The sequence below is a fragment of the Nicotiana tomentosiformis genome, chromosome 4 (assembly GCF_000390325.3).
Source record: "Nicotiana tomentosiformis chromosome 4, ASM39032v3, whole genome shotgun sequence".
Classification (NCBI taxonomy): domain Eukaryota; kingdom Viridiplantae; phylum Streptophyta; class Magnoliopsida; order Solanales; family Solanaceae; genus Nicotiana; species Nicotiana tomentosiformis.
Genome location: NC_090815.1, coordinates 74,674,907 through 74,746,995, shown reverse-complemented (window position 1 = coordinate 74,746,995; position 72,089 = coordinate 74,674,907). Strand labels below are relative to the sequence as shown.

Here is a 72,089-nt window from a genome sequence, read left to right as displayed (position 1 = left end):
TTCACTTATAGTTCCCCTTGCTTCATCTCACTGGCTCTTCGGGATGCCTAACATTCTATTCTTTTTTTTTCTAGAGACAGGAGTCATACTAAGGTAAATATTTATCCCTTCTAGGATTCCACTGCCTACCTTCTAAAATTTCTAAACATTCTGATACTCATATCTGACTATACAATTCTAGAGTGCACCATCTGGATGTATCGCAAGGAGAACTATTACCATATTATGCACTATCCTTCAGAAATGTTAGCTAATGATAACAATCCATCTTCAATTTTAGGTTACTCTTACCCCAACTGGATCATGATATCCCATCCTTCTCTTAAACTATATTTGTTAACTCCCATATGGCATAATTGAGATAGGTGTGGTCAATTGTATATATCCCTATTACTGTTGAAAGTAACTCATAATGCTTATATTTATTTGCATGAATTGTAAATACTGATAATCTTCACTAATTGGGTACCTCGTCTCCTTCTTCACCTTGCTTCTTTTATGTGTTGAAACTTGTATCTACCTTCTGATTCTCTTATTTCTTTTTTACCATATGGGTGGATAGATATTCTTACCTTAGGGCTCTTTATCAAGAAGCTTACACGTCTTAATACACACATGATCTGCTAAAGACCTTACATTTACTCATTATAAGCATGATGCAAAATTGAGTTCCTCTGACTCAACTCTTCCACACCCACATTCAATCTCTTACCAACTGTCTTTCTAGATGTAAGTATCATTGTATTACGAATAAAATAAAAGTTAGGAGTTTGAATATTACAACTAAGCTCTACCACACGATCAAGAGTAAGAAGAAAGAGTGAAATCCTAAATGCCCTGTAGCCTCCTGCTTATAAGTATGTTGTACAACACACCCATAAACAAGACTCTACTAGACATGGGCTGTAGACTCCCTAGGATAAAACAGCTCTAATACCAAGTTTGTCACGCCCCAAACCTGAAGAGGCGTGGCCGGCACCCGGTGCCATGCTCGGCCTGAGCGTACCACTCTGTAATTGTGAACTCTGGAGGGTAACCCTCGACTTAGGCCGGTGAGGCCATATTCTGAATCATCTGAAAATAACGTCTACAACCAGCAATACCAAACTAAACATCTACATAGGGTTGGTAAAGCCACAATAATGATATAAAAATGTACAGGACTCATCTACAAGACTCTAGAAATAACTGAATTGTATCATGGTCGGGACAGGGCCTCGACCTACCCATCAAACTTGTATGTATAAAATGGACTCCAAGGTATCGACCTGGTAACTTCGAGGAAGTGGAGCTTACCAACCAAGTTGATGTTTGACTTTGTCTACTGGGAAGGTCTATCCAGCTATCTATTAATACCTGCAGGCATAAAATGCAGCGTCCCCAGCAAAAGGGATGGCAGTATGAAATAATGTATTGAGTATGCAAGGCAACAAGATAACTGAAAATGAAATTGATAATATAATAACTGAAAGTACGTGGGGAGTCAAATATAATTTGAAGATATGCTTACCTGCTAATACTGACTCATCTCTCTCAATATAGTAAGTAAAATAGTTGCCCGGGCCTAAAAGGCTCGGTATGTGTAACTGCTCTGCCGTAATAGGCTCGCTCATAGGCGTTCGGCCATACTAGGCTCTGTATTTTGGCCATTCTGGACTCGCTCATAAGCGCTCGACCACAGTAGGCTCGGTATATAACTTACCATCTGATCAGAGGTTGCCCAATAGGGGCCTGCCCACCGATTATAGCTCGATGGTGGTGAAAATACTGTAATATTGTATGTATGTATATATATATATATATATATATATATATATATATATATATATATATATATATATATATATATATATGAGAGAGAGAGAGAGAGAGAGAGAGAGAGAGAGAGAGAGAGAGAGAGAGAGACCCTCTGCTCTCTTAACTGGAAGAAAATAAAACTTAACTGAATATAAAATCCCGATAAGGGAGAATACTGTAACTTCTAAGACTAGGATAATGTGAATAAATTCATGAATACAAACTTCTCTTTATGTCTCGTTGTCAAACATATGTAGTTATGGGATCATGCCAAAATGAAGGAAAGGTTTAGCCTTAACATACCTTTGCAATCTTCTCTCCAATCGTCAACCAAGCTCAATATGATCTTCTTACTTCATCATATAAGTATTGTAACTCTCATATTTTAAAACCAATATTCTACAAAAAAACGGACAGCACCTCCCCTGTTTTTACAACATGCCATAAGTTACTAAAAGTCACCAAACAACCCAAACAACAACAATATAATTCACAATAAACTCTCTGATTACTTCAACAACCATTTTGAGCGGCAAGCTCGATTTATAATTAACAAACTATAATTTAATCCAATTCTTTTTCCATGAATCTGTCTACAACTTATATAACATCATACTTATGCTTACCATATCATTTTCATCCCAAAACATCATAAGAATAATCTTCAAAAATAGTCTACACGCATAGCACCTTAACCTTTATCGTCAACCTCTTGTTTTTCATGTTATCTTCTTCAATCCACTGAATTAGCACATCGATAAGCTTAACAACAGCAACCACAACATAATCAAACTATTTACAACAATTTTCAGCCACAACCAACCATATATATAGCCTCAACACGGCCCACAAAAAAGATAATGATTCCTTATGCCATGTCAATTACTATCTTGAAGATTTTAACTCAAACAACACATGATTAACCTTGAGCACAACCAAAAACATGATTTGCATACCTTAGGCAATAGATACAGCTTGAAATTTCACCCATAACTAACATATATATATATATATATATATATATATATATATATATATATATATATATATATATATATATATATAGCCTTAAAACAACCCAACAAAAGATAACAACTCTTCCCCTTTCAAGTGTTATCTTGTTATCTTCATCCAATAACTTAACCAACACATAGATAAGATTAATCCCAAGAAATAGGGTGTTATACATACCTTAAAGAGTCTGGAAAAACTCGAACCAAAACTTCCCTTATCTTACAACCAACCTTAATCACATCACGACACTATAGAGACTATCTTCTTCACTTAGGCTAACGTTTGATGTTTGATTATGGTATATTCCTTAGGAATTTGTTTGGAAACTTTGGGGAGCTGTTTGGGAGGGTTTGGATAGTGTGAGTCTAGAAGGATAACGAAATATGAGCTAAGCGCATCCCAAAAACGAGATAAGAATAAGTAAAGATCGGGCCCCTACCAAGTGGGTCCCATAGGGGCCTCCTGCGTAGTCTCAGTTTGCAGCGTTAGAAATTAGACACATGGGGATTTAATTCAATATAAAGATCTACTTGTAACTCTCAATATATTTGGAGAAACCTGCCTCGCAACCTGGCCTATAAACCTGCCAGTTTCTCCGATGTGCAGCGACGTGACTTGGCGACCCTACTTTAAAAATACATATTTCTTTACTCCGATATCATATGAATAAATGGTTTGGACCGTTGGAAACTTGGTTCATATATCTTAATTTTGGTATGATATATATCCCAAAATGACATCATAAAGCTTACGAATTAATTTCTCAAAATGGCTCATTACAAGGCAAATCTTAACTCGAAATTCCGCAACTTAAATCCGATTTTTCCCAAACTTTATATTCCATATCCAAACATCATATATAGCCATATCATGACTTTAAAGTCATTTAAATCATGATTATAAAGTCTCATATTCATCTTAACTTACTTAAGACTTTGGTAAACCTTTCTTATCCTTGTAGAAAGATTTTGTCCTTTTTTAGTTTACTTTAGATAATCTTATAATGACAGTGACGTCTGAAGTACGGGGTGTAACAACATGTCCCCTTAGAAAAATTTGTCCCCAAATGATAACTCTTAAAAGCTTGCGAAAATAATACGTAACAACATTAAATCACTTTATATACTTTCAAAGAGGATCTCATTTTCAAGCTTACATCAATTGACTTACGATGTACTTTCACGTACAAAAATATGGGGTATAACAATAATCCTCCCTTATTTCACCATATCATAATTTATCAATATCAAGTATTACGTACACAACCGTTGTGGCGCGCAACCCGATCACACCATATCATTATAATCAAAATCCTCCCTTATTCTACCATATCACAATCGTTGCGGCGTGTAACCCGATCCATAAACACTGTCAATAAAAGTGGTCAACTCAATAGCTCAATTTATAAGAATCTCTACAATTAAGGAATATGAAAGCAAAGCAATAAAGGAACCTTGTACTAATCAAAGGAATACTACAAATAATACAAAAGCAATAAAATAAGCCATGTACGTGACAGTTAAGGTGTGCAAGTAAGACAATTAAGGAAAGTAGCAATTAATCACGGAGTCAAGAAAGGAACGAACAATTCAATGCAAGAAAATTTAATGACAAGTAATAAATTATGGCATGGAAAGCAATTAAAGCATGTAACAGTTAAGGCATGTAGTGAGATAATTCACGAAATACGAGAAAGACATGGAAAATAATTATTTTGACTGCGTATATACACTTGTCACCTCGCATATACGCTGTTACACATGTAATTCACATAACATATAGTTCAAGGATTTCTAATTCCCTCAAATCAAGGTTAGACCCAACACTTATCTCGCTCTGCAACCAAATCAAAGCTCAATCGGGGTATTTCCTCTAAAATTCGCCTCCAAACCAATCGAATCTAACCAAAATTGACTTAATATCATCAAACAATGCTAGGGAAATCAATTACAATAGATAAAGCAAATATCTTTACACTTTTTCCAAAAAGTCAACAAAAGTCAACCCCGGTCTTGCTTGGTCAAAACCCAAAATTCTTACCAAAACCCAATTACACATTCATCCCCGAACCCGATTATATGGTTAGTTTCAAAATTCGACCTCAATTTGAGGTCTAAATCTCAATTTTACAAAACAAAAACCCAATTCCACCCAAATCCCTAATTTCTACCATGAAAGAGCATAGATTAAAGGTTATAAATCAATGGGTGCTGATGGAAATGGAATAAAACGAGTTAAAATATACTAACATATGAAGTGGGGATGAAATTCTTCTTCAAAATCGCCTCTAGGCCGAGCTCTAATGTGAAGATGGTGAAAAATGAAGAAAATCCCGTCTTTGGGATATTTTAAATCACTGGTGTCAGGTCTTCATCGCGTTCGCGAAGGACCTGACGTGATCGCGAAGCACTGCGGCCCAATTGTCCTTCGCGTTCGTGAGATGCTCTCCGCGTTCGGGATGGCTCTTCCCCCTGGCCTTTGCGTTCGCGGCCCTTTGATCACGTTCACGTAGAACACTCAGTTGCTCCCCTTCCAGACCCCTTACTCATCGCGCTCGCGAGTGAAGAGCCGCGTTCGCGGAGGGTTACCCCTCCAATGCTCCACATTCGCGAAGAAGAAATCCTCACCAGTCCCCAGTTACCCTTCGCGATCGCGAGAGTATCTTTGCGATGCAGAAAAAGGATGCACCAGATCTCAGAATCTCATAAACTAGCAATCCTCCTAAGTTCAAAAATCAATCTGTAGCCTATCTGAAACTCACCCAAGCCCCTCGGGCTCCAAACCAAACATGCATACAACGTTAATAACATCATATAAACTTGTTCACGCAATTCAAACACCAAAATAATACCTAGAACTACTAATCGGACATCAAAATGAATGAAAGTTTCAAAGAAACTTAAGAACTTTCAAATTTACAACCGGACGTCTGAATCACGTCAAATCAACTTTGTTTTGCACCAAATTTTGCAGACAAGTCTTAAATAGTGAAAAGAACCTATACCAAGTTCCAGAACCGAAATTCGAACAGGGTAGCAACAAAGTCAGTCTACGATTAAACTTAGGAATTCTTTAAACATTCAAATTACTAGTTTTCAATAAATCAAGTTAGGTACTTCCGAATTTGATTCCGGGCATACGCTCAAGTCCTAAATCACGATACAGACCCACCAGGACAGTCAAAATACTGATCCAAGTCCATTTACATAAAATATTGATCGTAGTTAACTCAAATCATTTTAAGGTTAAAATTCATATTTCTTAAATTTTTCACATAAAAGTTTTCTCGAAAAAGGACATGGACTGCGCACGCAAATCAAAAAACGTTAAACGAATATATTCAAGGTATTGAAACCTAGAAATGAAGGCTAAAATTCAAAATGACCTATCGGGTCATCACATTCACATTTACGACTTAGTGCACTTTTTGGTGATCTTTGCATTTGTGAAGGCAATGTCCGCAATTGCGAAGGTGGGTCTTTACGCAATTGCAAAAACGTTTTATCGCAATTGCGACTTCTGGGCTTCTGATGCATAGTTCGCATTTGCGACCTGTGCTTTGCATTTGAGGGGGTCGCACTTGCAAAAAAAACATCGCAATTGCGACATCTGGAGCTGGGTAAAAGAGGGGGAAATCTGGACTTAGCTCATTTTACACCATTTCTCAACCCTAAACACTCTAAAGGCAATTTTTCAAGAGACCTTTCTTCCCAAATTCATTGGTAAGTGACTTTCAATTCTCCGTTACTTTTCATGAGATTTCAAGATCAAATTTAGGATTTCCATGATAGAAATTAGGGATTTGTGTAGAAATTGGGGATTTTTTTAAAATTGAGATTTAGACCACAAATAGAGGTTGGATTTCGAAACAAATCACATAACCGGGCTCGAGGGTGAATGGATAATCAGGTTTTGGTCCGAACCTCGGGTTTTGACCAAGCGAGCCCGGGGTTGAATTTTGTTGACTTTTTCAAAAATGATCAAAATTGAACCTCTTTCATTAATGGGTAGTTTCTAAAGCTTACTTTGAATCGTTTGATCGATAATTTGCTAGATTTTGTTGATTTAGAGGCTTGTTTGAAAGGCAAGGCCGTAGTTGGTTGATTGCTTTGATTCGCGGAGTGAGGTAAGTGTTGGGTCTAACATTGACTTGAGAATATTAGGAATTTTTGAACTATGTGTTATGTGAATTATGTGGAAAATGGCGTATATGTGAGGTGACGAGTGTATATACGTCGCCATGATACTTGTTTCCATGTTTTTGTTTATTTCATGATATATCTTGTTTCATGCCTTAATTGTTACATGTTTTATTTGACTTCTATGCCATAATTGTTACTTTTCATTTAATTATTCTTGTATTAAATTTTTCGTCCCTTCCATGACTCCATGCTTATTTGTTACTTGCCTCTACTTACTTTGCTTGCATACCTAAATTGTCACGTGCTTTACTTGTCTTATTGTTTTGTAATAGTTGTTGCATTTTATAATGTGGTTTCACTTGCGTGAGTTGTTTAGTTGATAGATACCGATGAATTGGTAAAGTAGAGACTTCAAGTTGTTAGAGATATTTTAATTTTATGTGGTTCTTTATTGCCTTGTACATTTACCCTCTTGATGTAAAAATTCTGGTAAATTTAGTTGTTGAATTATTTATCTTGATTGAAATTGTTTGGGGAGTGGGTTGCACGCCGCAGCGGAAATTGAAAGGTAATGAATTGAAATGATGGAATAAGGATGGATTATGATATTGCCAGATGATGATATTGTAGGATCGGGTTGCGTACCGCAACGGATTGTATATGTGGTATTTGTTGGTGATTGTTGGACTTGCCTCGGTATTGTTATATGAGACTTGTTATTCTGGGCTCTCTGGTAGTTAAATTTCGAGTTTATTTTCAAGAGTTAACTACTTTACTTCCATATCCTTTTTTCTGTTATTATTATTATTGCATACAGGTTATTGTAAGTGGTCCGCTTTAGCCTCGTCTCTACTTCATCGAGGTTAGGCTCGGCACTTACAGAGTACATGGGGTCGGTTGTACTCATACCAAAGTCTGCACTTCTTGTGCGGATTTTGGAGTTGGTCCCAACAGCGCTTAGTAAGATTTCTCGGATCCAGCTAGCTGTGGAGACTTGAGGTATAGTTGCACGGCGTCCGCAGCCCTAAAGTCCCTTTCTATGTCATCCTTGTTGTTTATTTTAATTCAAACAATTGTGTTTATTCAGATTATTATCTGTAGTACTCTATACGCTAATGTATTTGTGACTCCAGTTTCTGGGATTGTATTTGGATTACATTACGTCGTTCAGTAGTTTATCACCTTATTTTAGACTATTCGTTTGTTATTGTTATCATTTTATTTAAATTGTTAAAACTAGTTATTAAATATAACTAACGTTAGCTTACCTAGCAAGTGAAATGTTAGGTGCCATCACGGTCCCGAGGGTGGGAATTCCGAGTCGTGACAAAGTTGGTATCAGAGCACTAGGTTGCCTAGGTCTCAGGAGTCTTGAGCAAGATTGGTATAGTCTGGAGGATCGGTACAGAGACGTCTGTACTTATCTTCTAGAGGCTATAAGGCTTCAGAAAAATTTCACTTCTTTATTTCTCTATCGTGCGATTTATTTCCATAATTGAAGTATGAACCATTCTACTTTTGTTCTCTCGCAGACGGTGAGAACTCGCACAACATCTATAGCCGGGTAGGAACCAGAGCCCCCTATTGCAACCACTACCAGGGGTAGGGGCCGGGGTCGAGGCAGAGGCAGGGCTCAGCCTTGAGAACGAGCATCGGCACCCATGGTGGAGCCTCAAACTGACCATGAGGAGGAGTTCCCAGTTCATACTGCATCAGTCAGACCGCTCAGGTCCTAGAGGGATTCATTGCCACTCCCGTACTTCAGGACGCTCTAGTCTGCTTGGTTGGTCTTATGGAGAGTGTGGCTCAGACCAGAGTATTTCCAATGGCACCAGCCGTCTATCAGGCAGGGGGAGGAGCACAGACCCCCGCCACCCATACTCCGGAGCAGATGGCTCCCCTATGGCAGACTCCGATAGCTCCAGCAGTTGGGATGGTTCAGCCCATTGTTGCTACACAGCCTGGGGATAGGCTCGCAGTGTTTTCTAAGGGATTGGTGAGGTTGGATAAGTTCACCAATGTATTTTCTGTTCATTATAGCGTTGCATCCTCTAAGGACCGACAGGATTACTTGGACCGTTGTCACGAGGTGTTGCGCAAGGTATTGTTGAGGCCAATGGGGTTGACTTTGTAGTGTTCCAGATGACCGGTTCTGCCAAGAGGTGGTGGCAAGATTTTGAGCGGAGCAGACCAGCTGGTTTACCTCCACTTACTTGGGATCAATTTTTGCAGCTATTTCTGGAGAAGTTTATCCCTTTCACTCTGAGGGAGGAGTATCGTAGGCAGTTCAAGTACCTTCAGCAGGGTAGCAAAATCGTCACCTAGTATGAGACCAGATTTGTGGACCTAGTCCGTCATGCAGCTATCTTGATTCACACTGATAGAGAGAGGGTGAGGAGGTTTATTGATAGTCTTACCTTTGACATCAGGCTTCAGATGGCCAAGGAGAAGGGAGATGATATTTCTTTCCAGAGGACCGTAGAGATTGCTAGACGGATCAAGATGGTTCATGGTCAGGATAGAGAGGCGACATCTGAGAAGAGGCCCCGTCATTTTGGTAGCTTCAGTGGTGCCTGTCACGACCCAAAATCCTGCTTTAGGCATTGTGATGGCACCTAGTCTCTAAGACTAGGTAATCCGAGTACTTACACAAATGATAATTTAAAACAGAGTTTAATATGAATACCGAAACAAAAGCGAAATAAGCCTACATGGCAATAATCGTAACACCATCCCAAGACTAGGTAATACAGAGTCACGAACTCTAGCTGAATACATGGAAAGATCTCAAAGATCGAAATACAATACTGTTCAAATAACAAGCTGACAATACAATGAAAAGAAAAGACTCCAAGGGACTGCGACTACCAAGCAGCTCTACCTGGAATCCTCGCGATCAATAAGCTAACTCTGCCTGAGTCTTATATCTCCAATACCTGGATCTACACAAAAATATACAGAAGTGGAGTATGAGTATACCATGGTCGGTACCCATTAAGTATCAAGACTAACCTCGGTGGAATAGTGACGAGGTACAAGTCAAGACACTTACTAGTCAAAATAACTTGTGCAATGTAGAAGTATAGAGCTAATAATGAAAAGCATGAATCAGTAAATGGCAACAAGGATCAACATGTGGTATAAACAGTAAAGTAATAAGAACACCGTGAAAGTGACATTGAAACCAAATAAGGAACACAAATAACAACCAATTAATCAGGTCGTTCTAACACAAGCTTAGCAACGAAATTACTCCGAGATACCTCATCTCATAATCATAAGTCACGAGTCTCAAACCACAAATCATATGCTCAAGGAATCTTGTGCCCATATGTCTAATCACAACTGCATGGACAACTCACGTGCCAATATCCCATCATGCCTGGCATGATCACATGCTCACAATCACAATCCGCCCGGCATCGTCACAGGCTCACTATCACAATCCGCCCGACATGGTCACGGACTCAATATCTCAATCCGCCCGGCATGGTCACATGCTCAATATCAACATAAAAGCAAATAATATAATAATACATGGGCATGATTAACAAATGTTAAGTTTCGTACTCCCAAACTAGTATAAGTGGCATACTAAGGTGTATGCTTGTACGAGTGTACTAGTACAACCCAAGTCAACAAGTAATATCAAAGACATCGAGTAGCTCATCGAAAGCAACACAAGTCACGTAAGGTGTATCACGTATCAACCCTGACATTTCCACCCTTATATCTCGGATATCCACCCGTATCACTTCGCCCTAACAATATCATTAGCCACCCGTATCACTCTGATATCCACCTGTATCACTCTGATAGCCACCCGTATCACTCCATATAATAGCCACACTTATCGCTCCACACGGACAATGACACAATAGTAACTCGTATCACTCCGCACAATCAACAACAGTGAGATGCCACCCTTATGCTCCGCATAACAACAACTAATCCACACAACAATTCACATGTGCTAACATCACAACAACACGACATATCAACTCGTACCACAAGTGCCCCTAGGCCACAACCTTTCCAAAAGAACCAACAATATCAATATTTCCACAACAAATAGCCCACGGCTCAAACACAATGTATATAAAATCTCAATAGCAACAAAATGAACGGGAAAATAACTCAACAATGAACAACACCCCCTTAAACACAACTTTAATTAATATAGATTTATGACTTTCAACAACTTCAACTTCAACATCAATTAATTGCTTAAGGATAAATTTGATAATGAAGGCAGTTCCATGAAATGGAAAACTTCGGATTCTAGTGTATGAAATAGGCTAACAATGAAAGAGATGGCATGAACTAGCAACTACGTCTAAATGCATGAGAATAACTCGGCAAACAAAGGATGTCATGTAACAACAATTTCAATTAAGAGTAACTCAACAATAAAGGAAGTCACGTAATGATAAAAGAGGTAACAACTTCAAATAAAGTATGTGAAAGTAAACATGACAAATAAATATATAACATGTGCTAACAATTCCAAATAAATACATGAAAGAAGACTAAGAGTCTAAACCGGTCAATTTCCCCATATAAGCCCAAGTACGCACTAGTCACCTCGCGTGCACAACATTCACATAACACAAATAACACAAACAACTCAAATCCTAAGGAGTAGTTTCCCCATACAAAGTTAGGAAAGATACTTACCTCAAAGAAGCTAAACCAATACTCTAAAATGACCTTCTCGTGTGAAAAAACCTCCGGGCGGCTCAAATCTAGCCAAAATAACTTAATATCATAAATAAAAACCATAGAAAATAATTCAGGATAATAAAGTTTCGATCTTTAATGAAAACTAAAAAGTCAACCATGAGCCCACCCATTAAAACCCGACAAAACTCACAAATCCGAACACTCAATCCGATACGAGTTTAAGCATACCAAAATCATCCAATTCCGACATCAAATCGTCCTTCAATTCATCATTTTATATTTTAGAAAGTTTTTACAAAAATCCTCAATTTCTCCAATTCAAATCACTAAGTTAATGATAAAAACAAATATGGAATCATGAAATAAAATCAAATCCGGGTAAAGAACACTTACTCCAATCCAACATGTGAAAATCCCCTCCAAAATCGCCCCAATCCGAGCTCTCTAACTCAAAAAGTGATAAAATATCAAAAGCCCTCGAATTAGAGTACTTATATTTTGCCCAACATTTGCACATCCATTCAGGGGCGGATCTACAGTGTAAATCGTGGTCCACCGACAATATCAAATATATTATGTACATAATTTGCGAAAAAATGAGTTATTATTACTTGATGGCACCCATGGTCAAAAGAGGATAAGTGGTTCACTGGTTTTGGCCCCTTATTTCTTGCTAACTTAAGATAATGGGATCGAATCCCTTCAAAATCACTGCTTTAATTTCTTATTCTTAAGCCTTTCTTTTCCTTTTTTTTGATAGTAACGCATCCTTTTATTTTAGTTTTCCTCAAGTATCAATGGTGAACCCATGTTCTCGAAATACTAGATCTGCCTCTGATCGCGATCGCGGAAAAACACACACGATCGAGAAGAAGAAACAACATTGCCCCCACAAGAGCACTACGCGAACGGGAAACAAGGGACACGAACACGATTCATCATTACCTCAGCTAACGCGATAGCGGACAGCTCCATGCGAACGCGAAGAACAAAGTATCGGCCTCCCTAGCATGGTCACCCACTACGCGATCGTGAAATGCCTATCGGGAATGCGATGAAGCAACACTCCCAAGCACGTGATGGTGGAACATTCCTTGCGAAAATGAATAAGGAAAAAGGGTCGGTCACCAAACAACCTACGCGATCGCGACTGACACTTCTCGATCGTGAACAAGGACATCAGACACCAGCAATCAGCAGTCCAAAATTTGGAGAAATGGCCCGTAGCCCATCCGAAACACACCTGAGGCCCTGGGGACCCTGTCCAAACATACCAACAAGTTCTATAACATAATGCGGACCTGGTCGAGGACTTCAAATCACAACAAACAACATCAAAACCACGAATCGCGCATCGATTCAAGCCTAATGAACTTTCAACTTCTACAACTCGCGCCGAATCATATCAAATCAACCCGGAATAACCTCAAATTTTGCATGCAAGTCCCAAATGAAACAACGGAGCTATTTGAATTTCCAGAATTACAATTCGAACCCGATATCAAGAAAGTCAACTCCCGGTCAAACCTTTCAACCTTCCAAACCTTTCCAACTTTTCGCCAAAATGCATCAAATCAACCTACGGACCTCCAAATACAAATTCGGGCATACGCCTAAGTCCAAAATCACCATACAAAGCTATTGAAATCATCAAAATACCATTCCGGAGTCGTATACATAAAAGTCAAACTCCGGTCAACTCTTACCGCTTAAGCTTCTAAAACAAGAATCATTCTTCCAAATCAATCCTGAAACATCCGAAAACCAAACCCGACCACACACGCAAGTCATAATACACAATACGAAGCTACTTGAGACCTTAAGCCACCGAACGAGATGCTAATTCTCAAAACAACCGATCGGGTCATTACATTCACCCCCTCTTAAACAAACGTTCATCCTCCAACACGCCAAGAACCAGTCTGAAGCCACGAAATCACTAAATGAACTCGCCATACATATACTCGTGGGTGATCCCACGTCACCCCAATCCGCATAAGCCCAACAACACCCTCTCAACTGAAGATTATTCCTTCCACCCACGCCGATAAGCCTTAGAACCAAATTTTTCACCATCCGATCATTTCCCAAAGATCCGACTCCCATATAAACACATTGTATCAACCTCAACCAGCTTCTGCAGCTCATGCATACACCCACAAGGTATAACCACACAATGTAATATGTCGCCCTTATGCCCATAACAACATCTCTGACCACCATAGCTGCCCATAATCAAATCCAGCGCCGACAAATAACCTCATATCAGCTAAAACCTTATCCCAAACCTTCACAACGCTGACAACGATGCAAGAAACATGAAGATCACATAACCATTCACCCAAATCAACAAGTCACCCCCAACGCCACCTAGGCAAACACCTCGTAAGTTAAAACCCAATAAGAATAATGTGAATATGACTGAATATGGAAAGAGAAACACATGAGAAAACTATCAAACATGTCTTACAGGCACAACTCTCTATCAGTACCATACTACGAATCCATTCACCAAGGGAGAATCAAAACATATGAACTAATCACAAGGATCTCATTCTAATATAACTCCACCGTGGCACGTAGCCAGTTCAAACATATCAAGCCACACGAAAGCGCAAGGATCCCATCCTCAACTCTGAATCACAAGTAGAATAAACATCATACCAACTGAAACCTTTCACTAACTCAATTACGCGAAACAAAATCACTACACGTAACGAACTTCTCATACCGTAGAGCACCTAAATCACAAATCGTAACCAACATATCCAGAAATCACATCAAATCTTACTGTAATGAGTAACAAAAATTTCATCCTAGTCTCATGACTCTCAATGGTGAACAAAACAAGGCGATAGACACGGGCTATTGTTGACAGCCAATTTTGACCCTCCCTTTTAAAATTAATTGATTTGCACTTAAATATTTACAATGAATGTTTTTAAAGAATTTTCTATCAATGAACACCTATTTTACATAATTGATTAACTATTAGTTTTGAAATTAATAACCTAGTATTAACATTATGTAATTATAAATATACTTACTACTTTAAACATCATTAAAATAATTTCTAAAATACACCATGTAGGCTTTATAATTATTTCATGAATTATTTCTCAATTTTCGATTAATTAGATTGTTATGTTCAAAATTAGTGTTATAATTTAGAAGACAAAGTATTTTATAAATAATTAATTATAATCACTAGCATATTTGATTATTGTAATTTCTATTATATTTTATTGAAAATAATTAAGTTTATTTAAATTAATTTCAAAAGGAATTAAAAAGGCAAAAAGGCTACAATTGCAAATCTTTAATTAAACACAAGATGGCCATCTTTTAAACTCATTTAGCCCAAATTACAAGCCCAATCCGGAAAAACACCCAATCCAAAAGACCCTCTAAGCCATTGTGGCGATCCGCGTCCCTTTCCCTAAACCAATGAGATCGCGCCACATCACCCTCCCTTATCACTCATAAAACAAACACACATGCATCTGAACCGTTGGTCCATCTGATCAACAACTCACATTTAATCTCCATTTTTCTTTGATTTTTAAACACCCGCCCTCGAAGATCTCATCTCCACTGTCCAAATCCCATGATCCAATGGCCACCCAAATTCTTCCCTAAAAATCTCAAATAACTAAATTATCAGGGCCGTTAATCACCAGATCCAACGGCCCAGATCCTATCACCTATCTTTAACCTTAGAGACAACCCCCAATACCCCAAAACTCTAAAATCATTTCTTCCTGCACAGCCGCCTATCTTTCCCATTCCTCTCTCTTTTCTCTCAACCTCACAAGCCAAATCAATCATCAGATCTTGCACAAATCCGTGCAAGGTCACAAATACAAATTCATCAGAGATTCATCTCCTTTGCCCTCCTCCCCGCTGAACATTTCCTCTCTCATTATCAGAAACCTAAACCCCCGAATCTGAACCCTAACCCCAAAAATGAAACCTCAAATCGTCATTGATCTTTCAAATCAGTGGCATGCATGGCCATTCGTTTTTCTCCTGTATCTCAAACCTTGCCACTCTTTCCATTTTCACAATTCGATTTCAAAGCCCTAATCGAAAGGTCATACCAAAAGGGTGAAATTTTAACTCGCCAGATTTTTTCTTTCGTCTCTTCAAATCAAAGTAAGCCTAAGACTCTAGCTGGCTTCATCATTCATATTCGATACCCAGCGGTCAAATACAATGACCTCTGAGTATTAGGGTTCTGACTAGTGGTCTCTTATGCCGAAACGGCTGGTCTATCACTTCTCTCCTCTCAGGTAAACCCTTAATGATTTCCCCTCTGTCCCCTAGATATTTCACTCGATCTGCTTACATCACTTGGCAATCGTCACTCTCTACTACTGAATTTGAATTCTTCTAAAACCCTAAGCCATTAATGGTACTATAAATAGGGCTTTCAATGTTCTCACCTAACACATAACAAGATAGACCTAACATCTTCAACCTAAAGAGCTAACACACTTGATACAAAAAGTTATCACAAAAGTACTTAGAAAGATCTCGATAGTCTTGACTAGTAAATTAAGCTAGGGTTCTAACTAGCTTCTGTTTTCTTCCTGATTTTGAGTATTACACTGGTCAGGGTGAGTTCTTGATTCTATACGGCTAAATAAGAGGCTTTGTTTTGGTTTGCTGCTCAAAAGGAGGTCAGTACACCTCCATCCTCCATCCCTTAATTGCTTCATTTGAAAATCATGAACGTGCTATTATTTTCTTAATTAATTGTTTAGTTTATAATGTTTATTCAGTTTGTAATTATTTGTTTTTGGTTCATCATGACTTGTTGGTGATCTATGATAAGTTGTTGTATTTATCTAGTGTTAATTAAGTAGTTGTGTGACTTTAATGACCTCAATTTCTACATTGAACAACCTATGTGTTTAAGTTGCCTAACGTGCCTTGATGATTTCTCACATCTACCTAGACTTCAGACTTTACTCAAATGTTCTGTTGTAATCTTCATGCTCATCATGATGTGTTATGTTCAATTATAATCCCCATGTTTATCATGTTGCATTCTCCTGAGTTCTGTTACTCTGCATTTAGGTCCTGCTACAGTTTTCATGTTTGACATGTTGTACCTTTCTAAAATCTGATATTCTATACTTGGGTTTTTTTCCTATCATATCCTTTGAGACCTGTTATGCTATATTTAGGGTCATTGTCGCAGCTTTCATGCTTATCATGTCATGATCTTTGAGTTCTGTTATTCTAAACTTGGGATGTTATTAGATGACTTTAGTTAGGGTATGCATGGAGGTATATAGGATAACCCTGCCTCGCTTGGTCAGGGCTTGTGAAACCTAAATATTCAAAATGCTTTTCATAAATGTTTGTCACTTTTAAGTCTTTTTTGAGTCCTCTTTATGAATGCTTTACATCCTTGTCTAACTGTTAATTGAAAAACAATCCTACTAGTATGAACTTCTGTGCACATCAGTGATACTTATTATGATCAATCTATCTCTTATGAGTTAGGGAGTAGTTGTACCTATTGTGGTTTAATGCCAACTATTTTATGTAGTTGAATACAACTCCACCATGTTTAGTATCCAACCTATGTCTGTATAGCTGACAAGTCTGTTCAAGTATGATGTTTCCCCTATTCTTAACCCCTAATGATACTGATAATGTGGTCCTGTAATGTTTGAGACTCATCTTGACTTGTGAAGTCATAATTTTGATTGAAATATCTGTATGTGTGGGAGTTTAGTATGAACCTTTGTTTAACCCTCATGACTTCATATTTTGAACACTATTTTGAAACTATATTCAGCCTTTCCTTTCCCCTGTCATTCTGGATTGAATCTGGTATAGGAAAACCCTTTTGTTATTTCTTACTGAGTACAGTAACTTGCCTATATCATTGTCTGAATCTTTGCTAACTATTTCCAAAGGATTCAAGAGGTGTTATCCATTTATGTGTATGTTCATGGTAATATCTAATGTTGAACTAACCTGTGATCAATCCATTAGGACAATAGCATTTGTTGTTACAACTCAAAAACTATATGCCTTATCTGTCTATGAGTCATATGATTCCAGTTGTTTGGTTCTTTAGCAACAGTAGTACAAGTATTCCTGCCTCCATATGTGCTTAGAACTTGAATTCTTTTCCAATATGTGTTTCACTCATGTAATACTGAACTACAGTCATAATGTCTCTATGAGTTTTTCCTAAGTTATTCTGTTAAGAAGGAGTATGATTTTGTGGTAGGAAATGTCATAGTGGTTGGTTTGCATTGAAAGGGCCTCATTGGCATTCAAACCTATAGGGAAGAGTTAGTCGTTAGTGGTTAAAGGTATTTGGGAGTAGAGTTTAACTCTAGGTTGGGCTGATATCCCCGGCACAAGCATTGCCATGGGCCTTGAGACTCTTGGGAACTTTGAAGTGTCAGGGGATTCAAAGGGGGCATCGGCTTTGAGTAGAATTCTCTCCTTAGCCTTTAATTCATTGACACTTATTAATCTCTTTGGGTTTGGTGTTTAATGACAACGAAATGTGTTCAGTGTGGATCATTTACTAGGCATAACCTCCACATTAGTATGACTTTCCTTAGTATTTAAATACTGCCAGTGATCTTTACTTATATTATATCCTTACAAATTTCATATGAATATATATATATATATATATATATATAGTACTGTTATTCTAATGACTTTCTCTTTTCGTTTTTTGAGCATGTACAATGATTTGGGCATGTCAGGCCCAAGTCCATCCTTGCTATGTCCCAGAAGGTTTAGAGTTAGTTGTCGCTCGTGTTGCTCGTCCCTGTTACTGCTGGGCCTGCTTCTTTGAGGCCCAAACCCCCTAGAGTCACTTCTTTCCCTTCGCTTCTTTATTTACTGTTTTCGTTATTCTCTAGTTGCACTATGTCATTATTCTTTGCTATGTTTCCTGTTGTTTTACCTCACATGTACATGACAATTGTATATTGGATTGAATGCTTTATTTTATCCTTTAACTCATATAAAATTATTTAGGCAAGCCTTAAAGAATCTAGGATTAAAAGAGGCATTTGTTAGCAATTAACTCTATAACTATTAATTGCGAGCTTTGTTATCAATTCATTATGACTTGCTAACCTTTTTTCCTTAAACTTAAAGATTTTGAAGCCCCGAGGCTTAACAAAGGCAGCAGTCCCTCTTTCAAAAAAGGAAAATCAGAACTATCGTGATTTTAATCTTCCAAAAGGGAATCAACTATTTCGAAAAGATTAAAGTATTGCTGCCCCAAAAACAAAGGCTTTTAAACATGTTTTCTATTCAAAACCAAGGTACATCTTAGGATTATTTTTTTAACACTTTCATCACATTAGAATAATATGAATTTCCATGATTTAGGAAACAAGGGCATTAACTTAGCTTCTATTGAACACTTTCATGACGAACACTTCATTTTTCAAAGTCCTTTTCAAGTTTATATATACTAATGTTATTTTTGTAAAACTCTTCTTCAAAATCCATCTTCTTTAAACCACACTCTTCCCTTATAAATATTATGGTAAGTTGTACTCTTTTAAACACTAGTTAAAGCTTAGTACAAATAATTAATCTTAAATTTAGTCTAAGTCCTATGGAGCTACCTCAGGTAAATTTTAAGAGGTGCATAATACCTTCCCCTTAGAAAAATAAGAACCCTTACCCATAATCTCACCGGTTAGCAGACCAATAAAGAATATAACCTTTAGTAATTAAATAGGTACCCTAGTATATCTTTAAATATTAGGTGTCGACTCTCTTTCATCAACAACAGATAAACCACAAGTTGAATCTTGTTTTGACTAGGTTAAAATAGGGTGCAACAACATGGCAACTCTACTGGGGATTCACACTTAGGTTCTGACTTTACTAGACTTAGACTGAATTTGGCACTTAGAATTGTTTGTACATTGTTTTAATTGTAGCTAAATTTACAATTACATGCTTACCTGCTTTATTTGCTCTTTATGCTTATTATCGTGTTTATTCCTAAAGCTTGATAACCTTAGGAAAAACAAACTTTGTAATGCATTAGTTCAAATTAGGGCGCAGTCACAACGGCAGGCAGCCCGCGTTGTCAAGCATCACAAAGGATCGACATTAACAAGACAGAGTTTTCAAGAAGAGACACTCGCGTGTGCAGAACTTTTCGTAACATGTCACAATCCAGAACGACGTCATTTGTCTTAAAACAACGCTTTTCAAAAAAACAATTCTAAGAATACAGTAATTTGTTCTACCTAACGAACTTCATGGCGTAACCATATCAAAGGTCGAGGCAAACCATTATTGTGGTCGACACAAACCAACTTCCCTGCTCCCACTAAGAATTTTTCTTTCAGTGCAGGGTCAACAGGAAGCAAGGAAATGCTAAGACCACACTGGGGCAAATGACAAATCCTCCACCTCCCCAGAATTATATCACTTTACTCCATTACTTGAATTTTTCTGGTATAGCTAAAGCTAATCCTTGAATCCTTTGCAAGTACCTCGGAGTCAGACCGCTGATGCGGAAAAAGGCACATTGTACATAGCAAACCGCCTGCTCAACCAATCGGAGCAACTTGTACAAAAAGAACTGCTGGCTTTACCAATTGAAGCCCTGTATATAGCGAACCGCCTGCTCGACCAATCGGAGCACCTTGTACAAATGAGTCGTCAGCTTCACCAATTGAAGTCTGGTATATAAGCAAACCATCAGCTCAATCGATCGGAGCGCTCTGTACTGATCAAACGTCGTCTTTGCCAATTGAAGCCTTGTATATAGCAAACTGTTCATTTCGCCAACGAAACAATCTGCACCACCGCTCCATCGCAACGGAGGCCAGAATAGATAGTCGCAAACCTCATCACTGACGTTCTGCCAATCGATGGACGCAACTTAGCTTCGCAGTCAAGAGTATCTCTTGGGCATGCTTTTCTTTCCTTTGCTATTACCTTGAATGTTTTGACGTTTTGCTCATGCAGCTTCAGGCACGATTACGATTTAAATCAAGCACTACCAAGTGGAGATTATTTTACATTTTAATGCAAAGCTCTCCCAACAAGAGGAGATGCACGCCAAAACTCAAGCTCTCCCAATAAGGGGAGACATTTTCTTAGTGTAAAGCTCTCCCAATAAGCGAAGACGCACTCTACAAATCACACTCTCCCAACAAGCGGAGACACCTTTTAATGCTCTGACAGCTGCGGAACGGTACACAGCCCGGCTAATAAATCGAGTCAAGTTTAAGTATCCCATCATCCCGATCCCGAATAACGACTAGCCGGCAGCCAAACATCATTATTCCTAAATCATTTACATCACATCATAATATATTCTGCATTGCAATATATGGGTATGTGTGTATTTCATTTTTTGCAGGAACAAATATCGCAACATGGAACTATTCCTAAGCAGCTAACCAAACTACAGTGCTACGAGGTACAACAAACTCATTTGCGGGCCAAGGATCCAAGTTTACACATAAAACGACCAGTGGAACTCCAAATCTTCAAATCCTTCAAGTCAAGCCGCAAAATTTAAGCTATCGTGAGTACCCAATCCTCTGTCTTGCCATATCGTCATAATACGATATCGGGGCAGTTCCTGCGAGTATAGCTTCCTCAAAATCCTCACTCCATAACTACATGAGATCTGATCCTTATCAAGCCTGAGGTATGTAAGCAATTCAAAGCCAGAATTCGGCCCCAACTCCCCAAAAATCTTCCCGAAATCTTCCTTAACTCTCCCTAAATCATGCGATCCATAATCTTCCTTATATCCATATGTCGTCCCTTCAATGTATGCCTAAAGTCAGGACAAAATTGTCTTTGGTTCAATTTCTTTGCCCGAAAACTCTTTCATCGTCTCCGGTCAAAGAGGGGCAGTTGTTGACGACCAATTTCGATCCTCCCTTTTTAAAATTAATTTATTTGCACTTAAATATTTACAATGAATGTTTTGAAAGTATTTTCTATCAATAAACACCTATTTTACAAAATTGATTAAGTATTAGTTTTGAAATTAATAACCTAGTATTAAACATTGTGTAATTATAAATATACTTACTACTTTAAACATTATTAAAACAATTTCTAAAATACACCATCTAGGCTTTATAATTAATTTCATGAATTATTTCTCAAACTCCGATTAATTAGATTGTTATGTTCAAAATAAGTGTTATAATTTAGAAGAAAAAGTATTTTATAAATAATTAATTATAATCACTAGCATATTTGATGATTATAATTTCTATTATATTTTATTAAAAATAATTAAGTTTATTAAAATTAATTTCAAAAGGGATTAAAAAGGCAAAAATGCTACAATTGCAAATCTGTAATTAAACACAAGATGGCCATCTTTTAAACTCATTTGGCCCAAATGACAAGCCAATCCCGAAAAACACCCGGTCCAAAAGACCCTCTAAGCCATTGTGGCGATCTGCGTCCCTTTCCCTGAACCAATGAGATCGTGTCACATCACCCACCCTTATCACTCACAAAACAAACACACATGGATCTGAACCGTTGGTCCATCTAATCAACGGTTCACATTTAATCTCTAATTTTCATTGATTTTTAAACACCCGCCCTCAAAGATCTTATCTCCATCGTCCAAATCCCATGATCCAATGGCTACCAAAATTCCTCCCTAAAATCTGAATTGCTAGGGCCGTTGATCACCAAATCCAACGGCCCAGATCCTACCTCTTATCTTTAACCTTAGAGACAACCCCCAATACCCCCAAACCCTAAAATCATTTCTTCATGCACAACCTGTCACGACCTGAAATTTCTCACCGACGGGACCGTGATGGTGCCTAACATTTCACTTGCTAGGTAAGCCAACGTTAGAAAATCGTTAAACCAATTCCTTATTTTCATTCAGTAGATAACAATAATTAACTAAGATGAAATATAAGAGGTGCGGAATTTTATAAAACTGTATTAATTACTACCACCCGGATCTGGAGTCACAATTCACGAGCATTCTAGAATTTACTACAAGTAATAGTCTGAAAGAAATACAACTATCTGAATGAAAGAAAACAACAGAGACATAAAACGTAGATGGGGACTTCAAGGTCTGTGAATGCCGACAGATCTACCCTGAGTCTCCGGACAGCAGACCAATAGCAAAATCTCGATCAACCTGAGCCGGTATCAAAGTCTGCACAGAAAGTGCAGAGTGCAGCATCAGTACAATCGACCCCATATACTGGTAAGTGTCAAGCCTAACCTAGGCGAAGTAGTGACGAGGCTAGGACAAGACACCCACATATAACCTGAACAGTATAATCATGCTAGTGACAATAACAGTAAATAAAGAAATAACGCAGAAATAATGGGAAGGGAACATACAGTGGGGGAATACCACATAAAGAGTGAGAATAATAAAAAGACAGAATTAAACCGAAAATCCTTAAACGAATTGAGCAATTAAAACAGCAAGGAAAACTGCACGGCATCACCCTTCGTGCTATTACTCTCAACCTCACCAAATAATAAATAAGACTGCACGGCATCACCCTTCGTGCTTTACACTCTTCCTCACCATATAAATAAATCATGCACGGTGTTACCCTTCCGTGCTTTTCACTCTTCCTCACAATATAAATAAATCATGCACGGCATCACCCTTCGTGCTTTACACTCTTCCTCACAATTCACAGAATCAAACACAACGAATAGAGAGAAGTTTCACAAAGAAATCAATATTTCATCAATGATTACTTTCACAATTTAACATCTCAATCTCGAATCAATATTCACAATTTTATCAACCTTGGTGGAACCGGATACAAGTCTCCCAACATTTCAACAACAACAATAATCATGGATAACAAGATTTAAGACTACAAATTTGCAAGAATGGAATATCACTCGCATGGTATGACTCGACTACAACACATAGATGCTCGTCACCTCAACTATACATCGTATTCAATAACAAAACACGTAGCAAATACTCACACAATACCTATTCCCTCAAGCCAAAGTTAGACACAACACTTACGTTGCTCCGAAGGCCAGTTAATTCTCAATCACAGCTTTTTCTTTGGAATTCACCTCCAAACCAATCGTATCTATTCAAAAATGACTCAATAATATCAAATATTACTAAAGGAATCAATTATATTTCATAAATTAAATTTCCCAAATTTTCCTCCAAAAAGTCGAAAAATCGACCACGGGCCCGCTTGGTCAAAACCCGAGGTTCGGACCAAACTCTTTTTATCCATTCACCCCTGAGCCCGAATATGTAATTAGTTTTGGAATCCGACCTCAAATTGGGGTCTAAATCCTCAAATTCCCGAAATCCCTAGTTTCTACCCTAACCCCTAATTCTACCATGAAAACTCTAGATTTTAGGTTAAAAATTCAAGAAATGTAATAGGTAATTGAAAGGAAATGGTTTAGAATCACTTACCAACAATTTGGGTAAGAAATGGCTCTTGAAAATTCGCCTCTCACCATTTGTTTTTTGAGAAAATGAATTTTTGGCTAAAATATCATTTTTTGGTTCTGTTAAGTGTTGGGCGACAGTGTTCATCGCGTTCGCGAGAGCACTGTCGCTTTCGCGAAGGGTACTGGCTGCCAAGCCTACACGTTCGCGAGACCCAGCTCGCATTCTCGATGGTTACTCCCCCCTAGCCTTCGCGTTTGCGAGGCATTGCTCGCGTTCGCGATGAAGGAATGACTGACTCCCCCTCCCCAATGCCTAACACTACGCGTTCGCGATTGGCTTGTCGCATTCGCGAAGGGTAACACCCCCATCGCTTTGCGTTCGCGACCCAGCCTTCGCGTTTGCGAAGATTCAGCTGCCCAGTTTACTCTTCGCGAACGTGAAGAATGACATGCCAGAACACCTGCTGCAGGAAAATACCAGATTTCCAAAGTCCAAAACATCTCGTGGCCTATCTGAAACTCACCCGAACCCTCGGGGCTCCAAACCAAACATGCACACAAGTCTAGAAACATCATACGAACTTGCTCGCGCGATCAAATTGCCAAAATAACACCTAGAACTATGAATTTAGCACCAAATCAAATGAAATTCTCTAGAACACTTTAAAATTTCTATTTTCTCAACTGGACGTCCGAATCTCGTCAAATCAACTCCGTTTCTCACCAAATTTCACAGACAAGTCTTAAATATCATAATGAACCTGTACCAGGCTCCGGAACTAGAATACGGACCCGACACTAACAATGCCAAACATCAATCAATTTTTAAAAACAAATAAATTTTCAGACTTTTAATTTTCATCAAAAAATCATAACTTGAGCTAGGGCCTCCGAATTCGATTGCGGGCATACGCCCAAGTCCCATAATTCGATACGGACCCACCGGGACCGTCAACGCACGGATCCGTGCCTGTTTACCAAAAATGTTGATCGAAGTCAACTAAAATCAACTTTTAAGGTAAAAATTCTTATTTTTATTAGTTTTCCACATAAAAGCTTTTCGGAAACCTGCCCGGACTGCGCACGCAAAACGAAGAGGGTAAAATGAGATTTTTAAGGCTTAAGATCGCAGATTCGAGTTCTAAAACATAAGATGACCTTTTGGATCATCACATTCTCCACCTCTGAGTGATACTTAAGAGCGCAGATTCGAATGCTATTACTCTCAACCTCACCAAATAATAAATAAGACTGCACGGCATCACCCTTCGTGTTTTTACTCTCTTTATCACAATATAAATAATTCATGCATGACATCACCCTTCATGCTTTACACTCTTCCTCACCATATAAATAAATCACGCACGACATCACCCTTCCGTGCTTTCCACTCTTCCTCACAATATAAATAAATTATGTACAGCATCACCCTTCGTGCTTTACACTCTTCCTCACAATTCACATAATCAATCACAACGGTTAGAGAGAAGTTTCACAAAGAAATTAATATTTCATCAATGATTACTTTCACAATTTAACATCTCAATCTCGAATCAATATTCACAATTTTATCAACCTTGGTGGAACCGGATACAAGTCTCCCAACATTTCAACAACAACAATATGCATGGATAACAAGATTTAAGACTACAAATTTGCAAGAATGGAATTTCACTCGCATGGTATGACTCGACTACAACGCATAGATGCTCGTCACCTCAACTATACATCGTATTCAATAACAAAACACGTAGCAAATACTCACACAATACCTATTCCCTCAAGCCAAAGTTAGACACAACACTTACCTTGCTTCGAAGGCCAGTTAATTCTCAATCACAGCTTTTCCTATGGAATTCACCTCCAAACCACTCGTATCTATTCAAAAATGACTCAATAATATCAAATATTGCTAAAGGAATCAATTATATTTCATAAATTAAATTTCCCGAATTTTCCTCCAAAAAGTCAAAAAATCGACCCCGGGCCCACTTGGTCAAAACCCGAGGTTCAGACCAAAATCCTTTTACCCATTCACCTCCGAGCCCGAATATATAATTAGTTTTGGAATCCGACCTCAAATTGGGGTCTAAATGCTCAAATTCCCGAAATCCCTAGTTTCTACCCTAACCCCTAATTCTATCATGAAAACTCTAGATTTTAGGTTGAAAATTCAAGAAATGTAATGGTTAATTGAAAGAAAATGGTTTAGAATCACTCACCAACAATTTGGGGAAGAAATGGCTCTTGAAAAATCGCCTTTCACTGCTTGGTTTGAGAAAATAAATTTTTGGCTAAAATCCCATTATTGGGTTCTGTTAAGTGTTGGGCGACAGTGTTCATCGCGTTCGCGAGAGCACTGTCGCTTTCGCGAAGGGTACTGGCTGCCAAGCCTACGCGTTCGCGAGACCCATCTCGCATTCGCGATGGTTACTCCCCCCTAGCCTTCGCATTCGCGAGGCATTGCTCGCGTTCGCGATGAAGGAACGACTGACTCCCCCTCCCCAATGCCTAACACTACGCGTTCACGATTGGCTTGTCGCATTCGCAAAGGGTAACACCCCCATCGCTTTGCGTTCGCGACCCAGCCTTTGCGTTCGCGAAGATTCGGTTGCCCAGTTTACTCTTCGCGTTCGCGAGAGTACCTTCGCGAACGCGAAGAAGGACATGCCAGAACACGTGCTGCAGCAAAATACCAGATTTCCAAAGTCCAAAATATCTCGTGGCCTATCCGAAACTCACCCGATCCCTCGGGGCTCCAAACCAAACATGCACACAAGTCTAAAAACATCATATGAACTTGCTCGCGCGATCAAATCGCCAAGATAACACCTAGAACTACGAATTTAGCACCAAATCAAATAAAATTCTCTAGAACACTTTAAAATTTCTATTTTCTCAACTGGACGTTTGAATCACGTCAAATCAACTCCGTTTCTCACCAAATTTCACAGACTAGTCTTAAATATCATAATGAACCCGTACCGGGCTCCGGAACCAGAATACGGACCCGACACTAACAATGCCAAACATCAATCAATTCTTAAAAACAAATAAATTTCCAGACTTTTAATTTTCATAAAAAATTCATAACTTGAGCTAGGGACTCCAAATTCGATTCCGGGCATATGCCCAAGTGCCATAATTCGATACGGACCCACCGAGACCGTCAATGCATGGATCCGGGCTCATTTACCAAAAATATTGACCGAAGTCAACTAAAATCAACTTTTAAGGCAAAAATTCTTATTTTCATTAGTTTTCAACATAAAAGCTTTCCGGAAAACTGCCCGGACTGCGAACGCAAATCGAGAAAGGTAAAAATGAGATTTTTAAAGCTTAATAGCGCAGATTCGAGTTCTAAAACATAAGATGACCTTTTGGGTCATCACACAACCGCCTCTCTTTCCCCTTCCTCTCTCTTTTCTCTCGACCACACAAGCCAAATCAATCACTAGACCTTGCACAAATCCGTGCAAGGTCACGAATTCATTAAAGATTCATCTCATTTGCCTTCCCTAGTTGTGATTCCCGCTGAACCTTTCCTCTCTCATTATCAGAAACTTAAACCCCCAAACTCGTATCACTCCACATAATAGCCACCCTTATCGCTCCTCCCGGACAATGACACAATATCCACCTGTATCACTCCCGCAATCAATAACAGTGAGATGTCACCCTTATGCTCCGCATAACGACAATAATGAGATGCCACCCTTATGCTCAGATAACAACAACCAATCCACACAACAATTTACATGTGCTAACATCACAACAAGATGACATATCAACTCGTACCATAGGTGCCCATATGCCACAATTTTTCCAGAAGAACTAACAATATCAATATTTCCACAACAAATAGTCCACGACTCAAACAAAATATATATAAAATTTCAATAACAACAAAATGAATGGGAAAGTAACTCAACAATGAACAACACCCCCTTTAAACACAAATTCAATTAATATAGATTAATGACTTTCAATAACTTCAATTAATTGCTTAAGGATAAATTTGATAATGAAGGCATTTCCATGAAATGGCAAACTTCTGATTCTAGTGTATGAAATAGGCTAACAATGAAAGAGATGGCATGAACTAGCAACTACGTCTAAATGCATGAGAATAACTCGGCAAACAAAGGATATCATGTAACAACAATTTCAATTAAGAGTAACTCAACAATAAAGAAAGTCACGTAATGATAAAAGAGGTAACAACTTCAAATAAAGCATGTGAAAGTAAACATGACAAATAAAGATATAGCATGTGCTAACAATTCCAAATAAATACATGAAAGAAGCCTAAGAGTCTAAACCGGTCAATTTCCACATATAAGCCCAAGTACGCACTAGTCACCTCGCGTGCACAACTTTCACATAACACAAATAACACAAACAACTCAAATCCTAAGGGGTAGTTTTTCCATACAAAGTTAGGCAAGATACTTACCTCAAAGAAGCTAAACCAATACTCTAAAATGACCTTCTCATGTGAAACAACTTCCGGACGGCTCAAATCTAGCCAAAATAACTTAATATCATAAATACAAATCATAGAAAATAATTCAGGATAATAAAGTTTTGATCTTTAATGAAAACTAAAAAGTCAACCCCGAGCGCGCCCCTCGAACACGACAAAACTCACAAAATTCAAATACCCAATCCGATACGAGTCAAACCATACTAAAAATTATCCAATTCTAACATCAAATCGTCCTTCAATTCATCATTTTACATTTTAGAAAGTTTTTACAAAAATTCTCAATTTCTCCAATTCAAATCACTAATTTAATGATAAAAACAAAGATGAAATTATGAAATAAAATAAAATCCGGGTAAAGAACACTTACCCCAATCAACATGTGAAAATCCTCTCCAAAATCGTCCAAATCCGAGCTCTCTAGCTCAAAAAGTGATAAAATATCAAAAGGCCCTCGAATTAGAGTACTTATATTCTGCCAAGACATTTGCACATCGTGATCAGGGGCGTATCCACAGTGTAAATCATGGTTGCATTTCAATAATACAATTTCTGAAAGATTTATTGAATTATATTAGTATTGGAATGGTATCAAAAATCATTCCAAAACAAATAAGTATAGTTAAATCGAATTATATTTGTATTGGAATTGTTTTAAAAAAACATTCCAAAACAAATAAGTATAGTAAAATCCGAATAATCACCTTAACCTTTCTGGTTTAGAAAATAATCATCCATTCACATTTTTGGTCATAGTATCCTTCTGAAAATTATGAGATAAAAACATGAAAACCACAAAAAAAATTATTGATTAGTTATTAAAGTAAAAACTTCATAACAGCAAAGTTAACATAAAATCAAATTAAGCATCGAAATTCCAAGATAAGTTAAAATAGAAAATTGATGTATGACTCCCATAATTTTTGCCTTAGACTTCAAAGTTATGAGATTTCTCTCAATATTCCCACCTCTAAAGGGTTAATTGAATTTTCCTTTATAAAGTAGTCTTCTCGTTCAGAATTTCGGAAATATGCATACACCAAATCAAGCTTCTGGTAGTAGTCAATTACATTCGTCATCTTTTGGCTATGAATTGGATGCTCTCTATCGCTTATACATACCAGGAGGCTAATTTAATAACCGACGATTTAACTAATTTGGCCTTCAGTCAAGAGTCTTTGTGTCTTTAGCATTTTTGTGTATTTTGAAAGATATTGTTGGAGTTTTATTTTCTCGCTTGATTTCAAGCTAGTCTTTTGTTTCTTTATTTCTCTTTCAAAAGAAAAAAGTTTGGGAAGTTCAAGTTAATTGGATTTTTCTCTATAAAATAGTCTTCCCGTTTAGAAATTCAGAAATATGTCCCAGGTCAAAGTTTCTAGTAGTCAACCGTATTCGTCACTGATCACGCCTAACTATGCCTTATAAAAATGATTAAGCGGTCGCTGCAAAAATAATCCGGTTCAAAAGTCCGAAGTCGAATCCCACAGGGAACTAACATATTTGCCAAAACTTTTAATATCGCTAATGATAAGCTCAGACAATTTTCAGAGTTCAAGATTTTATTTGATAATTAACAGAAATTATTTAACTAAGGAAAAATGACAATAAAAACTATCAATAAGCAAGAATGAAGTTGAATTCAAGGGCAAAAGAATCTAAGGTTATTGATTTTCCCAATTGTCTGATTAATTCCTGACACGTTAGCTATAATCTCGCCGTAACACTCTATAAAGATGATGAGTTCTTGCGTACCGTACTTATCTCTCGATCAATTACGATAATTTACTAGAAGCATTCTCTCGAACTACTAGTTGACAATTTGTACAACTTATAAATATCACTCCAAAGTTTCGTTATCTCTAATCCCGCTTTTAAATTCAAGTAATTGATCTCTTAACTTACTCGAAAGTGGCGTTGTTCAATAACAATCTAATCAAGTGTTCTTTCTCAAGCAACACTAGACAACTAGACATGATTAATCAATGGCCCTTTCAATTAATCACAAGAAACACATAATTGAACAATTATAGAGTAAAAACGGCTCAATTATATCAAAATGTAATCAAGACTTCATCCAACAATTAGTTCCATCAACCCTAGATGTGTCACGACCCGAAATTCCCACCTTCGGCTCATGATGGCGCCTAACATTTCACTTGCTAGGCAAGCCAACGTTAGAATAATATTATCCTTTTTTAAAATAATTTTTAAATTTATTAATAATCAAAGAACAATTGTGGAAGTAAAGTCTGAAATGTAATGAATAACCCACAAAATAACGGTGTCTAAATACCATCCCAGAATTGGTGTCACAAGTGCACGAACTTCTAAAATAATACAAATGAAGGTCTGAATAAAATAAAGCTGTCTGAAAATAAACACACAGCTAAAGTAAAATAGACGGGGACTTCAGAACTGCGGACGCCATGCAGTTATACCTCAAGTCTCCTCCGAGTAGCTGAAATTCGAGCAAATCTAGGGCACGCCACTGGGACCAACTCCGAAATATGCACAAGAAGTGCTGAGTATAGTATCAGTACAACCGACCTCATATACTGGTAAGTGCTGAGCTTAACCTCGACGAAATAGTGATGAGGCTAAGGCGTGTCACTTACATTACCTATACGCAATATTAGTAACAACAACAATAATAGAAATAAATCAGGTAACTTGTTTATAATAATTGAAGCCAACTTAACAGTCATAACCAATTATCATTTTCATCAATTCTGTTGCAGCGTGCAACCCGCTCTCACAATATATTCACATTCGGTTCTGTTGCAGCGTGCAACCCGCTCTCACAATATATTCACATTGAGTTCTGTTGCGGCATGCAACCCGCTCCTCTAACATATTCATTTTAATCAAGTCTGTTGCGGCGTGCAACCCGATCCCCCAATATATATTTATATATGTATGTCGAATTTTAAATAAGTCTGTTGCGTCGTGCAACCCAATCCTCCAATATGGACTTTTAATAAGTCTGTTGCGGTGTGCAACCCGATCCTCCAATATGGACTTTTTAATAAGTCTGTTGCGGCGTGCAACCCGATCCTCCAATATATTCATTATAATTAATTCTGTTGCGGCGTGCAACCCGCTCCTCCAATATATTCATTTTAATCAAGTCTATTGTGGCGTGCAATCCGATCCCCCATATATATATATATATATATATATATATATATATATATATATATATATATATATATATATATATATATATATATATATATATATATCGACTTTTAAATAAATTTGTTGCGGCGTGCAACACGATCCTCCAATATAGACTTTTAATAAGTCTGTTGCAGCGTGCAGCCCGATTCTCCAATATGGACTTTTTAATAAGTCTGTTGCGGCGTGCAACCCGATCCTCCAATATATTCATTATAATTAATTCTGTTGCGGCGTGCAACCCGATCCTCCAACATATTCATTTACCAATTCTTATAGAAGAATTTTCCCCAATAAATGCAATAATTAATATAAAATTATAAGACAACAAGCATACAATAATTATAATTTAATTATGAAACAAACAAGGCAAATAGCAAATTATTATGGAAATCAGAGAGAAAATATGCAGTTTAATATTTAATATGCTAAATGTCAAATAACAATTAAGGCACATAATTCAAATAGCATGTAACAATTAATGCAGGAATTCAAGAATTAATATTTGACAAAGAATATGAGAGAAATAATTATTATAATAATTAATTCATGATTTAAAATAATTTATAATTTTTTAAGTAATCAGGCAAACAATTAATTTGACGACGTATAGACACTCGTCACCTCGCCTATACGTCGTTCACATGCAATTTACATAACAAATAATTTAAGGGTTCTATTCCCTCAAGTCAAGGTTAACCGCGATACTTACCTCGCTTTGCAAATTCCAATCAATTACTCAACCACAGCTTTTCCTTTTAAATTTGTCTCCGAAAGCTTTAAATCTATTCACAAACAATTCAATATACTCAATACGAATCATAAAAATTAATTCCATATGAATTTACTAATTTTCCGGATAAAATCCGAAATTCATTAAAATATTATGCAGTGGGACCCACATCTCAAATCTCGGAAAAACTTACGAAATCCGAACACCCATTTCGAGACGAGTCCAACCATATAAAAATTATCCAATTCCGATATCAAATGGACCTTCAAATCTTAAATTTTTGTTTTTGGAAGAATTTATAAAACTCTGATTTTTCTTCCATAAATTCACGGATTCATGATATAAATGAGTATGAAATCATGAAATATAATCAATATAGGATAAGGAACACTTACCCCAATGTTTTTCCGTGAAAATCGCCCAAAATTCGCCTCTTGAGCTTTAGAGTTCGAAAAATTGAAGAATGAATGAAAAATCACGTTTAATTCCAAAGTTATGAGCTGCGGAAGTCGCATTTGTGACCTTAGCTTCGCAATTGCGAATGGGTCATCGCAAATGCGAGAACCTTCACATTTTCGTTGCCTTCGCAAATGCGAAGAGTATGTTGCATTTGCGACAATTGGCCCTTCGCAATTGTGAAAATAAACTCGTAATTGCGAGAACTGCTGGCCTAGGTTTTCTTCGCAATTGCGATAAAAACCTCGCAATTGCCATACCTGCTTGATTCGCATTTGCGAGATTAGAGGCCTGCTACAGACACCAGTTACACCAACAATTCTCTAAGTTCTAAAATCACTTTGTAGCGTTTCCGAAACTCACCCGAGCCCTCGGGGCTCCAAACCAAACATGCATGCAAGTCTAAAAATATCATACGAACTTGCTCATGCTATCAAATTACAAAATAACACCTAAAACTATGAATTTAGCACCAAAACTCATGAATTCCTCAAGAACATTTCAAAACTACTATCTTCTCAACCAGACGCCCGAATCACGTCAAATCAACTCCGATTTCTACCAAATTTCACAGACATGGCTTATATATTCTATTAAACTTGTACCGGGCTCCGGAACCAAAATACGGGCCCGATACCAACGAGATCAAACATTAATCAATTTCTTTAAATCCATAGAATTTCAGTCTTACAATTTTCATCAAAAATTTATTTCTCAAGTTAGGGACCTCGGAATTCGATTCCGGGCATACGCCCAAGTCCCATAATTTACTATGGACCTTCCGGGAATGTCGAAACACGGATCTGGGTCCATTTACTCAAAACGTTGACCAAAGTCAACTAAAAATCAATTTTAAATCCCAAAAATTATTACTTCATAAATTTCCACATAAAGGCTTCCGGATTGCGCACATAAATCGAGGTGAGTAAAAATAAGGTTTTTAAGGCTAACGAGCCCGGAATAGAGTCTTAATTCACAAGATGACCCTTTGGGTCATCACAAGATGACGAGTTTAGCTACTCATACTACTATACACGATTACAATATAAAAAGTCATAACCAACAATGGAATTAAGAAGAAGAAGATGAAAAACTCGTAGGAAAATTCTCCATCTTGCTCTTTTTGTGTTTTTGCCTCCAAAGTTCTTCTAAAAACACAGATACCCTCTTTTTGGGCGAGCTGAGCTTCATATAGGTCAAGGTTAGTCGTATCTCAAATTACAAAATTGGCCTTGGACGATTTTTCTCGGAAGCATGTGCGCGATCGCGCATCGACCGCGCACTTTGGCCAGTTTCTGCCTGACATGTGCGGCCGCGCATAGACCGCGCACCCGGAGGATTTTCTGCAGCATTTTTTTCTTTCTTCTTTTTAAGCGCGCTAACCTCCAATTGGCCTTCAATGCTCCATATTAGCTCCAAAACACTCTTTAACGTCCTCATAGCCCGGAATTGCTAATGCAAAACATAAAGTTCTTAATTAGAGCAATTTGTTATCATTTAACATTCAAATATCAATAAAGTGCAGCTAAGTTAGAGAATAAATAATAGTTAAACTACACAATTATAGCCTACTATCAGTCACCTTTTGATAGGAACCGAATACTCTCTATCGCCCATATATACAGAGGAGGTAATTCGATAGCTAATGATTTAACTAAATTGGTCTTTTGTCAAAAGTCTCATTTTGAATAATATGCGCTTGTGTCTTCTAATATATCGTCAGGGGAGATTTCATTCCCGATTTGATTTCAAGCTAATTTTTTGTTGCTTTGTTTCTCTCAAAAAAAAATATATTTCCACTCTAAAGGTTTAATTTGTTATGAATATATTATATTATGGATGTTCATTTAGTACTCCGTTGTAAATAAGCTTCCTGAAGAAGTTTATCCATATGAGACTCCGCCATAAATACATTTATCTATTTAGTACTCTATTGAAAATAAGCCTCCCGAAGAAGCTTATCCTTTCGGTACTCCGTTATGGATAAATATTACCCATGATAGAAGATTATCTATATCTGGCACAACAGTTTAGAGCAGCAGCTTACAAGCAGCTTACACAGTAGCTTACACAGCAGCTTGCAGTAGCAGCTTATACAGCAGCTTCCTTTCTTCTATAAATAGAGGAGAATTCAGTTCATTATGTACATAAGTTTGAAGTTTGAATAATATATCAGTTTCTCTCTATACTTGTCTTTACTTTATAGTCTTTATTTTATAACACGTTATCAGCACGAGACTCTGCCATCTCGAGAAAATACTTTGAAAGTATCAGAGGTATGAACTTTCTTTTTCTAAATAATGTCAAATCTTTCTAAACTTGAGTTTGTAGCCCTGGATATATCGGGCAAAAGCTACATGTCTTGGGTGCTTTATGCCGAAATTCATCTTGATGCGATGGGTCTGGCAGACACCATCAAAGATAAAAATCAGGCATCAAACCAAGACCGTGCCAAAGTAATAATATTCCTACGCCATCACCTTGATGAGGGCCTGAAAATGGAATATCTTACTGTTAAAGATCCAGTCATACTGTGGAGTAATTTGAAAGATAGATATGACCACCTGAAGATGGTCGTTCTTCCACATGCATGTTATGATTGGACTCATCTAAGGCTACAAGATTTTAAATCTATCAGTGAGTATAATTCTGCTATGTTCAGAATTATTTCCCGATTGAAACTATGTGGTGATAATATTACTGATCATGATATGTTGGAGAAAACTTTCACCATTTTTCATGCCTCGAATATGCTCCTGCAGCAGCAATATCGAGAGATGGGATTCAAAAAGTATTCTAAACTTATCTCACATCTTCTTGTAGCCGAGCAACATAATGGGCTATTAATGAAAAACCATGAAAGCCGACCTACTGGTTCTTGTCCATTCCCTGAAGTGAATGAGACGAACTTTCACCAAGCTAAACGTGGAAGAGGACGTGTCCCCAGTCGTGGTCATGGCTGTGGTTGGGGAGGAAACTCTAATCGTGATAATAATAATGCACCAAAGAACCCTCCTCACCACCAGCAGTGGAAAAGGAAGGAACAAAAGCATGAAGCGGTGCAAGCAGCAAAGCCAGAAAATGCATGCTATAGATGTGGAGGAAAGCACTGGTCACGTACATGCCGTACGCCAAAGCACCTGGTTGAGCTATATCAAGCTTCCTTGAAAAAGACAGAGAAAAATGCTGAAGCAAATTTTATTTCTGAAGATAATTTAGACTTCATGCATTTGGATGTAGCTGATTACTTTGCACTCCCAGAAGGAGAAACAAGTCATGTGATCGGTAGTGAATCTGTAGAGATGTAAATATTTTAATTTTTATTATTTGTAGTAGATAGTATAGTTATGTAATTGTTGTACATAAATAAAAGTTATAATATTTACTATCATATTTATTTTGCTTATGTCATTTTGAAGAATATGGATAATCCTCAAATTATGTTTGGATCAAAGACCAATCATGAAGATATTTGTGTAGTTGATAGTGGAACAACTCATTCCATATTCAAAGATCAGAAATACTTTTCTTATTTGCATAAGGAAAAAGCAAATATTTCTACAATTTATGGTAATATAATTTTGATTGAAGACTCCAGAAGAGCTATTGTATTTCTGTCTAAGGGAACAAAACTTATTATCGATAATGCATTGTACTCCTCCAAGTCCCGAAGAAACTTGTTTAGTTTTATAGATATCCGCCGAAATGGGTATCATGTTAAGACAATAGATGAAATGAATGTGGAATATTTTTGTATTACAAAGAATATTTCTGGCTAGAAATGCATTGTAGAAAAGTTATCAACTTTATCTTCTGGCTTATATTATTCAAAGATTAGTACAGTTGAAGCATACTCTATCGTAAACCAGAAGTTTACTGATTCAAATACTTTTGCACTTTGGCATGGCCGTTTGGGCCATCCTGGATCAATAATGATGAGACGAATTACTAAAAATTCGAGTGGGCATCTATTAAAGAACCTGAAGATTCTTACAAATAATGAATTTTCTTGTGATGCTTGTTATCAAGGCAAAATGATCACTAGACCATCACCAATGAAGGTTGGCATTGAGTCCCCTACCTTTTTAGAACGTATACATGGGGATATATGTGGACCTATTCACCCACAAAGTGGGTTGTTTAGATATTTTATGGTCCTAATAGATGCATCTTCAAGATGGTCTCATGTATGCCTATTATCATCTCGCAACCTGGCGTTTGCAAAGTTATTAGTCCAAATAATTCGATTAAGGGCATAATTCCCAGATTATCCTATAAAGGCTATTCGCCTTGATAATGCTGGAGAATTCTCATCTCAAGCTTTTGATGATTATTGTCTATCAGTTGGGATAAAAGTTGAACATCCGGTAGCTTATGTTCATACTCAAAATGGCCTTGCAGAGTCATTTATTAAACGACTGCAATTGATAGCAAGACCACTACTTATGAAAATAAAATTGCCCACTACTGTTTGGGGCCATGCTATCTTGCACGCAGTATCACTTATCCGTCTCAGACCAACACATTATAATAAATATTCTCCGTCACAATTAGTTTTTTGGTCATGAACCAAATATTGCACATCTACGAATTTTTGGATGTGTTGTATATGTGCCAGTAGTACCACCACAGCGCAGTAAGATGGGTCCCCAAAGAAGGTTAGGAATATATATTGGGTTTGAATCACCCTCTATTATTCGCTATCTTGAACCATTGATGGGAGATTTATTTACTGCTTGATTTACAGATTGTCGATTTGATGAAACAAATTTCCCACAATTAGGGGGAGAGAAAAAAAAAATCAAAAGAGAAATTGTGTGGAAAGTTTCATCATTATCTCACTTTGATCCACGTACCCCTATATGTAATCAGGAGGTCCAGAAGATTATCTATTTACAGAATATAGCAAATCAAATACCAGACGCATTTACTGATTTGAAAAGGATAACTAAGTCACATATCAATGCAGAGAATGTGCCTATCCGAATTGATGTCCCAACAGGACCATCTATTAGCATGAGAGCTAGTGAACCTAAAGCACGCCTGAAGCGTGGTAGGCCTATGGGTTCTAAGGATCGAAATTCTAGAAAAAGAAAATCGACAAATGATCAAAATGATATTATGAAGGGATCTCCTAAAGAGACCCAAGATCTGATTAGTTATGAGATTCCTGAAGAAATCAATAAACCCGAGACTCAAGTGAGTGAAGAACTTTTAATAAGTTCTACTGGTGATGGTATTAATTTAAATCGATCTGAAATAGTGGTGGATAATATTTTTGCATATAATGTTGCACTTAACATTATGCAAGATAGTGAGGATCTTGAACCCCGATCTGTCGAAGAATGTCAACAAAGATCTGATTGGCCAAAATGACAAGGGGCAATTTAATCAGAATTGAACGCACTTGCTAAAAGAGAACTCTTTGGACCAGTAGTCCAAACACCTACTGGTATAAAACCAGTTGGTCATAAATGAGTTTTTGTGCGAAAAAGGAATGAGCAAAATGAAGTTGAAAGATAAAAGGCTCGCCTTGTCGCACCAGGATTCTCACAACGACCTGGAGTCGATTATGAAGAAACATATTCACCCGTTATGGATGCTATAACATTTCGATATCTCATCAGTTTAGCCTTACGTGAAAGGCTTGAAATACATATGATGGATGTGGTTACGGCTTATCTGTACGGGTCACTTGATAATGAGATTTACATGAAAATCCCTGAAGGATTTAAAATGCCTGAAGCATATTCAAAATCTCGAAAAATGTACTCAATCAGATTACAAAGATCTTTGTACGGTTTAAAATAATCTGGGCGCATGTGGTATAATCGCCTCAGTGAATATTTGTTGAAAGAGGGTTACATAAATGATGTTATTTGTCCATGTATTTTTATAAAGAAAATGGCATTAGAATTTGTTATACTTCCTGTTTATGTTGATGACATAAATCTTCTTGGAACTCCAGAAGAGCTCCAAAAGACAATTGAATATCTTAAGAAAGAATTTGAGATGAAAAATCTTGGAAAGACAAAACTTTGTCTTGGATTGCTAATTGAATATTTAGCAAATGGGATCTTTATGCATCAATCTGCCTATACAGAAAGGGTCTTAAAATGCTTTTACATGGATAAAGCGCACCCATTGAGTACACCAATGGTTGTTCGATCACTTGAAGTGAATAAGGACCCGTTTCGACCTCCAGAAGAGGATGAGGAACTCCTGGGTCCTGAAACACCCTATCTCAGTGCAATTAGTGCACTTATGTATCTTGCTAATGCTACAAGTCTTGACATAGCATTTTCTGTTAATTTACTAGCAAGATATAGCTCTTCTCCTACACGGAGACATTGGAACGGTATTAAGCATATATTGCGATATTTAAAGGGAACTCTTGATATGGGTTTGTTTTATGCTAACAAAGATAGTGCAGATCTTGTTGGTTATGCAGATGCAGGTTATTTATCTGATCCCCATAAAGCTAGATCTCAGACCGGGTACGTATTTACATGTGGAGGTACTATCATATCATGACGCTCCACAAAACAATCTATTGTTGCTACTTCTTCAAATCATGCTGAAATAATAGCCATTCATGAAGCAAGTAGGGAATGCGTATGGTTGAGATCAATAATTCATTTTATTCGAGAAATATGTGATTTGGAATGTGAGAAAAGACCCACAATTTTATACGAAGACAATGCTGCATGCATAGCCCAATTGAAGGGAGGATTTATAAAAGGAGATAGAACGAAGCACATTTCACCAAAATTATTCTACACACACGATCTTCAGAAAAATGGTGACATTGATGTGCAACAAATCCGTTCAAGTGACAATCCGGCAGATTTATTCACCAAATCTTTACCAACTTCAACTTTTGAGAAGATGGTATACAAGATTGGAATGCGGAGACTTAAATATTTGAAACAAGGTTTTCATCAGGGGGAGTAAAATACGCGATGTACTCTTTTTTCCTTATTAAGGTTTTTTCCCACAGGGTTTTCCTTATAAGGTTTTTAATGAGGCAGCTAGCAATGCGTATTACTAAATATGTGTACTTTTTTTCCTTCACTAGGATTTTTTCCCACGGGGTTTTTCCTAGTAAGGTTTTAACGAGGCACATTATCTTTTAATGAACATCCAAGGGGAGTGTTATGAATATATTATATTATGGATGTTCATTTAGTACTCCGTTGTAAATAAGCTTCCTGAAAAAGTTTATCCATATGAGACTCCGCCATAAATACATTTATCTATTTAGTACTCTATTGGAAATAAGCCTCCCGAATAAGCTTATCCTTTCGGTACTCCGTTATGGATAAATATTACCCATGATAGAAGATTATCTATATCTGGCACAACAGTTTAGAGCAGCAGCTTACAAGCAGCTTACACATCAGCTTACAAGCAGCTTACACAGCAGCTTGCAGTAGCAGCTTCTTTTCTTCTATAAATAGAGGAGAATTCAGTTCATTATATACATAAGTTTGAAATTTGAATAATATATCAGTTTCTCTCTATAGTTGTATTTATTTTACGGTCTTTATTTTATAACATGAGTTTTTTCCCTTTATAAACGTCCTTCTCAAAATTCTTTTTTTCCTTTATAAATGAGTCTCTAAAATTACTTTTATTAAAAAACAAATAAATTATTGCTCTTAACATCCTCAATTTTCTGGCCAATTTGTCCTCTTCAGCCTTTAGCTGCTCACTTCCAAAACCCTAAAACAGAGCACTCCCTCATTTGAAATCAGCTTTCGGAAACCCTAAAGGAAAGCAAATGGGAATGAAGCTATTCGACGGAGACGATGATGATGTAGAGAAGCTGGACAAAATTGAGATAAACGAGGAATTCGCCCGCCGCTACGAACACAACAAGAAGCGAGAGGACTTGCAAAAGCTCGAAGAACTGAAGAAGAAAGGTGTCATTGATGACGAATCCTCTTCCGAAGACACAGATGAGGAAGAAGAAGAAGAGGATTTAAACCCTACAAGTAATTTAAAGTTCTTTGATGGTTTGCTTAAGATTAAAAAAGGCGACCCTGTTGTTTTGAATAATAAAGATGCTAAGTTATTCGATTCTGAATCTGAATCTGAATCTGAAACAAATTTTGAGTCTGAGGAGAAGAAACATAAAAATAAAAAGCCAATGTATTTGAAGGATGTAGTGTCTAAGCATTTGATAGAGGAGGGTCCCGAGTTCGGAGATGAAGAAGAGGAGAAGAAAGTGAAGACGTATTCAGAGGAGCAAGAGGATTTGAGAGAGGAGTTTTTGAATGCTGTTAAGGAGGATGAGGAGGAAGAGGACTTGTTTAAGGTGAAAGAGAATGAGAAAAGAGAGGACGGGTTAGGTGATGACGAGGAGGAGGAGGGAGATAATGAGTTTGCTAAGAAGTTGGATGAGTTTTTCGGGGAGGATGAGAAGTTGGATGAAGAGACAGTGTTTTTAAAGGATTTTTTTAGGAAGAAGATGTGGAAGGATGATAAGAAAGGGAAGAGGGGGGATGATGGCGAGGATGTGGAGTTTTCGGAGGATGAGGAGGAGATTGAGAGACAAGAGGATTATGAGAGAGAGTTTAATTTTAGATTCGAGGAGAATGCAGGGGATCGAGTGTGGGGACATTCGAGGCAGGTGGAGGGATCTGTGAGGAAGAAGACAAACACAAGGAAGTTGCAGAGGGAGAGAAAGGAAGAGAGGATGGTGCAGGCAGAAGAGGAGAGGAAAGAGGAGTTGAAACGGTTGAAGAACTTGAAGAAGAAGGAGATGAAGGAGAGGCTTGATAAGATTAAGGAGACTGCTGGGATAGGAGAGGATGAGGTTTGCTTATTGGATGTCGATGATTTGGAGGAGGAATTTGATCCTGACGAGCACGATAGGAAGATGAAGGCGGCTTTTAGTGATGCCTACTACGAGGCTGATGATATAGATCCCGAGTTTGGGAGTGATAAGGATGAAGATGATGGTGACCTTGAGAAGCCAGATTTTGACAAGGAAGATGAGTTACTGGGACTGCCCAAGGGATGGGATAAAGTGGACGAGCCTCGTGATGGCTTTTTATCAACTAGGGAAAAACTTCTGAAAGCTATGGAGAATGAAGGTGGTGATCATGAGCAAACAGGAGATGATAATAAAGGAAGTGCTGCTGATGATGAGGTGGCTGAAGAAGGTAAGCGGAAGAAGAAGCGGAAGCGGACTAGTACATTAATGAAAACAGTTAAAGAACAGCTGATGGAGGAGTATTACAAGTTGGACTACGAGGATACTATTGGAGACTTGAAGACAAGATTCAAGTATAGGCCTGTCAGAGCCAAGAGATTCGGGCTAACTCCAGAGGAGATGTTAACAATGGAGGATAAGGAGTTAAGTCAATATGTCTCTTTGAAGAAGATAGCACCTTATAGAGAAAAGGAATGGAAGGTAGACCGTCTGAAGACTCTCGAAGTGAGAAAGAAACTTAAAGGAGAAGTTTCACATGTGCCAAAAACTGAAAAGAAGAGAAAGTTTGGTAAGAAGGAAAATTTTGATGGTGAGACAGATGACAGAAAAGGGAAACAAGTGGAATCTAATGGAGATACAAGCAAACAGTCGAGGCGAAGTAGGAGGCGGAAGCAACAAGCTGAGCATAAGCTGTCTGAAGTCAGGCTTAAGGCATATTCAGCTAACCCGTCAGAGTCAAACAGCAAAAAGAAGTAGCAGCAAGTTAATGGAGCAGCTTTGTTATAACGGGTAATTAGTTAAGAATTATTTTTGATTGTTCAATTTTAAAAATTATTTGGCAGCATATTTATTTTTCAAAGTGATTCGTTGGAAGCATAATATTTGCTTCTGATTGTGAATCTGTTATGTGGAAGACCATTGTATCTGGCTATATTTTGATTGAAAGTATCAAATACATCTGTTTCATGGTGCTTTATTTTGGAAAATTAATACGGCAGTTAGGAGTTAAAATGTCATTAGAGTTGTAATTGCTCGAGTTGTAATCTATCCGAAATCAGGGGAACAACTAATGTAGAATCCTTCTGATTGCTTCCGGTCAACTCTATTATCATATGGACGATGGGTCTGCTTTGAATTCTGTTGGCCTTCTTACACTGGGGCCTGAGCTTACAGGATATATAATGGTTGTGTGAGCAAAGACATCTCCTACAGACCAGGCATCTGAAGTAGACTGAGAATAGGTGTGGTAGCAACCCTAGTGAAAGCAAACGGTGTTCTTTTTATAAAAGTTCTGTGTTGAACCAAAGCAAGGAGAGAGAGAAAGAGAGTCCCCTACCTGACGCCCAATAAAATGGGAGAAGGGAAAAAGTATATTTGTAGTAGTTATATGTTTAGAGGAGATGCATAACAATTTGCGTTTTCAGAAAAAGAGATGGGTTACACAGCACTTTATAGTGAGGTGGTTAGTAAATTAATTGAATATCAAGCTTCGTGCATTAAGGCAGTAAACTATTTCAATTATTATTTTGGTAAGTAGAATTGTCTCTATTCATTTACGTAACTATAGGGTTGGTTTTTTTTCTGTGCAACTCATGGACTAAGGTCTTCAGTCTGGCATTGGTTGCAATTAGGGGTGGCAAATGGGCGGGTCAGGTCGGATATGGGCTGATCAAATAGGTAATACAAAAACGGATAAAATATCCGACCCGACCCATATTTAATACAAATAGAAAATGGATTAACCAGCAGATAATGTGGATATCCATATAATCCATGGCTTCTTGAATACGATCATTTTTGGGAGAATTTCTAGTCTCCCAAACTTGAGGAACTCCAATTTGAGCTTTGCAAATGTAAAAGTTAAACCCATTGGTTATCCATTTTTTAAGTAGACGGTATGGATCTTATCCATATTCGACCCATTTTTAAAAAGTTCATTATCCAACTCATTTTTAGTGGATAATATGGATGAATAACAGTTTTTATCCATTTTGCCACCATTAGTTGCAACTTGCAATCATGAATCAAGTTGCTGATTTACATGTTAGATATCTGGGATTTTTGTTTGTAGCTTTTAAAGATGCTGTACAATTCACTTATGTACTTGTACTTTTGTAAAATGATGAAATTGGTCAAGTCTGTTCAGCCTTGAGGACTTGTATCCATTTTTGAAGGGTACAAGGACAGAGAAAATAAATGACATCTTCTATGTCCTCAAACTTACACTTCCTTTGCTAAAGAAATTGTTTATCGGGTAGGAACTAAGAGATTTAAAAGGAAGCTCATGTTTCTTGGACTTCTACAAGTGAAATTTGGTTCTTTTGCTAACTCTTGCTAAGACTCTTCAGAGGACAGAAGTAGGTGGATTACTCATCTTGGTCCCAAAAAAAGTACTTTGCTACATACCTTGCATTTGTTTCATGGGTAATAGAGAACACAAGTTGGCTTAGGTTAGGGTTGTTCTTCAAAAATATCAAATCCTTAGATGGAAGATAATTTATATTCTTTCTCCAAGAAGTATTTCTCACCGCGATGAATGATTTTCTGTAAAGAACATCATTAGGCTGGAATGTGTACTTAGCCAACATTTCAATCTAGTTATTTATCTGAGAGACAAAAGGGTGGAGATCATCTTGCTAGGAAGTTTGCCTTGATGTACTTGTAACATAGAGGGTTATGATGGGTTCTTAGTATGGATACTGCAGAATGCGCCAAAAACCTGTGAGTAGTCCATACGGCATCCTTCTCACATCAAGGATGCAACCTAGCGGTCGATAAACTTGGAATGATAACTGTTAGAATCCCATTGGGATTAAGTGTATGTGCGATAATCTCCTTATATGGTCTTGAACAGTTCTTACATTACTTGAGCGCTTTTGGAGTTGAGTTGAGTCGAATGTTTATTTCTTAAACGTGGTATCAGAGCCAAACTCTTCCTGGTTTTTGGTTAGCAGTATAGGCCATCCATGTCATGTTACTTCAGGTTCCATATGTTCACCCTAAGTATGTTAGGGAGTGCTAGAATCTCTATAGTTTTGGGCATTGCGAACTGCTTGAGTTAGATTTTGGGTTTGAATTAGACACAATGTTCTTAAAAAAATACCATGAGAGACTAACATTTGAATCCAATGTTTTAACACAATAGTCAAGTTGGCTTGAACATCACATACCAATATTCATTTTCATATTGAACCATGTAACATAAGTGTGTGTCTATGTTATTTTGGCTGGCTGGCTCTCTATTCGTAACCCAAAAATGGTCGATTCAATCATCGCGAATTCCAAATGATTCTCTCTCTATTCCTTGCAAGATTGAACTACATCCACCACCTCTTTATCGCATATAAACGTTTTGATTAGAATGAGAAGGAGAGCCTTGGAGCAACAGTAAAGGTGGTCTTCGAGTGACCTATAGCTCATGGGTTTGAGACTCGCCCACTAATGCTTGCATTAGGGTAGCCTGCCTATATCACACACCTCCTTGAGATGTGGCCCTTTTCCGAGCCTTGGAGCAACAGTAAAGGTGGTCTTCGAGTGACCTATAGCTCATGGGTTTGAGACTCGCCCACTAATGCTTGCATTAGGGTAGCCTGCCTATATCACACACCTCCTTGAGATGTGGCCCTTTTCCGAATCTTGCGTGAATGCTGGATGCTTTGTGCACCGGGTTGCCCTTTTATTAGACTAACAGTAACCTTCGCATTTTATAATTCTATAACATATCAGGAAAAAAATTAAATGGAGTTCAACAATTCATTCCAAAAAAGAAATTAAATGGAGTTCAATAATAATTCATGTCATCAGATGGAATTTGCTTGGATTGTAGATTTTGATCTGTTCGTGCCAATCCTGTAAGTGACTAGCCATCCCTCGTACCAATTGGTATGTTCAGCTGACAGATGCTTTAGTTATTTTTTTCCCTGAGCTCTTAAGAACATTGTTGTCAGATTGATATTTTAAATCCTTTGAACTTATAACCAATGGCTATGTAGTGCGCTTAAACTCTAAGCGATGTTGCGTCCTAGTCCTAACTTGATTGACTCTGCTGTATTCCCTTGGGAGGAACCCCCCCCCCCCCCCCCCCCCCCACAATCCCCCCCAATAAAAAGCACACAAAGGGCCACTGCAGACTGTTCATGCATTAATTTGGTCAGGAGTGTCAAATGGCTTTGATGAAACTTTTTTACTATTGGAAGGCCTTGCAAGAAGGGTGACTGGTTGACGAGAACTAAGAGTTTGAAATATGGAGAGTTTTCATTTTATGTTGATCTTTTCTTGCACATGAGATGCTTGTAATAATTGGACTGTTCGCTTAGGGTCTTGGGCCCGGATCTTTTGTGATAACCCGACATAATCCTGTAGAGCTTATTTTGTTGCAGTTTCATTTTGTTCTGTTTTTTGTCCGGGAGGTGGGTGGGGTTTGTTTATTAGGATTCTAGCGGAGCTGTGGCTTACACGATCTTTTTGTCAGTACACAAGTCTGCTTAAACTCTTGTACTTCAATGTGTTGGCTTCTGTTTTTTTCACATTTGGTAGTATGTGTTGTCTGAAAAAGAAAGAAGAGGTGTTGTGTTTAGTTCTTTTTTCCCCGCATTCTTATGTATGAAATCTTCAACACATCAATAAAGCTTGATCTTACTGAATGCTAGGTTTAAACATATGCAGGTTGTCCATCTCAGTGATCAATGTGAAGTTGTGGCCACAAGTATAGTCTACTGGCAAGGGCTAGCGTGGAATAGAGTTTTGCAGATCTAGCTAGATGATTGTATTTTATACTGATCTGTTAGAAATTTTTTTGATGAACAATTGAAATTGTCGTAATTCTTATGGAGTTGGTAAGAACTTATTTTTTGAGATTGAAGGACGATATGTTTCTTGTGTGCAACCGTCACACCTGTCACTTCATTTCATTTTTTTTAATATAACGATTTCTGAAATCTTATGAAGATATTGATTTGAGGAATGTAGAATAGTTTCACTTGGCCATTAAAATTGTTCAGGGTTATATCAGGTGAAGAGTTATTAAACACATTTACTGAGGCAATTCAAGTAGTTTTGGCGCTTTTCACTTGTGCAGAGTTTACTTTGGGCTCAATGACAGGCATAATGGGATCTGGCCCTTTGGCATTTTGAAATGAAGGTTCCTCTACGAGCTTGAAATGGTTGTCATACTTGAGCTGCCCCACACATCCACACACAGTCACACACCCCTCTTGCCTGCGAGCTATGTATTACTCCAGCAAGCAGAAACATTTTGATCATCAGTGTACCTTTTATTGCAGGATCAGGAAGGAACTCGAGCTGGTTTTATAAATAGTCGGATTTGCATCTTCCCTGACTAACTTGGCCAGACGGCCGGCCCATGTAAGTGATTACTTCCTATATGTGTTTTGGCCATGATCTTTAAACTCATGGATTCTTCCCTAGTTCCAATTTTACTACTTATATCGTTTATTAAATTTTGTACCAATTAAACCCTTGTTTTTTCCCCCATCTGCTGTAAAAAATCAGCTTGTGTTGCAAAGCGCATATTACATGGCAAATTAATCAATCAACAAGCGACACGTGAAAAATTTATTTCCCACCCCGGCCTCCTAAGCCCAGCAACCCCATGCCCCCTTCTTCTTTCCCAACTCCAATTAAACAACCAGCCGCCAACGTCCGTGAACTTCTTCCCCTGTTTACCTTTTCTCGTGTTATCTTTTGTTTTTTCTTTTCCTCTTTATTCTTCTCCTCTTCATATGTTTTTATTTTCCTTTCCATGGAGATCCTAGTAACTGTGTAGCAGATTATTGTAGTGACCATGGTATGGTCTCTTTTATATACCTTGGCGATTTAAAGTTGAACGAAAAAGATCTAAAAATAATTGTTTGGTGGTTGCAATTCTTCTTCCCAAATCTTCGCTTTACCCCAAGACCCACGGGCTTTTTCTCGATCTGGTTCCTTAAAATTTTGAAGAAAAGAGTCTGAAAAATGAGATCGGGATCCTTAAAAAAGAACTCGGCAATCTCAATTTCTTCGGTGATATATTCTTTTCAACAAGTGTGCTCGATTGATTTCTGAAACATGGGTTAAAAGACTGCTCCAATGAACTAGGATTGGTTGTAATTAACCCCAAAAGAATAAACAAAAAAAAAGAACAAAACTGTGCAGAATATGATGAATGAAGAACGAGAGAAGAGAAGGGAAAATGGGGTGGAGACTGGAGAGGAAGACCCCTCGGTTGGGGTTGGGGATACTTTTCCTTTAATTTTTTGTTCATTTTAAAAAAATAAAATAAAAATTGAAGCCATGTATCGATGGGTAAAAAGTGTAAGTTTCCTAAGGAAAAAACAATTATTACTTTGGTATTCATCTACGCGCCCAACGGAAGTGAATAACACTTCTTTTGTTATGCTAGCAAAAAGTGTTTAATTGGTCCATATTTTAAATGGTATAAATGTTATATTGGAACTAAGCATTGACCAGGTGCTAAAGTGAGAGAATCAAATAAGTTTAGGGGGTCGTCTGTGACTGAGTTTGGCCTTGTGCTAACTTACAGTGCTTTGTATTGCCTTAATTTGAAGTGGTTATTTTTGAGAAATTAGATAAGCTTAAATAGGTTATGTAAATGCCCGAAGTAATGGGAAAGTAATAATTGAAGTGAAATTTAATTAAATTGAATTGAATGATAAAATGGATCACAAGTAGGAGTGTCAATGGCGGTTCGGCCGGTTCTTTTACAAAATTTGTAGCATATAAATTTTTCGATTATTATATTTTGTATAACCGAAAGTAAACCTTTTGAAACTGCCTCAATCATCTCAATTTCTCTTCGGTATCGGTACGGTTCAGTTTTCGATATTTTTTAAAATGTCATATAAGAGTCGTTAGTGAAAGTTAGAACACGATAACATGTGTACTTGGGTAGGACTTTGGCATGATTTCTAGACATTTTAACTGTTTAAAAGATGATGAATCAAGGTAAAATGAAGATGGCCATAAAGATCCATCTCACTATTGTACAGCAGTGTAAAACAGATTAAGCAAAGACAAGAGGAATATAAATCACACAAGTAAAAAAATATTAATCAAGCCGAGATTCAAGAGTAGAGTCGTTAAAAAATTAAGTATCCAACAAGAGAAATCTAAATCATACGAAAGGAAAGATATCCAATACGACAATACCTTGTCGCTTGCTACTAGATCACTAGAATACCTTATTGCTTGCTACTCAAGATGCTTGAACTAATTTAGTTTTAATAGCATAATAGGTTTGGGAGTTGAGACTTTGAGCATTAATGTAATGACCTGACCGGTCGTTTCGAGTTCTAGCATGTCGTTCGGCGGTTTGAGACCTTGAGTAGCTTTACTATATGTATTATGACTTGCACGTGTAGTCGATTTTGATTTTCGGAAAGTTCAGAGTTGATTTGGAAGAATAATTCTCAATTCAGAAGCTTTAAGTTAGAAGAGTTGACCAAGGTTTGATTTTTGAGTAAACACCCGCGGAATCGGGATTTGAAGGTTCCTATAGGTTCGTAAGGTGATTTCGAACTAGGACGTATATTTGGGTTGAGTATTGGGTGGCCCGGGAGTGATTTGGTCCTTAATGTTGGAAGTTTGCATTTTGAAGGTTTTTAAATTTGCTAAGTTAACTTGGAGTGGACTTCGGTGTTATCGGACCTCGGGTGGTATTCAGGGATCTTGGATAGGTTCATTTAGTTGATTGGAACTTGTGTGTGAAATTTGATCGTGATCCAGAATGTTTAAGAGTGATTCAGACACTTAAGTTGTATACTAGTCACGTTTAAGAAAATGAGTTGACCACAGTCTAATAGTGGACTTAACGAGCCCGAATTCATGATTTAAAAGTATTAATAGGTTCGTATGATGATTTTCGACTTGTCCACAAGTTTTGGTCAGATTCTGATGAGTTTCGAATGAGTTTGGATTGTGTCACACTTTTATTTGATGTTTCAGTGTCATTTTTAATTTTGGCATAAAGCGTACCATATTGAGAAAACGACATTTGATTTGTGATTCTATTAAGACACTAGATCCGTATCATAATTACAGAATCATAGCAATAAGAATCGTCGAATTCCGAGGTCGTATGAGAGAGTTATGCCCATTTTCGTGTTGGAAAAGATTGCTGGTTTCTGGTGCGAACTTTTGTTTTCGCGAATGCGAAGGAGGTCCCGCGAACGAGAAGAAGGAATTTTAAATAGACCAGTCAGCGCGAAAAATTGCTCTTCGCGAAGGCGATGGTGTCTTGCGAAGGCGATGAACAAAAATCATCTGGAATTGGAAACCGAATATTTTAGTATTTTGAGCATATCTTGAGTTCTAGAGCTCCGTTTGAGATGATTTTCACAACGTTATTCTCGTCTCAACAAAGGGGTCAATATCTAACCTTTTGTTTTGATATTTTTCTATGATTGTTATTTTCGTTGGTTATCATTTTATCAGTGTTGGATTGTAGAAAGTGGGGTTTTGAGCCCCAAAGTTGAGAAATGATAAACCCTTGATTTGAGGGTCAATTCATGAACAAAATTATATGATTTTCTACATATAGACTATATAAATTATGGATAATAGTTATTTTCTATAATTTTTTAAATTCGGGCGCGAGAGCTTGGGGTTGGCTTTGTTGACTTTTCGTGCGGAGTTGAAAATTTATTTCTAATTATTAAATTACGAGTCTTTGAGTATATTTTGATTGGTTTGCACGTTCTTTGACTAGTTTTGGATCGTTTGGCATTGGTTTGAGATGTTAGAGAGGCGTTGGAGCCGGCTATCGAATTTCAAAGCGAGGTAAGTCTCCTGTCTAACCTTGTAAGAGGGAATTTACCCTGTAGGTGCTTTATTTGTTGTGTGCTACGTGTTATGGGAGCTACACACGTATGAGGTGACGAGTGTCCGTGTGTATGCTAGATTCTTGATGAGGTCCGGGTAAAAGTAGACTCACACCATGTTTTAACTATATTACTTGAGTTATCCTTGCCTGCTTAGATGCCTTAATTTACATTTTAGCCTGAGACTAGACTTGTGTAGAGTACCAGACTTGCTATTTTGGATACTTGACGAACTACTTGATTAGTCGTGGAAATTATGTTTCCTTTTAAGGATTTCTTCTGCGTTGTGCGTATTCGTCCGAAAAGTTTCTTAAATTTAATAACTCATACGTATATTCGTGAGTGGGGCTAGTGACCCGTCAAAATTCATATTCTTATGGGATCGGGCTGAACGCCTCAACAATATTCTAATGGGATTGGGTCGTCCGCCTCGACAGTATCATGTAATATATTCTTATGGGATTGGGTTGTTCACCTCGACAAAGTACACTATTCTTATGGGATCGGACCGTTCGCCTCGGCAGGATTAGTAATACACTCTTATAGGATCGGGCCATTTTCCTCGGCAGGATTAGTAATACACTCTTATAGGATCGGGCCATTCTCCTCGGTAGGATTTGTAACACACTCTTATGCGATCGGGTCATTTGCCTCGGCAGTTCTATAAAGCACTCTTATGGGATCAGGCCGTTTGTCTTGGCAGAATCGTGCGTAATATGCGATAAGGAGTCAGCGTACTTATGAGTTCTTCTGACTTGAGATGTGACATTTTATCTAGTGTTGACCATTATGTATTATATTCGAGGTAGTATCTGTTAATTGAGTACTTCGTAGTTACTCTTCTGTTGAGGATTGTGTTATGCACATATATTTATTTTGTTGCTTTTATGTGCTATGCCTCATACCTGTCTACTTTTATTGTATTTTGATCATTGGATCACTAGTAAGTGTCGATGTCGACCCCTCGTCACTACTTCTTCAAGGTTAGGCTAGATACTTACCGGGTACGCATTGTTTACGTACTCATACTACACTTCTGCAATAATTGTGCAGGTACTGAGATAAATACATTTGGTGGTCATCTTGGCGCACATGCGCAGCTGCTGAGGAGACTTTGTGGTAGCTACATTCTATGTTACGATCCGCAGCACACAGAGTTCCTATCTTATTCATTCACTATATCCTTTCTATTTTATATTTCAGACAGATATTGTATTAGTATTGTACTTCCTAGTAGATGCTTATGCATTTGTGACACTGAATTTTAGGGATTTCTAGTGGATGTTCACAGTTGTACTTAATGATATTATCACCTCGCTTTGTGTTTTGGGAAGGAAGGGCGTGTATTTGTATGGTTTCTAAATTTAATCCCATTTACTTATGTAATTTCAAATTTTAAAGCTATAAAAATTGATAAGGATTTGGAGGTTTATCGTTGGCTTGCCTAACGACATCGTTGGGCGCTATCGTGACCTATGATGGGAACTGGGTCGTGACAGTTGGTATCAGAGCACGAGGTTCACTTAGGTCTCATGAATCATGAGCAAGTCTGGTAAAGTCTTGTGGATCGGTACGAAGACGTCTGTACTTATCTTCGAAACGCTATAGGGTTGTTAGAAGAACTTTCATTTCTTGATTCCTTGTCGTGCGATTTGATTTCGTTGAAGAATATGTCTTCAGTTCCTTCCTACTCATTCATACGCGATGCCGAGCATTCGATATCAGTTGGGCACTGACAAGTTGTGGTAATACTACAGATGTGGTGCAGGATGTTCTTCTCTGCGTGCGCGGACGGACTACTATCTTCGTCTTGTCGAGGTGTGTTCGCATTTCTTCCCAGTGTTGGTGTTGCTCACGAGTCTGGGGCTATGCACAATATATTGTGATGTTTCTCTTATTGTTATCGTGCAGTGTAGCATGAATAGTAGGGTGTTTACTTCTGTGTTGCGACGGTGAATGCTTCGGGAGGAGGATTATTCGATTCAAGATTGGGAGGTTGGTGTTTATTCCAGCGTAGGTGAGGCAATTGGACTATGGATGTTCAGGCTTTGGCTGACGGAGTAACGAGATCGGATATTTTCAAACTTGGTAGAATTCTTGTTCGTATTGGTGTGTTCTCGTCCTTATTTGAGCGCATTAAGGTTCGTCAGTATGATGGTTTAAATTTTCCTGTCCTTAGGGACATAGTGTTGCGAAGTGGTACCTAATAAGCGATTATCAGAGATGACGATGTGTTACGACTTCGGGGTCGAAATGGTATTTCAAGTGTTAATAGTTCAAGGGTGATGATCCTTGAAGAGGCTTAGAGTTGATGGCATTTTATTTGATCGGGTGCTACGAAGATGGATCGTGATTTGGGGTTGATCCACTCCCAATCCACACTCAACAATGAGTGGAAGAGGTCGTTAGAAGAATAGTACCCAACTATGAGTCGGGGTCGATTTCCTTAGGGAGCTAAGTGTGGGTGTTAGAGTGTACACTTGATGCGTGTACACGAAATAGGTAAAATACGCTTCCAAACAAGTTGGTTTTGCAAATTACTTCTATAAACTATACTATCAATGATTAACTAGAGAAATGAAACTAGAAATTGATTAATTATTTTTGATTGTTTTCAAATAGGTAAAAGGCCTAGGAATGTAACCTTCGCCTAGGTGTTAGCCTAATAGGTTAATTACGTTAACACTTATTTTAGTGATTGGGTATATTATAGCTCTCAACTCTAAGTTACCCACTCGATACCTCTCGGTCATAGAGTGATTTTGCCCAATTTGGCTTTCTCAAGCCAAAATGGGTATCAAGCCAAGTAGTTGATATGAGCTCAAGTCGGATTTTCCCTATCTCTCGTTCAAACCCTTTAATTAGGCTAGTCAAATCCTTAACTAGCCCAATTTCTTGTTAGCCAAGTTTTGCTAAACTAGGTCCCTCTTTCTCAAATAAAGACCAAGTCAAAAAGGCGTGAATCAATGTTTGCAACTATTAATTAAAGCATGAACAAGGTTAAATAACAAACACCCAATCATAAACAAGCATTAGATTAATTACCCATAAGGTTTACACACTATGGTTGGGTCACAACCCTAGTAAATATCTAGCTACTCATACTAGAAATGGAAGAAAATAAAGAAAAAATAATAATTAAAGCCATAATATAAAATTAAAATGATAAACTATTGTGTCTTTGACCCAAATTGATCACAAATTACCAAAAGTGGTAAACTACAACGACTGCAGCTCAAAAAACTACCAAACTTGACCTAAAAAAGTAATTCCCGTCTATTTATAGTGGCCTAAAATTCGCTGACAAAAATGCCCTTCGGGAGGTTCTGCGGCCGCACAATTTCATGTGCGGTTCGCACTTTGCTCGAGTCTGCAGGTTGAGATATTCTGCAGCCGCACAATTTGATCTGCGGCTGCACTTGAGCTTCTGCGGCCGCACAATTCTATGTGCGGTTCGCACTTCTGGCAAGGCTTCAATCTTGGTCATTTTTCACACTCTTTGAACCTTTTGAATTCTTGTCAGTGTGACCATGTTTTGCGACTGCACAAATTGTGTGCGGTCCGCACTTCTCTTTAATAGGCTTATGAGCTTTACACCAGAGCTGCGGCCGCAGAGAGAATTCTGCGGTCCGCGCTTTCTTCTGCGGACCGCACTTTTGGTCTGCTGCACACCTTCTTTCCTTATGAGCTGGAACACTCCCTTTTGAGTTAGATTTCTTCACTAGAGTCCAAATCTCCAACATTCCTGCAATTTGCACACTTTCATTAGCTTTGGGAACATAAATCAACACTTTCGGACTAAAACTAAAGCAAGAAGGTACTAATAAGTGATTAAAATCCACACTTATCAACTCCCCCAAACTTAAGTCTTTGCTTGTCCTCAAGCAAATAGATTAGTTCTCACCTCTTCAGAGTGAAAGGTCATTTCAGCGAGTCAATAGTAAGCCATTCATACTAAGTTGGGACCACAAATTACCCACAATACTCATGCATTATCAACAAGGTGACAATTCACATATCATCCACATATAGTTCTAATGTAACATTTGAGCTTCAAGAATTGACTTTACTCATTGAGGATTCTTGTTCTATCATGTAGATCATGGTGGACTCCAAACTCTTCCTCCTCTACCTTCCATTTTCCAAGCTCACTTCAAAAGTTAGCACTCAATCTTTAGATCAATGGAAGGTTCACTCTTCTCTCACAAAAGAATGTCACAGGTACGACTTCAAGTACCATAGGCTTGCCCCTCATGTAGATCACCACTAATGTAAGCTCACTCGGTTCAAAATCAAGTAGGACTTCTTTCGGGTTGTAATGAAGGATTTTGGATTGGGGTAGGATACCATATGGGTAAGTGGTTACACCTTTCCTTAAACACTCCACATTTTCATTTCTTGGCTCACATTTACCAATTCTTAGTTGCATTCTTTTTTTCTTGGGGGTTAGAGAGACTTGACATCACTCTTTCTTGTTCATTTCTTTCATTTTGTCCCTTGATGCTCATGTTAGGGATAATTACCTCTTTTTGATTCCATCAACCCTTCCTTTTATTCTCTTTCTTGCATTTTCTTTTTCTTCTTTCTCTTTTCTTGCCTTCTCTTTCATAGAGATTATTTCTTTTCTCTTTTTGGTGCCTTGATACCTCTTTCAAATTCCTCAACTCTCCCCCAAACTTATGCCTTAAGCCACTTATTTTACAAGAGTGTTAAGAAAGGTCCGGGTGCCAAGAGAGGATCACGGCAAAACAGGTAAAGACTTATATCATGGTTATCAAATGAGAAAGGCTAGAGGCTCAAAGGGGGTTGAGTAGGGATAACAACATTGGTTGGCAATAAAAATCTCAAACAGACCAAGGAAAGCCTACAATCATTTTCCAAACCAAGAAAACATAAGATTTCGCCTTGAAGCACATTCGGGACAAGTTCTAGACCATTCACACGTGTACTTGGACTAGCAACGAAAGATCACCTAACCCCTCACGCAACTAGACCATAAAAGAGGATAGAGTCGAGAGCCTATAACAACCACAATCAAGTTAAATATCACTATGGTCCATTAAACCACTCAATAATTACCAAAGTCAACTCAAGAGTCTCAAAGTCACTAACTAGAGCTATTTTCTTTTGAAAACATTGTTTCAAACCATAATCACATAGTTAAGTGTATTGGTACCAAATGAAGCATGAATAAATCTTTTTTGAGAATGACTTGATTAGGCCTTTTATTCATTACTATTACTATTATTATTATTACCTAAACACAAAAAAAGACGGACTCATTCCCTTAAGAAGGTTATCACGCCATCGATCCTCGGGACGAGTTACCTGGTTCACATAAAACTACTTTTGGAAAGAACCGTGGCATTAAGAAAATCAAGGGCTTATTATCCATACTACTATGAAAAAAATATAAAAATAAGCTACTAACATAAAAAGAAGCTACTAACAAAACAAAAACGAAAGTGGAAAGTTAAAGAAGCTAATGAACAATAACTACTAAAGATAGATAAACTACAAATAAGAAAAGAAACAGAATCATCCAATTATTACAGTCTGAATGTATCCAAAATGTGTCAATTAAATAAACTCCACCCCCGAATAAAAGTAAGCATTGTCCCTAATTCTTAACAAAATAAGAGTGAAAAGAGTGAGGGCGAAGAAAACTCCCTAAGCATCCTTAGACATCTCAGTGTCCCCAGCAACATCATCTCCCGTTGGGTCAACCAACTGTATCTCATTATCATCATAACTGAGAGTGGTAGGAGTAGCAAACATTGCACGCACTGCCTCAACCGGTGCAGATGGATCTGGGGCGGATGAGTCTGGGTCAAGTAACATGTCAAAAGGAAAATCCCATGCTGTTGCAAGTCAGGTCACCTACTTCCTAAGCTTATCAACTGATCTCTTGCTTGCTTGGGACTTCCTCATCTTCTTCACTTCCTTGGTCAACTCCTCAATAACCGATTCGTGCTGTACCAGAGTGTCCATGATCATCTTTTGGGTGTCCAGAATCTTACGCAGCATCTCACTAAGATTAGTGGAGACCTGTGGTGCCTATGTAGATGACTGCACTACAACAGTGCTATATATCTCAGACAAGTTGGAAGTAGCTGTCTACATCCAGTTGTTGAGACTCGCCAATGTATGGGAGACTCGCAGAGCAGATAATGGAGTTATAGGCATGGGCACCAGCCTCGGAGCTATAGCAGGGGCTGCTCTGGGGGCTGTGGTAGGACCTGGAGATGGTGGCAGAGGCGTAGCAGTAGCACTAGGAGAAGGCTCAGCAGAGGTAGATGGAATGTCAGTTGTCTCAGAGATTACCACTGTCGGCTCATAAGACTAGCATGTGGTGGTAGAAGGCTGAGCTCTCTTCTTTGGGTTTTTCGCATCCATCAACGAGTACTAGTAAAATGGCTTCTTGGGCTTCACCTTGGTATCGTATGATCTTGGATCTACCTTTGCATCAGTAAGGTACTCTGTGATAGTGTTGGGATAAGGGTAGGCCGTGTTGGTCTGCTGTGCTACCAATGAAATGTTATCCAACATCACGACACCCACAATAATTAGGTACCCGACCATGATAGAAGCCATAAGAATAACACATGGAAGAGGCAGATGGGTCTCATTCTGGCATGGATCAAGTCTGCTACACACAAAAGTCAGCCATCCCTTCGCCTCAAAGCTCAATGTGTTCCGCTGAATGGGAAACCCAACAGTGATCCATGGTGGTAGTGGCCCCGGTGGTGCTAAGATCTCAGCTAGCCATGGTTAGACTTCTTCTTTCATAGCACACTTCTCTAGGTACTCCTTCGGCTCCAAGTCCTCAAATACCAAGAACGCATTTAGCATGTGCTGATCAAACCTTGCGTAGTTTTGGTCACCTTTGTCCCCTTTCGAATGTGAGAAATGTTGGCGTAGAACTCGCGGACAAGGTGCTCTTTGGAATCTTCAACTTTCTCATTGAACCACATCCAACCCTTTCTTGCTCTGAACTGCCTCAACACTACAGGGTTATATCTATCCAAATCCTTCAACAGAAACTGCCGCTCAAGTGTTAATTATCTTGCCGGCCATCACATACGGAACTCAGTGAAGGCAGCCAAGCTAACAAACCTATCCTCCCATATCTCATTCTTATTTGATATCTCCATACCAGTGGATGTACCCTCTCCCCCTCTACCATCATCAGGGATATCCTGTACAATTTGCGCATCTGTGTCTGGGGCAGCTGCTAGGTCAGAAGTTTGGCTAGCACTTTTCGACCCCTCGAAAGTGTTGTGAGATGAATATGCCTCATCCATGGGCTCATATCGCCCTTGTGGCCTAGACTATGTAAATTCCTGCTCCTCCGGAATAGAGGCGAAGTTGTTTTCAGAAGCTTCTCTAGATGGGACATAGGAGCTAGACTCGGAGAGGTCTGCACCCCTTCCCTCTGCATGCAGTGGCCTTCTTCCTAATAGTTTTGGGCTAGCTAAGGGTCAAGGTACCTCTACCTCGACCCCTAGAAGAGTCACCTCTGCCCTTTGTAGTGTCACCGTGGCCACGCGATCGAACCATTGTCTGTATCAAAGCAAAAGAGATTGTTAGTTGCAAGTTATCATTCAACACATTCAAGACTCATGTAGGCAAGGGAGAACAATGTGGACACAGTGGGGTTACTACGGAAACAACATGCTGCAGGAATGGGGAACTGTGGTCCGTACATTTTTATGTGCGGACGCAAATAGGGAGTGCAGACCGCACAATTGCAAGTGCAGCCGCACTTTTGACAAGTAAACTTCAAAGATATCAAAAGCCTCCTCTTTGAAGTCAGTGCGGAGGCCGTCTGCGGCCGCAGAATTCATCTGCGGTCTGCACATTTTCAAGTGCGGCCTATCTCAGATTTCTGCGGTCTGCATAATTAAAGTACGGCCGCAGAAACACTTGTCTTCACCAGGTTCCCAAAACACAAACTGCGGACCGCACAAATTTAAATACGACCACATATTTCAAAAATTACGTTTAGGCTGTCATTTTGTACTTAGATTTTGCAATTAATTGTATAAATCGGTATGGCAACATGGTATAAACATGAAATCTAACTAACCCAACACGTTAGAGCATGTACTATCAACTACCCAGTTCAGATCTACCTCACATGGACACATGGATGAACTCTAATAACAGATGACCTAAAAAGAAACTAAAATTTCAAAAATTAAACTAACACACAAAAAAATTAACATAAAATGAAGCATACCAAATAGAGTGAGTGTACTGGGTGTGTAAGCACAGGTAGGTGTATGTGGGGGACAGTGAAAATATCTCAGGAAAACTTGCAGAGTAATAGTGATTGTGAGGAGAGTGAAAAGTGTAAAATGAACTCAAAAGTTCTATTTATACTAAGAGTCATAAGAGGGAAAAAGGGTCGAGTGCGGCCGCACTGCAAGAGTAACAGTGATTGTGAAGAGAGTGAAAAGTGTAAAATGAACTCAAAAGTTCTATTTATACTAAAAGTCATAAGAGGTAAAAAGGGTCGAGTGCGGCCGCACAGTTCCATGTGCGGTCCACACTCTTTCACCTGGGTCTGCCTTCTCTGAGCCTCATGTGCGGTCCGCACATTTTTCAGTGCGGCTGCATAATTCGTCTTGCGGTCGCAGATTTGCCCATCACTGACAGAATCAAAAATTCAGAGAGTTTACATTTTCACACTTTGGCAAGCTTCCAATTGTTCGGTCCACATGTGAAATGTGTGACCGCGCATGTACCTCTGCTGTAGCACATGAAATTGTGCGGTCCACACAAATAAAGTGTGGTCCGCAGTTCCTTCAACACTTAGCTATTTTCTAGTCCACCCTTTCTGCAAGTCACAGTCAACCCTGTAGCACACTTCAAATCAAGTTAGAACACAAATAACATCTAACTACAAAAGAAAAAGGAAAAGAACATGGGTTGCCTCCCAAGAAATGTCTGATTTAATGTCGCAGCACGACGCAATGTCAAAGCACCCTCAAGTGAAGTAAATAACTGCCACCACATGGCTATCTCCATCCTTACCCAAGTAGTGCTTCACCCGATGGCCATTGACTCGGAATACTTCATTGTTTTTGTTCTTCAAGTCTAATGCACCAAAAGGTATCATACCAACAATTTCAAATGGACCACTCCACTTGGATTTTAACTTTTCGGAAAACATTCTCAACCTTGAGTTAAACAATAATACAAGATCGCCCACCTTGAACTCTTTGTTCTAAATGTATTTGTCATGAAGATATTTCATCTTTTCTTTGTACAAGGGCAAACTCACATATACATGGTACCGGAACTCATCCAATTCATTCAAATGTGTAACCCACAAGTTAGCGGCTACATCCCAATCAAGATTTAATTTCTTTAGAGCCCATATTTCCTTGTGCTCTAGTTCCACCGGAAGATGACAAGCTTTCCCGAACACCAACCGGTATGGAGACATTCCAATAGGTGTTTTGTAAGCCGTCTGATAAGCCCATAATGCATCATCAAGCTTCTTTGACCAATCCGTCCGATTAGCATTCACCGTTTTAGATAAGATAATCTCTATCTCCCATTTGGAGACTTCCACTTGCCTACTAGCTTGTGGGTGATAGGGAGTCGTGACCTTGTGAGTAACACCGTACTTGCTAAGTAGAGTTTCAAAAGCTTTACTGCAAAAGTATGACCCCACATCGCTTATGATTGCACGTGGAGTACCAAATCTTGTAAAAATATTCTTCTTCAAGAAAGCCACTACACTTCTTGCCTCATTGTTGGGTAAAGAGACGACCTCAACCCATTTGAACACATAATTCACCGCGACCAAGATGTAAGTGTTTCCACAAGAGCTCACAAAAGGCGCATGAATTCAATGCTCCAAACATCAAAAATATCAACCTCCAAGATGGTTGTGAGAGGCACTTCATTTTTCTTTAAGATTCCACCGGCCCGTTAACATTCATCACATCTCTTCACCAAATCACTACCATCCTTGTAAAGAGTTGGCCAATAAAAACCACAACTAAGCACTTTGGCCACCGTTCTTGCTCCACCATGATGACCACCATATGGTGAAGAATGACAATCTCCCAGAATATCACCTTGATCTTCTTCTGGCACACCCCTCCTAATCACCCAATCCGTAAAATTCCGGAAAAGGTATGGTTCATCCCAATAATAATCTTGACAATCTCATTTGAGCTTCTTCCTTTGGTTTGAAGAGAACTCATCCTGAATGATTCCACTCACAAGAAAATTTGCCAAGTCTGCGAACCATGGCACCTCTTTCATTGAAATTGCCAAAGGTTGCTCGTCGAGAAATGGGTGATTGATTTCAAGGCCATCATGCGGCCTCCCCTCCTACTCCAAATGAGACAAGTGGTCTGCCATTTGGTTTTCACTACCTTTCCTATCTTGGATATCAATATCAAATTCTTGCAACAAGAGCACCCATCTCATCAACCGAGATTTGGAATCCTTTTTTCTCATAAGATAACAAAGGGCTGCCTGGTCCGTGTGGACGATAACTTTGGCACCTATCAAGTACGGGCAAAACTTCTCAATTGCAAGCACAATAGCAATGAGCTCTTTCTCCGTAATGGTATAATTGACTTGGGAACTATTCATGATTTTACTAGCATAGTAGACCGGATGGAAAATTTTGTTGATATGTTGCCCTAAAATAGCCCCAACTGCTACATCACTTGCATCACACATGAGTTCAAAAGGTACACTCCAATTTGGCGCGATAATGATAGAAGTAGTTGTCAACTTGAGCTTCAATAATTCAAAAGCTCTCATGCAATCATCATTGAAATTGAACTTGGCATCCTTCTCAAGGAGCTTGCATAATGGGTTCACCACTTTAGAGAAATCTTTGATAAAGTGCCGGCAAAAACCCGCATGGCCTAGGTAACTCCGCACACCCTTCACCGAAGTTGGGGGTGGAAGATTAGAAATCACCTCAATCTTTGCCTTGTCAACTTCAATTCCATTCCTTGAGATTTTATGGCCAAGGACAATACCTTCCTCGACCATGAAATGACATTTCTCCCAATTGAGTACCAAGTTGGTTTCTTCACATCTAGTCACCACTTTGTCCAAATTTGCAAGACAATCATCAAAAGAATCCCCAACCACCGAGAAGTCATCCATGAAAACTTAAAGGTAGTCCTCCCCATGTCCGTGAAAATAGCCATCATACACCGTTGAAAAGTCGTCGGTGCATTGCACAAACCAAATGGCATCTTCTTGAAAGCAAAAGTACCATAGGGACATGTAAAGGTTATTTTCTCTTGATCTTCCGGAGCAATGAGAATTTGGTTGTAGCCCGAGTACCCATCAAGAAAGCAATAGAAAGCACGACCGGCCAATCTATCGAGAATTTGATCTAAGAAAGGAAGTGGAAAGTGATACTTCCTTGTTACTTTGTTGAGCTTGCGATAATCCATACAAACCCTCCAACCGGTCACCGTTCTTGTAGGAATCAATTCATTCTTATCATTGGTAACCACCATCATGCCCCCCTTCTTTGGGACATATTGAACCGGAGAGGTCCACGAACTATCAGAGATGGGGTAGATAACCCCGACATCCAACCACTTGATAATCTCCTTCTTGACAACTTCTAGCATAGCCTCATTGAGTCTTCTTTTATATTCAATGGATGGTTTAGCGCCATCCTCCAATTTGATTTTATGCATGCAAAATGCGGGGCTTATACCCCGAATATCCACCAAGGTCCACCCAATAGCCTTCTTGCTCTTTTGTAATACCGCCAATGTGGAATCAACCTGCACGTTATTCAAATAAGAGGAAAGAATAATCTGTAAAGTAGAACAAGGGCCGAGAAATTCATATCGAAGGTGTAGAGGCAATGAATTCAACTCCAAAGTAGGTGGCTCTTCAATAGAAGGCTTTGTAGGAGGAGTCTTCCTATTTTCAAGATCCAAAGATAATTTTCTGGGTGCATAGTGTTACGACCCCATTCCTTGCAAAGAGTTCACGTGTTCCATGAAACCATCCACCTCGTCATCATCAAAATTGAGTAAAACGACCTCCAACATATCACCAACATTTATAGTAGCACTTTTATCATCAACAATGACATCGGTCACCAAGTCCACAAAAGAACATACCTCATTGCTATTTGGTTGCCGCATGGACTTACACACATGGAATACCACTTTTTAATCACCAACCCGAAAAATGAGTTCTTTGGCTTCTACATAACTAAGAGCCTTACCCATAGTAAGGAAAGGTCTTCCAAGAATGATTGGTACTTCATAATCAACTTCACAATCTAGAATGACCAAGTCTGCTGGAAGAATGAATTTATCAACCCGGACCAAAATATATTCAATCATACCCAACGACCTTTTCATGGTACGATCGACCATTTGCGATCTCATAGAAGTGGGTCTTGGTTGCCCAATCCCCAAAGTCTTGTAAACCAAATAGGGCATAAACTTTATACTTGCCCCAAGATCACAAAGAGTCTTAGCAAACTCGACACTTCCAATTGTATAAGAAATTGTGAAAGCACCGGGATCTTCCAACTTAGGATCTATTGAATGAACAATAGCACTCACTTGATGAGTCACTTTGATAGTCTCAAAATTCATCGACCTCTTCTTTGTTACAAGATCTTTCATAAACTTTGCATAACCGAGCATTTGTTCCAAAGCTTCTACCAATGACACATTGATTGAAAGGCTCTTCATCATTTGAATGAACTTCTTGAATTGATTCTCACCATTTTGCTTGGCAAGTATTTGGGGGTATGGAGGAGGAGGCTTAGGCAATGGCGCCTTTGCCTTTTGCACTACCCGTTCCGGTATGTAAATAACGTGTTCCCTAGACGGGTTCACCTCCTCTTGAGTCTCTTCAACACTATCATCAATATCAATCTGAACTTCCTCATTTGCTTGAACAACATTGTTTGGGATCTCTTCTTCTTGCATTACTTGGTCATCATTGACAAGTCACCTTTCACTTGAGGTGGGTGCATTCCCGCCTCTTCTACTTCTTGTGATAACCACCATAGCATGCCCCATATTGTTACCACCCTTTGGGTTCACCATTGTGTCACTTGGTACTGCACCCTTAGGATGAGAATTTGGAACTTGAGAGATTTTCCCCATTTGAACTTCTAGATTTCAGATTGATGTGTTGTGTGAGGCAAGTTGGGCATCCGAATCGACACTTTTTTCTATCATTTGCTTGAACATATTCTCAATACGTCCCATCTTGATTGTTGCCTTCCCAATTTCCTTGGTTGTTTCCACTCCAATTTCCTTGATTTTTGTTATTATACCAATTCCCTTGATTGTTAGAACTCCAATTTCCATGGTTATTTAGTTGTAGCCATTGTTGTTGGTTTGGGCCTTGGAGTTGTTTATTTGCCCTTGAAAATTGTTCAAATATTGCACTTCTTCCTCTTGCTCATTATAAGAATCATCTTGATCAAAACCGCCATAATCTTGCACATAGTTCTCCACTCGGGTTTGCATTTGTGGACCCTTGGTCCTCTTCTTGTTCACCAAAACATTAACTCCCTCCATAATATGAACTTGCTTAGGAGCTTGCACTTGGTTGAGTTGGGACTTTGCTAGTTGAGTCATGGTTGTTGTCAATTCGGCAATGGCTTGCCCATGGTCTTGCAACTCTTTGTAGAGGTGGATTATATTCGGATCACCTTGTGGGACATTGGCCCGGGATTGCCAAGCCGACTATGTTTCCGCCATTTCATCAAGAATTTCATACGCCTCCGCATAAGGTGTTGTCATAAAGTTGCCACCGGCCAATTGATTAACCACACATTGTTTCGTAGTATTGATACCATAGTAGAAAGTTTGTTGAATCATGTTGTAGGTCATATCATTGTTTGGGCACTCTTTCATCATCGTCCGATATATCTCCCAAATCTCATGCAAGGGTTCATTGGGCTCTTGTTTGAATGCCAAGATCTCATCTCGAAGTGTAGCCATGTGCCCAGGAAAGAAAAGCTTAGCAATGAATTTCGCCGCCAACTCATCCCAAGTGTGAATTGAATGGTTCGGCAAACGTTCCAACCAATCTAAAACTTTCCCACGTAGAGAGAAGGGAAAAAGCCTTAGCCTCAATGCATCCTCGGAAACATTAGTTTGCTTGCTCCCCCAACATGTATCCATAAAGCCCTTCAAATGTTTGTAAGCATTTTGGGTTGGTGCACCGGTGAAGAAGACACGTTGCTCAAGTAAAATGAGCATCATGTTGGTGATTTAAAAGTTGCCAGCCCTAATACGGGGAGGGACTATTGCACTAGCATAACCTTCGTTGGGTAATATCCAGTATGGAGCCGCTTGTGGTGGATGTGGTGGAGGTGGGGGTGGAATGGGCACGTTGTTTTGTGGTACCCGACCTTTCCGATTAGCTTGTGGCACTTGAGGTACCTCTTCGAGTTGCTCCTCCTCGCTGTCCAAGTCCCCTAAAGGCACATTTTCGAGCTCATTGTTTTCCATGATTGTACCTAAGATTTCTTAAACAAGTTAGTAACACGGAAGGGAGAGAAGATATTCTACAAAATACACTCAAATATATAGCTAACACCGTTAAAGCTCCCCGACAACAACACTAAAAATTGATCCACTCCCAATCCACACTCAAAATGAGTGGAAGAGGTCGTTGGAAGAATAATACCCAACTATGAGTCGGAGTCGATTTCCTCAGAGAGTTAAGTGTGGGTGTTAGAGTATTCACTTGATGCGTGTAGACGAAATAGCTTAAATACGCTTCCAAACAAGTTAATTTTGCAAATTACTTCTATAAACTATACTATCAATGATTAACTAGAGAAATGAAACTAGAAATTATTTAATTATTTTTGGTTGTTTTCAAATAGGTAAAAGGCCTAGGGATGTAACCTTCGCCTAGGTGTTAGCCTAATGGTTTAATTACTTTAACACTTGTTTTAGTGATTGGGGTGTTTTAGCTTTCAACTCTAAGTTACCCACTCGATACCTCTCGGTCATAGAGTGATTTTTTTCAATTTGGATTTCTCAAGCCCAAATGGGTATCAAGCCAAATAGTTGATATGAGCTCAAGTCGGATTTTTTCGATCTCTAGTTCAAACCCTTTAATTAGGCTAGTCAAATCCTAAACTAGCCCAATTTCTTGTTAGCCAAGTTTTTCTAGACTAGGTCCCTCTTTCTCAAGTAAAGACCAAGTCAAAAAAGTATGAATCAATATCTGCAACCATTAATTCTAAAATTAAAGCATGAACAAGTTTAAATAACAAACACCCAATCATAAACAAGCATTAGATTAATTACCCATAAGGTTTACACACTAGGGTTGGGTCACAACCCTAGCAAATATCTAGCTACTCATAGTAGAAATGGAAGAAAACAAAGAAGAAACACTAATTAAAGCCATAATATAAAATTAAAATGATAAACTATTGTGTTTTTGACATAAATTGATCACAAATTAACCAAAAGTGGTAAATTACAACGGCTACAGCTCAAAACACTACCAAACTTGACCTAAAAAAGTGATTACCCCAAAATTTGCTAACAAAAATGCTCTTCGGGAGGTTCTGCGGCCGCACAATTCCATATGCAGTCCGCACTTTGCTCGAGTCTGCAGGTTGAGAGATTCTTCAGCTGAACAATTTGATCTACAACTGCACTTCAGTTTCTGCGGCCGCACAATTCCATGTGCGGTCCGCACATCTGGCAAGGCTTCAATCTTGGTCGTTTTGCACACTCTCTGAACTTTTTGAATTCTTGTCAGTGCGACCATGTTTTGAGGCCGCACAAATTGTGTGCGGTCCACACTTCTCTTCAATCAGCTTCTAAGCTTCACACCAGATCTGCGGCCGCTGACAGAATTCTGCAGTCTGCGATTTCTTCTGTGGCCGCAGAAATAATTCTGCGGATCGCACTTTTGGTCTGTTGCGCCCCTTCTTGCCTTATGAGCTGGAACACTCCTTTTTGAGCTAGCTTTCTTCATTAGAGTTCAACTCTCCAACATTTCTACAATTTGCACACTTTTATTAGTTTTGGGAATATAAATCAACACTTTCGGTCTAAAACTAAAGCAAAAAAATTCTAATAAGTGATCAAAATTCACACTTATCAGGGGCGGCATAATTGGGGACAAAGGGAATGTGAATGCTTGATTATCATTTGGGGATGCAATATGGTCTCGAGTTTTAAACTTTTTGTTGGATCTTCAGTTGATGCTAATGGAATGAATGGATTCTTACAGCAGGTGGACAAGTGTGGACTCAGGAGAATTATTTGGGGAGGCATGTACTGCGATTTGGGTCTGGATCACCTGAGGAAGATGGCGCGACATCATGAAGTTGAGTGTGCATTGGGGCTGACAATTCGGGTTGTGCCATGATTTGTGCAACATGAACTTACGCGAATTTAGTTGGGCAACACTGTGGGATCGTGGTACTGAGAAGGACAAATTATTGTGGGTTCTTGGGACATGTGATTGTGGCTTAAATCCAAGTGGGAGAGCCTATCGTCGATGATTGGGTAACATGGTTATGTGTTTTTATAGTTTTTGGATTTCGATACGTTGGCATATTAGTTATGACTTGAAGATGAGGACATCAAGGGTAACTCGAGCAAGGAACTTGATGGATTTGTTTTGTATTTTGCCTTATCGATTTATGGAGGTTGTAGGATGACTCAGATTTGATATTCCTTGTAGATGTAGCGTGCTAGGGAAATGATTCACTCGATTGCTTCTTCTGGAGTATTTATGTGCTAACAGAGTAGTAGTCATTCGATACGTTTGGCTATGTGTTCGGGGCTAGTTCATAGTGGGTGACTCTCAAGAATGGTTCTAGTGGATTCGAGATCTAAGATATGGTACCTAAATATTTTCGGACTCGTGTGTGACTAAGGATTCAAGTTTGCATCAGATTGTAAGAGAGACTCAAAGTATTTATACATCCTTATGGGTTCAACGATGTAGCATTAGAGGGATGGAAGAGATAGCTTCGGATTCGTAGAAGGTCTCTTCAGAATTTGCGTATCAGTTGGAAGTACTATTGAGTGCATGAGAGGGTATAAATGGCTTATAGGTATTGAGACGATTTGGTCTTGTGATTTGGGGTCACTCGGGAGGAGTGTTTATTGAGATCCATTATGTGCTAGTAAAGAGATGTTATTTTGAAGGCAAGTCAAGAAGAAAACCTGGAGAAGTAGGGTCAGTATAGCAGTGGCTTGGATTAAGATCCATAAAGGCGTTTCATGGAAATACTTGCGGGCTTGGCAGTCTTCGTGATTTGATGGCTTGATTACGTGCAGATGATTCCCGAAAAGTTATGATGTTTCGACCATGACTTGAGATTGGTGTCGTCTACGGTTAAGGAAAGTTGGTTGCGTGTTGTGATTGTTTTCTCCTAATATGAGTTAAGTAAAAGGTTTCTAATCGATGGAGTGCTTATTCTAATTGTGATTCAGAATTTATAATAGGATTATCGTATTTCCATATGATTGTATGGTGGTTGCAGTGAGCTGTGTGGAATTGGGATTTGAGGGGTCAAGGTTGTGGTTCAGGTTTGACAGGAATGTCACGAGTTAGAGGCAGTGGGGGAGATTTTGAATGTTCAGAGTATGCTGGCACTATTTTTGGTGTCGTCTCAGAATGGTCTGTTTTGTGGAAGAATGTGTTGATTTGCGGATACTTGACTAGCACTACAAAAATAGCATGGTCGGTGGCCATTGATGTTCAGATTTTGTTACTTGGTGCGGAAGATTGTGGGAGTATTTCCCATGGTAATGCTATGAATCTATCTCATAGAAGAGGAGCAAACCTAACAAAATAAGTACAAGTGTGTATCCAACCTCTCACAATTATGGTGTGCAACCTGATTCACACATGATATTGTTTTAGTGTGCAACCCGATCCAAATATTATACCCGTGGCGGCGTGCCACCCGATCCACACATAATAATTTACATGGGAATACCCATCGAGCCAAGATGCTCATACTCACTAGACACACGTATATCAACAACAAGCACGCCAAGTGCATAAAAATAACACTGGGGAGACAAATAGCATAATGTGCCACGGAAGGGGCCAAGTACAACTAAGGTGCAATAAACACCCAACATCTTGAGAGCCATCTCGCCCATATAACACCACAAGTCTACACAGGACCACAACACTCGGGTGAATAATCAAGTCGCCTCACAACCCACATAGCATAAAACATAATACATGAAATTGATAGGAATGACATCCTCCATGCCCAAAGACTCATCCATAGACAAATGATGTGCTGAATAAACATATCCGATCTGGTGTAGAATATACATTCACATTAGGCCTACCAATGGACCTCTAAACCAATTTCGAATACCCAAAAATAGGTAAATAGCCTTCCAAAAATCCATAATGACCCTATCCATGACACATACAATCAACGGTTAAATCCTGAACAAACTTTCATAGTCTGCAACCAGATGAATAGTTCGCCTCTCATAAATAAATTCTCCAATCTGTGACTGTACCAGAATCTCCATACTTGTTGGTTGTTATATCTGTTATGCATGTTGGGTAGTTCTGGTACTTGGGTTCCTTTCCTTATTGATCATATTTGAGTTGTGATTTGTTGGATCGCGTTGTAAGGGATCTTAGATGGTGCTTGATGTGGCTTTTCATCCGAGCAACTTGTACTGTGTGAGACGAGATTATTGGACCTGGAATCAGTGCAATCAGATTTGTATAATATATTTTTGGAGGGGGAATGCCGCTAATCAATTCAAAATGCAGCAATGGTTCTTGTCGAGCGGAGAAACTCCATGAAATATTTGTTTGATGGGTGGTTATGCATTTCTACACATCTCTTTCATCATTGCAGTATTGCAAGGGTTGACAAAAGGCTTTTATTTATCCGAAGGTTTATTACCGGTACCAGGTTAAAATATTTGCAGCTATTATGGTTGGATGATATTACTATGGGCATATGAGCGATGCAATACGTCGTGTGGTTATGACTTGGGTGTATAAGTATGTTTTGGTATAGCTTGTAAAGATTGATGCAGTGTATGTATGCAAGAATCGGACCTTACAGTAAATTTCAAATGTTGGAATTTGGTTCTAAGGCTTGTTGACTAAGGTAGCAAGAAGGATCTTCAGCCTGGGTTGAGCTAATATGCTTATATGGATTGAGGTGGCACGAGTATGTGCACAAGGAGTTATACACTGATTTGGTAGTTTGGGAACGACCCTTGGCACATTCGAGGACAAATGTATGTTTAAGTGTGGGAGAATGTAACAACCTGGCCGGTCATTTCGAGCTCTAGAATGTCATTCGGCGGTTTGAGACCTTGAGTAGCTTCACTATATGTATTATGACTTGCATGTGTAGTCAGTTTTGATTTTCGGAAAGTTCAGATTTGATTTGGAAGAATAATTCTCAATTTAGAAGCTTTAAGTTAGAAGAGTTGATCAAGGTTTGACTTTTGAATAAACTACCAAGGAATCGGGATTTGAAGATTCCTATAGGACCGTAAGGTGATTTCGAACTAGGGCGTATATTCGCGTTGAGTATCGGATAGTCCGGGAGCGATTTGGCGCTTATTGTCGGAAGTTTGCATTTTGAAGGTTTTTAAATTTGCTAAGTTGACTTGGAGTGGATTTTGGTGTTATCGGAATCTGAGTGGTGTTCCGGGACCTTGGATAGGTTCATTTAGTTGATTGGTACTTGTGTGTGAAGTTTGGTCATGATCTGGAATGTTTAAGAGTGATTTGGAGACTTAAGTTGCATACTAGTTACGTTTAAGAAAATGAGTTGACCACGGTCAAATAGTGGACTTAACTAGCTCGGATTCATGATTTAAAAGTTTCAACAGGTCTGTATGATAATTTTGGACTTGTCCACAAGTGTTGGTTAGATTCCGATGATTTTCAGATTGATTTGGATTGTGTTGCACTCTTTTTTGATGTTTCAGCGTCGTTACTTTTGGCATAAAGGGTACCATATTGATCAAACGACATTTTAATTGTGAATTCTATTTAACCATTAGATATGTATCGTAATTATAAAACCATAGCAACAAGAATCGTCGAATTCTGAGGTCGTATGCCCATTTTCGTATCGGGAATGATTGTTGGTTTATGGTGCGAACTTTTGTTCTTCACGAACGCGAGGAAGGTCCCGCAAACGCGAAGAAGGAATTTGGGTAGACCGGTCAACGTGAAAAATTACTCTTCACGAACGTGATGGTGTCCCGTGAAGGCAAAGAACAAAAATCACCTGGGCAGTGTTTTAAATTGGCAAATCGAGCGTTTTAGTATTTTGAGCATATCTTGAGTTCTAGAGCTCCGTTTGAGGTGATATTTGCGGAGTTGTTCTCGGTTCAACAAGGTAGTAAATAGCTAAACTTTATTTTGATATTTTTTCATGATTATTCCTGTTTTTGTATCATTTTATTCGTGTTTGGATTGTGAAAATTGGGGTTTGAGCCCCAAAGTTGAGAAATGGTAAATCCTTGATTTGAGGGTCAATTCATGGACGAAATGATATAGACTATATAAGTTATGGGTAATATTTATTTTTAATAATTTTCTAATGCTGGGCGTGCGGGCCCGGGGGTTGACTTTGTTGGCTTTTCGTGCGGAGTTGAAAAATTTATTTTTAATTGTTAAATTATGAGTTTTTGTGTATATTTTGATTGGTTTGCACGTTCTTTGACTAGTTTCGGATTGTTTGGCATTGGTTTGAGGTGTTAGAGAGGCGTTGGAGCTGGTTATTGGATTTGAGAGCGAGGTAAGTCTCATGTCTAACCTTGTAAGAGGAAATTTACCCTGTAGGTGCTTTATTTGTTGCGTGCTACGTATTATGGGAGCTACGCACGTATGGGGTGACGAGTGTCTGTGCGTATGCTAGATTCTTGATCATGTCCGGTTAAATTTAGACTTACACCATATTTTAACTATATTACTTGAGTTATCCTTGCTTGCTTAAATGCCTTAGTTTACATTTTAGCCTGAGACTAGACTTGCATAGAGTACCGGACTTGCTATTTTAGATAGTTGATGAGCTATCTGATTAGTCGTGAAAATTATACTTTCTTTTATAGATTTCTTCCGCATTGTGCGTATTCGTCCGAAAGTTTTCTTAAATTTCATAACTCACGTATATTCGTGAGTGGGGCCAGTGACCCGTCAAAATTCATATTCTTATGGGATCGGGTTGAATGCCTCAGCAGTATTATAATGGGATCGGGCCCTTCGCCTCGGCAGTATCATGTAATATATTCTTATGGGATCGGGTCGTTTGCCTCGACAGAGTACACTATTCTTATGGGATCGGGTCGTTCGCCTCGGCAGAATTTGTAACACACTCTTATGGGATCGGGTCGTTCGCTTCGGCAGTTCTATGAAATACTCTTATGGG

At 38.6% G+C, this 72,089-nt stretch overlaps 2 protein-coding genes across 2 annotated transcripts; one reads left to right on the top strand and one right to left on the bottom strand.

Moving 5' to 3' along the window:
• The first annotated feature begins 40,556 nt into the window (after positions 1-40,556).
• Positions 40,557-46,794, top strand: LOC104111971 (uncharacterized). Its single transcript, XM_009621792.4, has 2 exons — positions 40,557-42,635; positions 46,512-46,794. Exon 1 carries the CDS (start codon positions 40,689-40,691, stop codon positions 42,600-42,602), a length of 1,914 nt encoding a protein of 637 aa, XP_009620087.1. The 5' UTR covers positions 40,557-40,688; the 3' UTR covers positions 42,603-42,635; positions 46,512-46,794.
• Positions 46,795-62,865: 16,071 nt separating this feature from the next.
• On the bottom strand, positions 62,866-63,639 carry LOC138909951 (uncharacterized). Its single transcript, XM_070201168.1, has one exon. The coding sequence runs from the start codon at positions 63,637-63,639 to the stop codon at positions 62,866-62,868; it is 774 nt and encodes a 257-aa protein (XP_070057269.1).
• Positions 63,640-72,089: the final 8,450 nt, after the last annotated feature.

Excerpts from the sequence above, each read along its gene's own strand:
- LOC104111971 (XM_009621792.4), top strand. The coding sequence starts at position 40,689 with ATGGGAATGAAGCTATTCGACGGAGACGATGATGATGTAGAGAAGCTG.
- LOC138909951 (XM_070201168.1), bottom strand. The coding sequence starts at position 63,639 with ATGCAAGAAGAAGAGATCCCAAACAATGTTGTTCAAGCAAATGAGGAA.